Source organism: Dermochelys coriacea, chromosome 9 (assembly GCF_009764565.3).
Source record: "Dermochelys coriacea isolate rDerCor1 chromosome 9, rDerCor1.pri.v4, whole genome shotgun sequence".
Taxonomy (NCBI): Eukaryota; Metazoa; Chordata; order Testudines; family Dermochelyidae; genus Dermochelys; species Dermochelys coriacea.
Window position 1 is genome coordinate 29,780,975 of NC_050076.1, and position 72,089 is coordinate 29,853,063.

General features: G+C 37.7%; 1 long non-coding RNA gene across 1 annotated transcript; it reads right to left on the reverse strand.

Annotated features, from left to right (window-relative positions):
• Positions 1–1,476: 1,476 nt before the first annotated feature.
• On the reverse strand, positions 1,477–47,350 carry LOC122455883. The gene is made up of 4 exons (XR_006274388.1): positions 47,238–47,350; positions 18,781–18,874; positions 13,507–13,655; positions 1,477–1,565 (listed from the first exon to the last, which is right to left on the reverse strand). It is a non-coding gene; the product is annotated as an uncharacterized LOC122455883 (long non-coding RNA).
• Positions 47,351–72,089: the final 24,739 nt, after the last annotated feature.

A 72,089-nucleotide genomic window follows, 5' to 3' on the forward strand; every position in this document is an offset into this window, starting at 1 on the left:
GAGGAAGTAGAGTCAGATTGACACATGAGCCTGTTTAAGAGGGTGGAGTTTTTATTACTTGGGTTCTCTGTTTGTATCTACAACATCTATTCATAGAGTGGACTCATGAGTCATTGCTTGTGAGAAGTTCCTTGACTCAGTATCATACCAATATAGAGTGATTTCCCCAAAACATAGTTCTCTTGGCATACTGGTTACTCCCAATTGTCCAGACCAAGGTATGACCTTAGGTTCCCACCAGGGTTCACAAAGAGCCGTGTTTCTCTCAGTCACCCCAATCTGGCCCTACTTCTCCATTGTAGGGCTACCTGAACAGCATGTGAGCCTAAAACAAGCCAGCTCCTGTCCAGTTTATAGCAAAATAATAGGGGATTAATTTAGATAATGACAAACCCTCCCCAGACGCAAACTTCAGTGCAGACTAACCAAAAATCCACCTGTTTACAAACATTTTCATGAAAAATAAAAATGTTGCTCTTCAAAACAGCTGCCACTTCAGTGCAGATGCAAATTAGTGACTATTCTGTTCCATTCTCCCTTTCCCCCTATAGATGGCACCAAATATTTCTCACTGGCAGCCCTTCAGTAACAGGTTCTAAACACCTCACATAAAAGAGCTTTTAATGTCAGTTGAAACCATTGGCTGTCCTAATTTATCATTATAGAAACAGTTTTGATTTTATTGAGAGTGGAAGGGTACAGGAGGGGGAGTTGATGCTGCATAATGAATGGTGAAACAGCTTTCTGGTGTGATCACAGCCATGAAAATATCAGGATCTTTTGCTTATTTGTTTTTTGTTTGAAGTGTTATTTCTATTTGGTGCTCATAAAAGAGAAGGACTTATAGCAGTGGTGGGCAACCTGCGGCCCATCAGGGTAATCCGCTAGCGGGCCGTGCGACAGTGTGTACGTTGACCATCCGTCAGCACAGCCACCCACAGCTCCCAGTGGCTGGGAATGGTGAACTGTGGCCACTGGGAGCTGCGGGCGGCAGTGTCTGTGGAGGGTCAATGTAAACACTGTCTCATGGCCTGCTAGCAGATTACCCTGATGGGCTGCAGGTTGCCCACCACTGACTTATAGCAAGAATACTAGCTGAAGCCAAACATAGTGTGACAACTGGTGCTCTGCAAGATTTCCCACACTGCCCTGCCAACACTTTTCAGTAGTGATCTGAGTTACCTTGGTCCTTTCAGTCTTGGGCCTTTCTTCATCAGAGATAGCTAGTTAGGAGAAATTCCCTAGTGGCTTTGTGATTTGAAGAAACAGATACTATTCCCAGGTTTGCAATTTCAACCCAGCCGTATATAATGAGCTTTTTAAAATGTTCACCTGTCTTTTCATTCATTGGTTTAAGTCAGCCACAGATCCTTTTACAAAGAACCAAACTCAAGTTAAACAATATTACTGATGTTAAGAGTGGCACTTAAAACCTATAGACACTGTTTCCTTTCAGTAAATAACAAAAAATCCATGCCCAGATCCAGGAAGAACACTTGTTGAAACCTCAACTCAAGATGGAACTTTCAATTCACTGGAAGTCTGCATACCAGATACTCATTCTTCTGTAACAACAAATAGTCATATGTGATTGGAAAGGCAGGTATGATCCCTGCCATCACCCAGAGACATTTTTTGATATTCACTAGTTGATATTGTTAATGCATTTGAGCTGGGTCAATGGGAAAACTCATGAAGATACCTTTCTGGCATGAGTATTCAACTACCTTTTTTCTGTTATTTGAATGGGTGGGAAAAAGCCCACTAAAGCATCCTGCTAGTCATGTGATATCATAGGATGGCTGTATGCCCCAAACTGTATGGCCATTACAGGCCAGTTGAGGCTTCCTCGACTAGGCAAGTGAATGGTAAACAAATTGGCTACATTCTAAATTTCACAAGGCCATTGCTGTTGAAAGAAGACACTAGTATTCACACTTATCCTCTGCGGGTAGCAGCTGGGAAGTTAGAAATTTTACATGAAACCCACTCTTTGTATTTATTTTAGAAAATTGTTCATAATTGTATTTTAATAAAACTTGATTGTCTTATGAGCCTCTTTGATACATTTTATCTTGTAGGCTAGATCCTCAGTTGATATTAATCTCTTTAGTTACAATTCACACTCGCTAAGGTGCTGGCTGGCCCTGACATTTTAAATTTAAGTTATGAAAAAGAGTTAAAAAATGTAAATATGCTGTACAGTGTTGCTCATGAACTCTAATTTTACAAGCTCCAAAGCATCTAAGCTTTGGGAAGTGGGAATAAAACCTTGATATTAATTTAGTAAAACTAGAAGTCAAATTATATGAATATAAATATGCAGTGCATAGATTTTGTGAATGTTTTCATTCAATGAGATTTTTTCCATGTCAAGCAATCGCATCGAAAATTTGACTCAATCCTGATCCTCTAAAATTCCACCAGCTCTCAGATATTAGCATTTCTATACTTTCTATTTATCACTATACTTAGAATTGTTGCAGTGTGATAGCATTATTTCTAAAGACACAAGTAAGCCTGTTATCCACATGAATGAGGAAGCTAATACAGTGAATCTCTCTGAAATGCACAACCTTAGTATACAGTCAGTGTGTTTCTTTCATTGTGTTTATTCCTTTGAGAGGGTTCCACAACATGTGCAGTCTTGCCATCACTTGGTTCACTACCAGTTTATCCTTTTGACACAATTTTGTTTAACTGGTAAGGCAATCATTACATCCTGGCATTTGAGAAGTAGGACTTTATTCATTTAATGGCTTCATTCTCTCATCAGATATTCATTTAATTGGATTTCAGACTAGTTTTCATATAGGATTTGAATAAATGGGAGCATAGGTTTGAACATGTGTATACCTTTAGCATATATTTACTTAAGTTGCCCCGCCTCCATCTACTACAGTGTGTATTTTTTCTACTTATGCATAACAATAATGATTATCTTGCTCTGGGAAACCAGGTCCAGGCTACCAGGAAAGAATCCTAGTGCTGATGTTACTGAAATATGAAGTTATTGGAATATGAAGTTAGCATATTGTACAGGTTCCTGTCTGAGAGTCTATTAGACAGTTTCATTGTGAGACTTCTGTTTTCATAGATTCATAATTCTGGCAGAACAGTTAAATCTGGGATGACATACAATTTACATAGTAAATGTTTGGAAATAAAACAGTTTTCTTTATGAGTCAAAAACTTGTTTTTATTACCATGTTTGTGTGTGATATTTGTGGGTAGCTAGATGACTTGGGTATTGCAATCATGGATTGCCCTTTTTTTCTAATTTCAGTTTTTAACCTTTAAAATCTAAATTTAAGGTTATTATACATAGATGTGTGGCCAAAATCCACCTTTAGCTACATACGCACACCCCCACTGATTTTTGTGACTCTTTAGCATCTGGGATATCTTCCCATCTCTTTGCCCTTTGCATATACTCAGCTGTGTTGGGATTTAAGATGAACAGCAACTAGCATAATTTATTTCTCTTTTTGGTGTCTCTTTTAATCAAATCTTTCTCCTTTACATACAGTTTTCTGTGTGTAACACTTATGTATGCATTTATTGTTATGAAAACTGAATAACATTTTAATGAAAAAAGTAGAAAGGAATTCAATTGCCAAAAAGATTATGAGCCAGGACTGAAATATTCAGCTCAAATAGTTATCCTTAGGACTCACAGAAACACAGACATACACACACATTACATATTAATAAGTGACTAGATACATATTATTTTAAAATTTGTCAACTCATAAATAAATTATCTGGATGATTTTCAAAATATCAATTTCACCCAGGCTGATACTTTGTAAGTCAAATTTCAGCCAAGAGTAAAGTGTCTTGTCAAAATTTTAAACCTATAAAAATAGAGGGCTTTATTTTATTTCATTAATGTTGCATGATTGTCACTGAGGACAGAATTTGACCCTATATGTTGAGGAAGGATTAGGTCTTCCATGGTTCTGGCTTCAATTAAATCATCATTATTTAGCTGTACATTTTGTTATGAAGAAAAAACATGAAAGAAAGAGACTATGTTCTGAACATTAGGAAATAGAGGCAAATAGAAAGGTTAAAGAAATCTATTTCATAAAATGGCATATAAGCATGTGGAATATGTTACCAAAGACAAGAGAGGTAACTTAGAACATATGTTTATGAATCAGTATGTTCAAAAGAGAACAAGATGAGTTTCTAAACAAAGAGAGAATAGAGTGTGAGGAATGCAGGAAATTAGAGATGGAAAAAACCAGAAAGGTCAGTTTTATGAATTGATTAGTAGCTTTATAACAGAGCAGGGCTGTGAGCAGGTGGAGATCCCACCCTGCTCTGAACAGCATATACATCAGCCAGCATGTAGTCCAAACTTACCTTGTTCCTGAGGTTTTGCTTTATTGGTAGTTGAAACAACAATAGCACAATACAAAATTCCTTTACTGTTCCTAGTGTTTCCCTGTAGAGATATCTATCCCATGTCCTAGTTACCCCTGCCTAGAAGGATGCTCCCATCTCCTTTATATCTTGCAGGAATGGCCAACCAACCCAGTCAATAAGGAGATTTTACTCAACAAGCTTTATGGAGAGTCTAAGAGCTGCTAACAGGGTGGATCAATGGAAGAACCCTGACTTCCTGTTCCATTCCCCACCAAGCCAATACTAAGACATTCTTTTTTGTGTTTCCCTGTTCCTGTACAATCCATCCAGGACACCATTTCAAAGACTCTTATCATTGCCAGAGGCTTCACTTTCCTGCTGCCAAAGGCATTTCATTTCTGTGTCACAAGCAAGTCTCACGATCTTGAGCGTTCCTAGACTAGAAGAGATACTGAAAGTGTTCAGAGGCCACCCCCAAGACAATTGGCCAGGGTAAAGATCATAAACCCCCATGACAGGGGGATTACAGCCAAAGGATACGACTGGAAAACCTCTATCGACAATAATGACCTGAAAAAATGTTGCCACTCAAAGGAGATCACTTCTAACCAAACCCTCCACATTAATGTCAGGCTCCCAGCTTGCTGCCTGGGCTTAGTACACCTCTTCATGCCCCTGTTAATGGCAAGCAAAAACAGGTGCGGGGAGAGTCTGAGTGTTCCTCTATGTTCTGTGTCCTTTTAGCTCCTTCTTTGGAGTTTCTACGTCCTTTAATTTTTATCCACAATATTCCTTCTGACTCACTATCCATTGTAGAATACATATGTGGCTATTGTGGTGTTTCTGGCAATTCCAGTTACAGATACTACTCTGTTTGGTTTTCACCCTTGGTCACTTTGGCCTATTTAATACCCTATTATGTGAACTACATTTACTAAAAATTATCACATTTATATAAACCAGACTTCTTAAAGTGAAGTGAGTTGTAGCTCATGAAAGCTTATGCTCAAATAAATTTGTTAGTCTCTAAGGTGCCTCCTTTTCTTTTTGCGGATACAGACTAATATGGCTGCTACTCTGAGACTTTTCTTTGTCATTCCAAATGTTGTCCATAAATCAGAAACTGCCATTTTGCTTTATAAACATGGAAATCAGGTTAAAGCAAATTCATGAAAATTTAATGATTTTGCCTCATTCTGGAAATTTGATCATTTGCTTTGTAAAAGGAGTTTTATTCATCAGAGGCACAAATAGCAACACTTCATCCTGGATCAAAAATACTGAAGAAAATATCAGTTTTCACATATGAACACTCATAATTCATAGATGTATACTTACATACTTCAGCCAACTTCTGAGTAAGTGTGCACTGTCCTTTATTCAGCTGGTGATGCAACACTGCCTATTAATGTGTAACTCTGAAGTACTGCTCTCAGAGCATTACTGAGTACTGAGAATCCTGCAGGGTTGAGAAGGAATGACTGTTGTTCTGCCCACTCCCACCCCAGGCTTGGCCTCTCTCTTCACTCAGGCTAATCCCTGCAGAGGGGCTTCTACACAGATGGGTGAAAAGGAGCATGCCCTAAAGTCACACTCCCCATTCCATGATCCCTTTGCTAGCTCATTGCTTTTTGCTCTCCTGTATTTACCTGTTCAGAGGGAAGCCATAAACCCCAGAATTATGTCCCTGCTATTGCAGCTGTTTAACTGTTCACTAGTGTTGTTGTTCAGTGGGAAACATACTAGATACATTTACCTACAACATTTGCAGCATTCCTTTAATTGTGTATTGTACCCTATGTATTCACAATGCCTTTATACCTCTGTTTTGCTTTAGGAACTGTAAGATGGTATATGAGTGTGACTTTTCTTTCAGTGATATATCCTGTGTTGTTAAGTGACAGCAGATGGTATCCCTGAAGTGATATGAGACCTGGCCATGGTCTTACTTGCAGGGGTCAGAGCAGTCAGCTGTTCCCTGCATCAGAACTGTTTCTATCTGGGGAATTTACGGAAGATCAGGAATTAGATTTTCCAAAAGCAGTCATATCATCTTCCCATCCCAACCCCTGCCAGAATCCACTAGCTATACAGGACCACCAGCTATACAGTATCACTGGCTATGCAGAACCACTCTATCTGCTCCACACAACCATGATGTGGGGACTCAGGGCTACTTAATGCTTTCTCACACCCAGCACACTACTTTCATTACATTATGTTATTAAGAGTGTATGTTTCCATTTTGGGGAGTTATTTTACTTTGTGCACATGTCCATTGAGGGGTCACTTATGCACTAATTGCTCTCTATTTTCTGTGAGGTGTTACTGCAGAGGTATGAATATAAGGTTTTTATTTTATGTCTCTCTGCAATGCACTCTTTTTTCTCAAGTTTCTCATTAAATATTTTCTACATTACCAGTCCTTAGAAATCCTATGATTTTTAAGCCACTGCTTTTACATAGTATACACATTCATTCCCTGGATTGTGTCCATTCTTGTATAAAATACAGCACTAACCTTAGAAGTCCCTCGCTGTATTTAGTTTCTAGCATCCTCATCATAGGCACTGTGTTCACACAAGCTGCTTTCATCTACAATTGCCTTCCAGATAATCCTGGTTTTTACAGGTTCATCTCGGCTTCCTCAAGTTTATATATTCCAATTTGCATGGCACTGCTATACAATATTCACCACATAAGGAATATTTCATTGATTTTAATGAGATAATATAATAATGTAACACCTGATTTATCTAGGAACCTGAAATGCATTGTCAGGATGCTAAAGGTCCTCCCTTTAATTGATCAGATGAACTTGAGGATACTGTCATCAGGCCTTGTAAGAGTTTGGGTTCATGCTCCTGGAGTCACTATGCAGGGTCTCAAAGGAAAGCTGTTGTTCCATTGATTATGATAGGATTAACTACATATGTATGTGTTCCATTGTGTTAGTTCTAAGAAACATTTGGAACTGGTAATATACATCTGCAGACACTTACCCAGTAGCCAACCTTTCTAGATCTTCTCAGTTTCAAAGAGATTTTCCAAACCTGATTGTTTGAGTTACAGGGTCATGACAATACGCAGTGATGAGATACTACAGTGACAGGCACATGACAGAAGTAAATTAGAGAACTAGATTAGTCAGAAGGCCCTAAGTAGTGGGTGGCTGCATCTGTGATTGTGCATCCCATCAATGCTGCTATCATGTTCATGGAATAGGTAGATTTCTGGACTTGTAAATAGTCTGATTTTCTGGTTTTGTGCCTCAGGGTGTGTGTGTGTGTGCATATGAAAAAAAGAGAGTGAGTGAGTGAGTGATACAGAATGATAGGTGTCACAAAACTTTCCCATGATTTGTTGTTGGCGCTGGCATTTCCTTGTAAATGTAATATACTGACTAGCTCTCCAGAAAGAAGAATTAAGATAGTGATCAATACATATCAGTACTGCTGATCAGTTAGAGAGATAGCTTGCTAACTAGCTAATATCACTGATGTCTTCAACTGTTCTCTGGAAGGATCTTGTCACAACACTTGAGAGGCAGTAGTGATTTTGACTATGCTTCTCGATGGGGTAGAAAAAAAATTAACTCAATACCTTTTCAAATTTTTTCTTCTTTGTAGATTGATCATGAAATTTCAAATTAAAACTGTGTTGATTAGTGGTGATTGGTCAGATAAGTTGCCTAGTAATTGGCTCTGATCTCTGATTGAATTGAACCCACACACACATCTACCCCAATAACACTAAAATCCCTCATTATGTTCTGGCAGTCTTGAATTCCTGCGATCAGCTCAGCAGAGACTATAGGGACAGATGAAGCCTTTCTACCACTCTCTATCTTGTACCAGCTTCACAGCTTCATTCATATTTAAACTTTATTGTTCTATATCGTTCTTCACCAAGTCTATCCAAACAATCCTCAGTCTTCCTCTATTTCTACTTCATTGCAATCCAGTATGTATTGCTGTGAATGGTATCCTTGATGGCTCCATTCTTGACATGTATCCAAATCACCACAGTTGTCTTTCTTAAATCTTCTGTAACATCATTATTTCTTGTGCTTTTTTCTTATCACTTCATTTTTTTTATTTTCTGCATTCTTGAAACTCTTAGTATTCCCATCAGCCAGTTAATTTCTGCAGTCAATATCTTTCATTCACTGGCTTTTTCTCATATTCCAGTATTCTGACCCATACAGCAGTACTGGTCTGACAGTTGTCCCATATACATTGATTTTTGTTTTTATTGAAATATCTTTAGCATTTCAGATCTTGCAACATTTTCTATATGTAACAGTGGCTAGTCCAATTCTTCTTTTTTATTTATCTTCCCTATTCCCATTCTTTGATAGTAGTCCTCCAAGGGAAACACATTTTTCTGCTTGTTCTGGTTCTTTATATGCAACTTTGATCTTTATCTCTTCCTTTTCTCTTCAAATTGCCATATTTTTGTCTTCTCTGTGATAATCTTCAGTCTGAATTTTCTCCTTTCCCAGTCTACCTTGTCAGTTATTTTCTGCAAAACCTCCTTGGTCAATGCTATGAGGTCAATATTGTATGTAAATCTAATGTATTCACTGTCCTTGTCTAAGAGTTGAGTACAATAGGTTAATCAAAGAGATAAAACATAAAGAAAAGAGACAGAAACAACTGGATAAATGAAGAATGTAAAAAAGCTGAAGAATATGTGAAGAGTAATGTGACATGGGATTGTATTGCAAGATAAAAGAATGGAGTGTAAACAAGCAAAGAATAAGCATTGGGACGAATATTATGAAGAGCTGTACAATGTGCAGAACACAGGAGATGAAATGGTCCTGAAAAAGCTTCCGAGTACAAATCAAGGAGAGCAGATGCCAGAACTCTTGAAAGAAAAAATAAAGATCTCAATAGAAAGTTTGAAAAAGGGAAAGACACTGGGAAGAGACAACATAACTGCAGAGCTGCTGCATGCAGGCAAGGGACACTTGGTAAAGACGATGTACAAGCTATTCAATAAGATTTACAAACAAAAGCAAGTACTGAATAAAAAAAACAATCTATGAAAGAGGAGATGAGAGAGAGTGGAATCAGCTTATTGAGTATGTCAGGAAAAGCATTCATGAAGATGGAGGAGAATGAAGAGGTCTGTGGAAGTGGCACTTGCAGAGGAACAGGCTGGATTTAGACAGGACAAAGTACAATAAATCAGGTATTTGTGATAAGACAGATATCAGAGAAATATATTCAACACAACCAAACCTGCTACAATAACTTTATAGGCTTCAAGCAGGCTTTTGATAGCATCGGACAGAAAGAGTTACGGGAAATTTTGAGAATATGTGACATCCCCAATAAAGTGATCAAGCTGATACAAAACATCCATAGCAAGTCGGTGAATGTGGTGAGAGTAGACAAGAAGTTGATGGGGTGGTTCTGGATGCTCCCGGGATGAGACAAGGATACATGCTATTGCCAGATTTGTTCAACTTGGTACTGCAAGCAGTAATGGCTATACATGAAGAGGTGAAATGGAAGGGGTCATGTTATGTTCTGGCAATAATAATGCCAAAACAACTTGTGCTTGCAGATTAAAACCACATTTTTTTCATGAATACTTTTACACACCTCTTTGAAATTTGTTTTCTGAAAACATTTGTGCCAATAAAACTCAATAACTTGATTATTCACATAATGTAAATGCAGATGGGGAGTGAGCATTGTTGAAATAAATTCGTTTAAAAAATGTGATCACATACTTGTGAGAAATGTTGTTCAATATTCACATGATTCTTCCCCATCTGTTCCACAGTTCATGGAACACAATGTCTACTTCCAACTGTGAATGGACAAAAGTTCAGATAAAAAATGAAGAGAATGAACCTTTTCTGGTTCACAAAATATAGTGAATTTGTTTTAATGTTATATTTATTTTGGTTTGGGTTATTTTTGTGTATATGTTTAGTTTCAGTTGGGTCTGGAAGCAGACATACTCCATGAAATGCTGTTTTGTAATATTTCTGTCCAAGCCCAAGCCATGAGGTTGACTGAAACTTGAGAGAAAGTGTTTTCATGATACTTCAAGTAATATTTCCACCTGAGTTTACTCTGCAGCTCTTCATTTCTGGAAAGGCAGATCAGTGGTTGTTCTTGGAGATGGGTTGTTAAAAATTTCTTTCTAACTTGTGGCTTGACTAATTAATTAGTCTTCAAGACCAAACAAAGCAGTTATTTCTTCAATAACATACACAGGATTAAAAAAAAAAGAGAGACAGACAGAGAAATCACCGTTTGTCAACCCATTTGCTTAAGACTTCAGCAACAGATAGTGCAGTAAAAATCATAAAATTTCCCCAAAACACCATTGTTATTCTGTGTTTGTATGTTTTGGAGAGTACAGAGAAACTATCTATGTAAATCTTGTGTAGCTTGTTTGCAATTACTTGAGTGCAATTACTCTTGATTTACTTCAGTACTACTAAAACAACAAAGAGTCCGGTGGCACCTTAAAGACTAACAGATTTATTTGAGCATAAGCTTTCCGTACTTTCAGAGATCAAAATTTGGTCCACTGTCTCACTACATTATTTCTTTCCAACAATACCAATTAACAATATTGATATTTTATTGATTTCTCCATCAGATATATAGAGAAATACAACTGTAGCTTTTCTGAAAGGTTTCAGTTTGCAAACAAACACAATATTCATCATCTGACAGTGCATTTCTAACCACACGTGACAGATGTTTGTCACTTCTTTTAATACACCAATGGAAGCAGCTCAGATATTTCAGTGATGAGGGTGGTTTAAGAACTTATAAACAATAACATAAAATATATTTGTATCAGACATATTCATTAAATACCTACAGAACTTGTTTTGTACATATCTATAGCAAAGTTAATGCACCTTTTTTATATTAGCAACCAAAGCTAAGGACCAAACTTGCTGTCTGAAACTTGCAGCTGACCTCTCAAGGGCATATATTTGTAAATGTGTGTGTTTTAATAAATCATCAGTATCCGAGTCATCGGCATCCACAAAGTCTGATTTTTCTTACTCTAGGGGGAATAAAACACTGTAAATTTATTTTGTTCCATATTCTCAGAAGGACAAAAATTCCAATCTCTAGCCCCAGTCAGCTTCCACTTAACAAGAAGGAATAGAAAACACAGATATAAGGGAGGCAGAGGAAGAAGGGTGGGCTTGTTCTCTTGTAAAAATTTGTGACTGAAGGACTGATCCTAAATCACCAAGACATGAAACAAAGTCTGGGATGAAAGTATCAGTTAAGAAACGTACAAGGTTAATAGATAAATAAAGACACCATCCCAAATCTCTTCCTGACAACATCACAGAGGTGTATTTCATTTTCTGATGCATTCTATTCCAAGACATTTCTGTAGTTTCCCAGAAATTAGAGATAAGGCCAAGCTATACAGGTCAGATCTGAATGCAAACTTCTATGAAATTTGGGGATATTTGTAGTTCATTCAGCCCATCAGAGAGAGAGGACAGCTGCAAGTTTCAGATTCTGAACCAATTTCTAAACCAAAGTTTGAGGGTGCTTGAATCTGGAGTTTTAGTTCATGCTGATTTCTACTAGAAATCCAGCATCAGTATTGAAAATAAAACATGTGGCATTGACATACATGTAGTGACAGTGAAGTGAGATGGAGGTATGTAGTGCCACCATTATGCTGAGGCCTATAGGCAGAGCTGTACTAGAAGTAGGTGACCCCATACTGATAGTTCTGTAATACTCCACAATCCAGCAAAGCAAGAATTACACCCTACAGAAAAGGCTAGAAAATGGGTCAAAATCTCTGATATGAGGCCACAGCAGAAAAGTCACTCATCTTGATCAGTGCTAATGCCAAGGCTAATATTTCCTCATTGATATGAATAAAAACTTCTTATTTTGTACTCTCAGAATCAGTCAGCTCTCTCCAAAAGAGGCACCCATAAGTTGTTTAGGGCCATTTTACCCATCATGATGATTCTTGACACATAATTTGTGTTCCCCATACAGTGCACATAAGTTGAGTGGAAATGTGGGAACTCTGGACACTATGACTATGGAGCCTTACTTTCTTCAGAAAGGAGAGATAGATAGATAGATAGATAGATAGATAGATAGATAGATAGATAGATAGATAGTGATACACCTGCTGCTGAATGGCAGCATCGCTGCACTATTAGAGAAAAGGGTAGGAAGAGAAGAATTCCTCTGGATTTGCATCACTCATTATTTTACCACAGTTCCATGTTAGACGCACTGAGCATGAGCACTGTTACAAAAATGACTATTCCATCAACGTGTTACACATGATCATTCAAAAGCTTAACCAGGATAGGAAAACTCCAGTTTTCTTAGATGAGATTTTCCAGAAGAAGGCTATATATTCCAGAAATCACCCTAACACGTTGTCTATAAACCAAAGAATAGCAGAAATGGCTGACCTTTATTTACAGCCATACCCTAACATACAGTAAATTGGCTTCTAAAGGTTTTTTCAGCATACTGATCCCATGATGCTTCATTCCAAGCATCCTTTTCTAGCATTTGCTATGGTTTGATTACAAAGAAAGACCTGCTCTAAAAAAGACAAGAAGAGGGAAAGCATATATGTTACCACTGATATATAGATCAGATGACAAACAATTACATATCTTTCTCCTGTTGGGTTAATACTGAGCCTAAAAAAAAGGGGTTTCTTATTTCTTTCAGAGCTTATCAGTCTATCATTGCTACCCCACATTACAAAGCAGAAGCACTAGCATTTACATACACTTCAGATAATAGCTATGGTGCAAATGGTATACTTCCCCCTCATGCACGTACACTGAGAGTGTTTGAAATCATCTGCAATGTCTGGTTAGTGCTTGGATCACCTCAAAGCCTATTTCAGAGTCACCTTCTTTGTTGAAAACCATAATGGTCATATAACAAAAGAGATTCTGGGTTTATTCATTTGAACTTTGATTGTGACATTTCTTTGCACATGAAGGGCAGGTTATGATCATGTTAATGGTGATTTGTAAAGGCTGCACCTACTTCAACCACTTGACAAAGTCTTGTGACTCCTTCACCCAAGCTCATCACATGCTTAGAAAGTATTAAAAATTGAATATGTCATTACCTTGCAATTTCCTTGTTGCATCACTGGCTATTGTTCTCCATGTAACCTACCAGCCCATAAAAGAGCACCTCTGTCTGACTCTGATTTTCCTTCTGATTGCCACCAAGAAAGTCTGTGCTGTAAAAGCAGTGTCAGAACAACTCATCCAACTGAAAAATAAACCAGAGATAATGAGAGACAACTCATAATCCAGCCAGGATCAGTCTTATATCATATTATCTGCTTTCCTGATGGACAAATGGATGGTAGGAACAGATAAAAGTAATGGCTTTATGTTAGCTGTACTGTCAGATCCTTATTTAAGAGAGAGACATTTTCTCCTGACTTCCGCAAAATCAGAAAAGGAGGAGCATAGTCAATTTTTTATAGATGAAGTTGATGCACTGATACTTAGAACAGACTTCTGTTTCCCTCTCTAGTCATTCTCCCATAAAGACAGGAGCCCATGTATCAGTTTCATGATAGTTTATTTCTAAAGAAATGTAACTGAGTGTTAAAGGAGTTTTACTGAGTCTTAACTGAGTTGTTTGTAGTTGACTGGTCCCAGGATCTTAGAGGGACAAGGTAGGTGAAATAATATATTTTATTGCACCACCGTCTGTTTTTGAAAGAGACAAGCTCCATCTAAACTCAAAAGCTTGTCTCTTTCATCAACAGAAGTTGGTCCAATAAAAGATATTACCTCTCCTCATCTCTTAATGGAGTCACACTCTGGGCTTGATTCTCACTTAAAAATGGGTCACATCAGTGTAAGAGAGTGGAGAGTCAGGCCCTCTGGGTGAAATCCTGGCTCCATGAAGTCAATGAGAGTTTTGCTCCTGATTACAAAGGGGTCAGGATTTCACCCTCTGAATGTAAGATAACATAAGTGACATGTTGAGGGTGCTGGAAGAAAGTATAAGTTCCACCAGCTCCCTGCAATCACCTCTGCATTTAACTCCTAAAATCACTATTTCACCAACAGTGTGTGTCCCCATGCAATATTAGTTGGGAATCTGGTGCTTTCCAGTTGTATAGAGCTGTGGACTGTTTGGAAAAACTGATACCTCTCCCACCCATGATATACTACAGTAATTACAGCACTGATTTGGGGGCCATGGCCTTCTCTTAACTATAGGAGTCCCTAGATTAATTGGATCAAACAACGATGCCCACATAGTTTCTGCAGTAAACAGTGGCAACTATGATTGATCAAGGGTGTAGTGATACTTGAATGCTTTGAGCCGTGTGTAACTTACTCAGAATATTAAAACAGTGGGGAACATCCTACTTCCACTCCATGCAGATACATATAAATAGAAGAATGTTCTCATTAACAAAAGCAGATCAACTCAAAAACCTCATCCTTCTCCATTGCTCAGTCAGGAAACAACCAACTTTTATTTTCTTGTCACCACCCTCCATTTGTCTTCTTTTCCCATGTTTCTATGATGTACTTTGGGAGTTTATCTAAACTATATTGGCATAGACTGGAATAATACTAAGGATCAAAATTATTCACAATCAGGTGAATTTATCCTATTATAGTGTCAGCTTTTGGTGGTATCTCCAAACATGCATAAGTTCTGTTTTAGTACATCTGTACTTAAAAACCTGAAGTGGGTGCCTTCCAACCTGAGATCTTTCCTTTGGAGTTTTGCTGAATTAATTTCAAGTGCAGTCATTATAGTATAAAAGGAGAGCACATCTCTTAAATCAATATCAAGATTGAACTGTTTTACTCAGCAGTCTGTCTTTGCATTTGGGCAGAAAAATGTGGACATACTCCTCCTACACAATACCTACGCATGCCATGCTGGGGTGCTGACAGATGGACATTCTGTATTTACCAACTCCCCCCATGGTTTCTTTGCTATTGGATGTGACATTCTTCAGATGTCTGTTTTATGAATGTCAAAGACCACATGGCTATTATGCAACGAGTGAAATTGTTAAAACCAAGTCTTGGCCTCACTCCCTACTTTAGTCTTTTTTTCCCCAAGTCCTATCATCAAAACCAGAGTAGATCCTCCCAAAAATGAACATTCACTGACAAGGTGGCATCTTTTAATTTCAACAATACATAAGGCAATCAGTTTACTTTTTGCTCTGTTCCATATTTAATATAATCGCCTGATCTAGTTTCTAGCATTACTGCCACAAACATCTAACTGAACAGTATAGGGTTTTCCTTGTCAAAGTAATGAGTTAGTTTTATTGTAAGTGATTAAATGTGTTTTACTTTTTAAAGCACAAGAACTGAAAAGAAAAGCATTGTTACAATCTGAAAATAACTAGAAAGATAAGTTCATTAACTTCCCTACACTTGTGCATCATAAAAACCTTGTTAAAAATTACTCCCTAGCCTGTTGTATTAGCTTCTTTATGAGGTAATTTCTCCATACAGTAATAAGATTTTTCTTTTACTCTCCAGTGCATATTAAACCCACTAATCTTCTTTTATAAACTACAGTTTCAGCCACTTTCTCAATTTACTCACTTTAAAGATATCCTCCTATTAATATTAAAGGTAGCAAATGCAGATATGAACTTTGCAAAACATTCTTTCAGATTTATGGCACAATCTTTTAACAGTGTATTGCAATAGCACAAAGGGGACAAAGCAGTAAATGTCAAGTATGTCTCATGACAAACCAAACAATGTTAGTCCCCACAGAATTATTTTCCCATCCTGTTCATTATGCGAATGAACTGTGGGCATATTTTCTCCTCTTAGCACATAAATACAGATTCCAAACATTCAGTTCATTGAGAGAGATAAAATAAGATCTCCTACAGAATCTGCACAGATGTGAATAGGATACAGACTAAGGGTCTGTTTCATCACTGCTTCACTTCAATTTTACACCAGTGGAACTCCACTGCTCCCAGTAACATTGGAATAGTGCAGGGGTGAAAAAGGTCCTAAGGGCCTGATTCTATTTCCATTTAAGTCTATGACAAAACTTCCATCGACTTTAATTGGAGCAGAATCATCAAATATATGCTAGGGAGAAAAGTACCTGGCTGATGTCTGTACCTCCGTAGCTATAAATTACCCTTTGCTTTGTTTCAGTTGTAAAATAAGGCAGTCACAAAAATGCATGTAATAATAATAATAATAATGAATTAACATTATGAGGAGATTATTTATTATTATTATTTATACTGTGGTAGTACCTAAGGCCCCACCGTCATGGACCAGTATCCCATTGTGTTAGGTGCTATACAACACTGAACAAAAGCACAGTCCCTACTCTGAAAAGCTTAAGAATCAAAGATTAGGCCTTAAGAGAAGCCAGTTTACAAACGATGCCATTTTCAAAAAAATAGTAATTGAAACTATTATTTTCTGAAAAAGTCCCAAGTTCCAAAGATATCAGTATCATTTACATAAGATATCAGGCCTGGGTCACATTGGACATGCCAGAGAGTCTGTGATTTATCATAGGTATGACACATCAGCGCAGGCCTTCACAACATGTGAGGACAATCAACAATGCAACCTTGTGCAATTTAACTTAGTAAAATATTTGATTATGGGAAGAAGCTTTCAAACCAGGCAAGGAATGTATTCCTGTATAATCAAAGCTCATTACAATGCAGAGAAACATGGACAGTCTCTCCACTCTTAAAGGGCATGCAGAGTGCTCGCTCTGCAGCTAGGGCTTGTTCCTACAAGGTGCTGCTGAGCACATGGCACACACTGAAGTCAGCAGAAGTTGTGGGTGCTCAGCACCTTGCAGGGTTGAGGTCCTAGCCAGCTCTGCTGCTTGATATAAAGGAGGCAGAGCCATAACCCCATCTCTTCCCGTGTTCTCAGGGGTAGCACTGCTAGCCTGCACTATATTTTAACTCAGATAAGAGCAGGTACTACAGTTGTGACCAACCTTGGTGTGGGGAGCTCATAGTGGAGAAGGATGTCTGTGTCCTGCTCACTTCATGCACTTATATGCAATCTGTAGGAATTTAGAAACAGATTATATTTGGCCCTACCTGGGTATACAAGTGGAGGGAAGTGCAGAAGAAAGGTATTCATGGCAAGGGTGGTATTTTGTTACACGCACTTGTAAATATAAACATCACTATAATTTAATGCTGTTCCTACAAATTTGAGATCATAACACCATAGAGATGCAGGACTTTAATGCGTACAGAATAAATGCTTTTAATTTTTAGTCAGTAATCACACATAGCTAGAACCTCTGTGTTCACTGTTAAGTGTCAAAATGATAGAGACCACCAAAGCATTAGACTACAATAGAATGAGATTACAGTTAGACTATTTCTAGGTTAATAAACTGACTTCCAGAGGGTGAGTGTCTGTATACATAACATTTCTAGTACTTTCAGTAGAAAGACTAGATCTCTGAACCTTACAATCCCCAGAAGTTCTAGTGCTGCAAATGAATTCTTCCTAGAGTTACATTACATAAAGAAGAAAGTAAATGGATGACTCTGTAACATATGTCCTGGAAATTTTTCTAGGGCAGTACTCACATACATGGCATCATCACAACAAAGTTACTCAGAAAACAGAAGGGTATTTTGTATTTTGTAGACACAGTTTTGTGTACTTAGAGCTACTGGGGACATTTCTATATTATGCTTTATTTCTAACCCTTGGTTTTTATACATACCTCAGTTATTTGTTTGTGAAATCAGTGTTGAGTTGTTACATTGAAATATATGTAACAGACTACAAGAAGACTCTATCAATTTGATACCTTATGGCTGAAAAATTGGAAAAAAAAATGTGGCCTGTTGAAAAGCATTGCATAAGGGTATCCAAGAGGGCTGGAGGCAGCTAGCTTGTTATATGAACATGCAAGTGCTTGCAGAAAAATTCAATGGATATGTTTGCTGTTTGATATTTTGTGGGTAATTATTGCCTAGCTTTAATTGCAAATAGTGTGCAATTTCAGATACATACTGAGCACAACCAGATATTGGTAAAATAGAACCATAGAAATGCAGGGCTGGAAGAGACTTCAGGAAGTCATCAAGTCCAGCTCCCTGAGGGGGGACCAAGTAAATACAGACTATCCCTGACAAGTGGATGTCCAGCCTGTTCTTATAAACCTCTAATGATGGGGATTCCACAACCTCCTGTAGCTCACGCAAGCTTATGCTCAAATAAATTTGTTAGTCTCTAAGGTGCCACAAGTACTCCTTTTCTTTTTGCAAATACAGACTAACATGGCTGCTACTCTGTAACTATCCTTACAAAGTTTTTCCTAATATCTAGCCTAAATTGCCCTTGCTGCGGATTAATCCCATTACTTCTTGTCTTACTTTCAGTGGGCAGGGACAATTGATCACCATCCTCTCTATAACAGCTCTTAACATATCTGAAAACTGTTATGAGGTCCTCCCTCGGTCTTCTTTTCTCAAAACGAAACATGCTTATTTTTTTAACATTTCCTCTTAACATTTCTAAACCTTTTATCACATTTGTTGCTCTCCTCTGGACTCTCTCCTATTTGTCCATATCTTACCTAAAGCAGAGCACCCAGAATTGGACCCAGTACTCCAGCTGAGACCTCACCAGGGCTGAGTACAGTGGAACAATTACCTCCTTTGTCTTACTGGACTCAGGACTAGCCCCATGGAACCCCACTAGATATGCCCTCCCAGTTTCACTGCTAACCATTGATAACTACTCTTTGAATATGGTCATTTCCACCAGTTGTACACCCACTATAAAGTAATTTCATCTAGACCGCATTTCCCTACTTTGCTTATGAGAATGTCATGTGGGACTGTGTCAAAAGCCTTACTAAAATCAACATATATCACATCTACTCCTTCCTTCCATCCTCCAGGCCAATATCCCTGTCAAAAAAGGAAATTAGATTGGCTTGGCATGATTTGTTTTTGACAAATTCATGCTGATTATTCCTTATAACTCTATTTTCTTCCAAGTGCTTAAAAACTGAGTGTTTAATAATTTGTTCCAGTATTTTTTCAGGTATTGAAGTTAGGCTGACCGGTCTATAATTCCCCAGGTCCTTTTTGTTCCCCCTTTTAAAATAAATACTATATTTGCACTTCTGCAGTCCTCTGGGACCTCACCCTTCCTCTTTAGCACCTACAATTTCAGATCATCCATTGCACACAACCAGGTATGAGTTATATAGCATCTGACACATCTCTAATTTCCACTGGTTAGCATGTATGGAACTATACAGTAAACAGAAGTCTTGGGAGAACTTGGGAAAGATTTAAATTCCAGAAAATCTTAAGAACTTTGTTCGTATTAAATTATTTGTTACCTTCTCTGCTCCAGTAAAAATGCTTAGAATCCAATTCACCTTCAGTCTTATAAATAAATTTCTCTCTTATGGTATGAAAAAAAACCAAAATGATCTAGAACTGAAATCCCCTTGCTGCCAAAAGATATCCCCCAAATACCTTTGATTATGGTCAATATTGGGAGATAGAAAAGGGTTTTTGAGGGGTGGGGGAGGGGTTAGCACTCCTAAGAATACTGCCTTTCACTAGCAATACTTCTTAAGATAAGCCCTAGTAATGGTGTTATTGCCAGTAATACCACTGAGACTCAAATGTCTGGAAATGCAAATAGTCATGATTTAAATTTAGAGTTTCGGTAGCAAGCAATGTGCACAAACTACTCGCTTGTTTCGAATCTTTGAAGGTATTTTAAGACTGCCAAAGGATTTTGAGCCATCTAGCACACAGAAAATACTCAACTAAAAAGGACACAATTTATCTTCAAGTTGTGTGTAACTATCCACCCAAAATACATTACTTTATAATCCTGAAGGAACGTCAGTGAACATAATGTAGTGTACATGGTTTGCTCAATTTTTGAGCATGCTCAGGAAAATTTGGATCCAGCATTCCATAAAGGAGATTTGGGGTACATTTTTCAAAAGTAGCTAAGTCCCATTTTCAAAAGCATCTAAGTGGCTTAGGAGCCTAAGTGCCTACATCAACATTGGAAACTGGACTTAGGTGCTTTAGAAAAAATTACCATTGGTCTGGGCAAAGTCCTTTATTCAGTATGATCTCTCACAAGAGCAGAGTTAAAAAAAGAGAAAGAGAATAATGCTGCTTAATGTGCACCTTTTCAAGTCCACATATAGAGCTGAAGCAGATATTATTGTCAGCACAAAGTCCTTCAGGGGATTCTAGATACCTTCTGAATGTTCAGTTGATTAAAGTAATACAAGAAGTATGCTTGTTGATATTCAGACGTGAAACTTCAAGAAGAGGCACTGTATTGTTACAATAAGTCAAAGAAATTCAGCATCATAAAAAAATGAAGCCAGAACATATCCATAATATGCATCTGATCCATTCAGAGGTAGAGAGCCTACTCTCTGCTACCACAAGCCTTATGTGATCATTTATGCCTGTGCAAAATAACTAAATTAAATTTTCTGTTTTGGTGTCACATAGATAAATCTTCAAAATTTGCTGGTGCAATTAAGATGGAATTGAAAATTTGGACTTTTATTAAATGGGTTTAAATGTGGCCCTTTCTGTTCGAATAGATTTAAATTAAGTTAACTATGTCCTTCTACCATATACTACATAAGGAAAAGGCCAGAAACTGATTACAAAAGACCAGATGCAGATGTTATAAGAAGCACTATCTACTGTATATAATACATAGGAATGCTGCAACTAGGCAGTAGGCTCTAGGAAATGTAATAAATATAGAAGAATGAAGTTAAAATTACATTCTATCTCCATTAACATTTTGTTTCTTCAGGCTTTGTTGAGAATACAGAATTTTTACAAATTACTCTAACAGATCAACAATGTGTCTCTTTGACCTGTAAGAAGTTAGCTCAGTTACATTAATGTGTGATGATCCTTCTTGACCTAAAACACAGATGTTACTCTTTTTCATACATTTAATGTTCTATAGCAACCTTTTCTAAAGGACCAAACAATTCCAAACAGAATATTTGTACCAAACCTTTTAAGGTTCATCCACATCTATTTTCTTATATATTTTTTTCAACCTGAAAGGTCATTTCACAAAAGAGATCAAAAGACAACTCTTCCAGTCCTCCTCCACAGGTGGTCAGCAGCAGATTAACTACTAACAGAGCCCTCAAAGTATAAATCTGTATGACTTACTTGTTTTACACAGCACTATAAAACAATGTTATTATCCTGCACTGTGTTTACATAAATGAAACAACTTCCTTCTAAAGTCTGCAATGAAATATTAAAAGTGATCCCAAGACAAGCTTCCCAGATGAGTTCCCCCAAAGTCTTTGCAACAAATCATCTGTGGGAGAAATGCCTTCTTATTTCACTATTTACAATAAAATACTGAGCTACCCTGACACTGAGTGTCTAAACCTACCCAAGAAACAGGATTTGTGCTGATGAGCTCCAATGGGAGCAAAACACGTGTCTAGTGTTTGCGGCCATTTGTTCCAGGCAGATGTTTGTGCATTTAATTCCTTTACCACTTTGTCTAAATCAGAATGTGGTCAGCATTTGTAACAAAGTAGATACAAATGTGCTTTCCATGAATTCTTGAACCAAACTGTTGTTATAAATAAAGCCTTATTCAGCTGTCACAGGCTACATTCAAACTTAAAACAATGCAGCCACACGTGGAGGAAAAAGAACACAGAGGCTTTTTTCTAGTTAAAAATATGTTTATTTTTTTCAGTTATTCTGCAATTCACTGAATCATTTTCAAGGACCACTTTTCTCTAATTGGGCAAGAGTTTCAGTAATACCAGCCGTTACCACCAGGACTGAATAATGTTCACACTGCCCTTTAACAGGTGAAATTCAGAGTCTTCTGAGTTGTGTTGTCCCTTTCTTTTAAGGTAGATGTTAGGGGAAATAGATGGGACTCCCTTTGGGGAAAAAATTCTGAGAATGATTTGGGAAGAAATCAGCTTCTGCACAACCATTTGGCTTCAAAGCTATAAAAATAGAATGTTCTCTCTCAGACCCGAGTATGTAGGGCAGAGAATGAAAATCTGAATCTTTTTCACATTAAAGAGAATGCATAAGAAACCGATCTGCTGTCCTAAAAGGCAGAGACTGATTATCAAAATGCAGAGATAACTTTCCCATTTCTTAGCCACCTAAAATGCATCTATCAAATGAAAGTTCTGGTCTCTTCCTGCCCTAAACATTTTAAATCTGATCTTCCCTTCACACTGGCCCAGTACTGGAAATGCATCTGTAATACATTAGTCAGAATATATATTATCTCAGGACCTCTGGATATTTAGATAGTCCCATCCATATCTAGAGACTTTTCTAACTTTACAACACTGCCATTTCCATTAAGAGTGACCCACAATTGTAGGGTGTACCTGCCTTGCCAGATTTTAAAAGCTTTGATTTTTTTAAGGAAGTCTTTTAACCAGGTAATAAATGTTTCTGAGCCATATAAGCAGTATAAGACCTCTCATTTCAGAGTGTTAACATAAAATACTCCAAGGCAAGTTGGGTAAACTTCTCAGGAGAGACAATGTTTCCAGAAGATATTCTGATAGGATTGCAGAAATTATTACATGCACATAGTTAGCCATTACAGCTAGATTTTGGTGCTCACAGGTCAGAGAGAATAAGGAGTGCACCTCCATCTCCCCCCACTTTAAACTGTTTGTGTAAGTTCAACCAGACATGCAGCCCCTGCAGTTGAGGGACTGCAGGGTTGCTTCCAAGGTGCTACCCACAGGGAACATGTTGCCCAAAAGGCTGTGTGTGTGTGGGGACAGGGTTCAGGCAAGTAGTCCCACCTAGTGAGGTACTACTCAGCTTGAGAAAGGCTGCCAGAATTGAGCTCTGTGGCTGATGCTTCATGCTCTGGCTTGTCACATAAGGTATGCTATGAACTAAACTGCTTACCCTTTAGGATCAGATTGTGCCTGTCCCTTACAGCCAGGAGGACAGAGCAAGGAGACTTCTTCCACATTGTGACCCCCCTACAATTGCAGTCCCTGGGACCCTTGCTCCTCCCATGGTAGTATATGGCATTCCAATTAGTATGATTTAAAGTGCCAAGTCTTTCTTTTAATCATGAACAGGCCACCACCCTGATTCTATTTATTCTGTGTCTCTTACTTCTAATCATCAGTAATGATCATCGGTTTGGCCCAAAACTCAGTGGTTAGTGAAAAGACACTTTGAAAAGGCTTTGATATGCTTTGGATCAGGCCCTATCTTCCTTTTCATTTCTTCAATGTGGGGTTGTCTCACAAACATTTGGGAACTTCCAAACATGCTATGGATAAGGGATAAAATCGTCAAACTCACCTATTCAGAGTCACAATCATAACTATCCCCATTGAAAGGGACATGAATTTGGACAGAAAATATTCAGCCCTATCAAAGAGTTTATAGGTCTGGTTTTACAGCATTCCCCAGATCTCTATGTATTAAATTACTAAAGAATACCTGCATGCTTCCTCCGCAAATAGCATTTGGATTAAAGTAGCATTAATAACAGCTAAAAATAGCACTTTAAGACAAAAAAATGGGACAAATCCTTCTATTGCAGAATGCACAATATTCTTATCCATTTCAGCAGCATCGGAGGAGGTATTGTATCTTACAAGGGATAGATTATTTTTAGAAAATATGGGCTCAGTCAGGGAGAGAAAAAGTACAAGTATACCTGGAAAAGGCTTAGATTTATTAAGGAAAATGTTTAAGATGACAAACATGAAATTCATGTCTTGTATTTTAATATTTGGAGGTTTATATATATGCACACATATACTGTATCTCCTTATGTATATGTTACCACATGACTACTTCCATATAAGGAATTAGACATGTGACATTCTGATGGCCCTGTAAACAATATATGAGTTACTGTAACACAGAAGGTGCAATTCTGCTTGGCCCTTATGTTGAAAGCACTGGAAGTTAAAGTTCCATTTGTGCCCACGTTCTACAATGAACTACACATAAAGGCCAAGCAGAATTTGGTCCTATATGAAATTCAAGCCAATTATCACACTTATTCTCAGTTCTATATGTTAGAGATGTCTTCAGATATGATGTCTGATCGCTAGATAGCAAATTGGGCATAACCAGTTAAATAGATCCCCATTTGGGGCCTAATCTGAAAAAGTGCTTAGTGCCCCTAACAAATGGTAACATACAAAATGGTAACATACAAAAGGCAGTAGGAGAACACTTCAATCTTCCTGGACATTCTATAACGGTACTTATACTATATACATAACGGTACTCTAATAGCTATACTTGAACAAAAAAAACTTCAGAAACAGACTTCAAAGAGAAACAGCAGAACTAAAATTCATTTGCAAATTTAACACCATTAATTTGGGCTTGAATAGGGACTGGGAGTGGCTGGCCCATTACAAAAACTGCCTTGCCTCTCCTGGAATTGACACCTCCTCATCTATTATTGGGAGTGGACTACATCCACCCTGATCGAATTGGCCCTATCAACACTGGTTCTCCACTTATGAGGTAACTCCCTTCTCTTCATGTGTCAGTATATAATGCCTGCATCTGTAATTTTCACTCCATGCATCTGAAGAAGTGGTTTTTTAACCATGAAAGCTTATGCCCAAATAAATCTGTTAGTCTTTAAGGTGGCACTGGACTCTTTGTTGTTTTTATGGATACAGACTAACATGGCTATCCCCTGATACTTGCCCCTAACAAAGCATTTTTCAGTAGGTACTTGGTATCTTGCAAGATTGGTCCCTTGGGGACTAAATTGTCAGTCCTACGCATTACCACAGCAAAGTACTGAACTAGTCCAGCAGCACAACTCAACCAGATGAGCTAAATAAGAGCTCTCTGAATGCCAGATTCTGAAGTTCTTATATTAAGTAGCACTTACATGAGTAGTCTAATCAACATTAATGGGACTACTCATGTAAATGCCACTGTATTGCAACCCCAAACTGAAAAATCAGGAATCAGACTTCATCAGATTTTTTAAAAACATACATTTTGGGTTCTTTTTATGTTGAGGCTTTATGAGTCACATTTCCAAGCTTTTTCTTAAAACCATGAGAGGTAGAAATTTACTTTTTATTTTTCTTAAAGAAAGCTGTGACTCTCACATAATCACACAATTCCAGGAGCTGGGGATTTAAGAATACACCAAATACCATGACATTTACAATAAAATCACAAATGCAGGCAATAATAATAATAATAATAATTTGCAGAATCTGGTCCTAATCCAATAAGAGCTCTGTGAAGTTTGTCCAAATTACAAGTCACTCTGACTATGTAGGGGGTTAAATTCAGAAGATGATCCTATACTTGACAGTAAACTGGCCTATACTAATTAGTAGAGTTCCCCAATTTAGTAGCTGGAATAAATGTGCATACTTCCTTGAACTGCTATAATCAAGCCTCAGACTAGAAGCTAAGTGATCTGAGAAATGGTATTTATCATAATAACAGTACATCCACTGGCAATGGTAGGCAGAAATGCACCTAGGTGAGTCAAAATACACTCCTCAGTTTGGCCAGACCAGTCCATATGCTACATTGGAGTAGATCCTGTCACATGTTGCATTAGAGGAATATTGAACTGATAAGTCATGTGGACTGAATGATCCTTTTTGTTCAGGAATTCACTCACAAAACAGTGACTTGAATCTTTCCATGACTACTAGTAGATATTAGTATTACTGTTGGACCAAATCCTATACTCCTTATCCTGGTCCTGTTGAAGTTAATGTTAAAATGTGCATTGACTTCAGTGGGAGTCAGGCTGGGAACTCTCCTTATTCATTCAAAAATTCCATTGATATTAATTGAAATTTTGACTAATGATTACAAATTTTAGCCCAGAATTAAGAAACAGAACATATTTTTCCAAATTCACAGGCAAGTGAAGGCAGATTTTTTTCTAAGAAATGTCTTTTTTCATCTGTAGTTATTGACTAACTAATTTTATCTAATCTCCTGGCAATGGAGCATATAATTTGGTTTGGCATGTACACTGTTCTGATGTGTCATACAGTATGTCAACCAAAACCAGGTGTGCTACAGCCTATCAACAATATATTCTGATCAGACAACACAACAAGTTGCAGTTGGCTGACAACCATATTAAAAATTAACACAGCTATTGTTTTAAAAATTTAATTGTTTACAAATACGTTTTGAAATTAATATCCTTGTAATTTTTGATGGTGTACTGTGTAAACTGTACAACTAATAGAACTGATCAAAAAGCACTCACAAATAGTCTGATTATTTTTACATCAATTGTTGAATAATTTATCCATATATACCTGTTTCCACTATTCAACAAACTCTGTAGATAGTTGAATAATATCCAAATAAACTATTTTGTTTGCTTCCAACAATTCAGAATAATTTATTCAGAAAACTTTTCCCACTATTTGACCACATTTACCTTTAAATTTAGGATCTAACACCCACAACAGAGGCCAGATTATTGAGAGAGCTCAGCTCCCATTTTGGCACTTAAATGAAGTTGTGAGGTTTTCAAAAATGCTCAGCAGCCATCAATTCCTATTAATAACAATAGCATTTGCTGAGTCCTGGGACCTCAATGGACTGGTCAAAGTACGTAAGAATAAACCATTGCAGAACTTGCCATTTTTGGATGATTGAAACTTTGTAAACTTTGTAAATAGGGAAATATCAAAAGGAGAATAAGGAAGAATTAACTTCTGGTACAAATTTTCAGATGACTTATCAATTATTCCTACTAGAATTTTCAAACATTTCTGTATTTATGATATTGTCATAATACACTGCACACATTGGAATAGTCATGAATGACATATAATAGGCTTCCATGAACCATAGCAGACCAAACTCAGCATGCAAATATTCACAAATTTGTACTATTTGATCAGCTCCATTTTTTGTAGGTCCTAGAAATAAACAAGGGAGAGGAAACTTTAAATATTGAAACAAAAAAGAAGTCCAAGATATTACTATAAATACTGGGTCAGATCCTCAGTTGGTGTAGATTGATTAGCTTAATTGATTACAATTGTTTGCTGTGAAACATGACACCGTTTCCATTGACTTCAGTGGAGCTATGCCGGTTTATTCCAGCTGAGAATCTGGCTCTATTTTTCAAAAGAACTCCTTCCTAAATTTTAAGTTTTGATTTAGAAGTTTCAGACAGTTCATTTCTGTTTTTGCTCCAGCTCAAAATGGCATTCCAGGGCCAAGGAAAAAATTGCATTCATGAACGTGTTTACTGAGATCACACAAGTCAATATCCTCAGCTGATATGACACAGCATAGCTCAACTTAAACTGATAGAGCTACATTGATTTACTCCAGGCAAGAATCTGGCCCACAAGAATCTGGCTTATACTGTATTTCTATTAATAAACTGTGGGCTGTTTGACAACATTTGAAGGCTTGGAAACAATAGCCACTCAGTCACAAAAAGGAAGTTCCTCCTTAGAGACTTGCAACACATTTTGTTCTTCTATGTCAAAATGCCATGAGCCGAAAAGGAAAAAAAGAACAGTGGGAGTAAAGTATGTTGGACATGCCAATAAATTAATGATAAATTATTAAAGCGTGATTGGAAATATTGCCATTTTTCACAGCTGTCAGTTTAAGTATAAAAGCATCAGCACATTAAACTAGTTACTGCTTTTTCATAATTGAGACTTTAGCTTCTAGCTGTGCCCTGAAGCTTTTCATTAATCACTAGAACTGAAGTTCAAGCACAATGACAGCTTAGAAGGCATTAAATGGGCAAAGTATTTTCCAGGTACAGCTAATAAAGGCCTTTTAGTCCTATAATCCTTAGCTAATTGTTTTTCAAAGTCTCTAAACAAAATCTGCTCATGGCGTCTCCTAGTGACAGAATAAGCAGCACACTGGTTTTCTTTTTATTGTCACATGCTTTCTCTCACTGAAATCTATTGAGTGCCTATTTGTTAGCTGCATATAACAGGTGCTAAAGGACTGAGATATGTAAAACTGTAACTGATACTTAACCAAGGAAACATTGATTAGATTGCCTGGGAAACAATACTTCCTGAATACTTACTCTAATCATACCATTTAATTTTTCATAAAAGGAACAAGATGTCATGGAAGTTTTTAAATGCGGTTAGTTTCTCTTTATCTAGAAAAGAAGGAAATGGGTGTACTTTTGTTTTAAGTTAAATTAAATTTGCATACTCACTTCTATGTACTAAACAGGGCTTTCCACATTCCTACTTGAACTTTAAGACTTCCATCCTAAGCGTCTATTCTTCCTTGTTCACCTTCTCTCCTTGCAAAGTGTTGTACATCAGGATTTAATGGATATGCCAAAACATTCTTTCTTTTGTATAACAAATTATCAAGTGCATTGAGATTCATTAATTATGTCATCTAATTGGATTGAGGCAGGTGCAAAATACCTCAGATGAAGTGGTCACTGGCAGAAAGGCCTAAGCGCAAGTTTTTCTATTAGAAACCAGCATGTCTCCAGACTCCTGGAATTACTTTGTACTTATTGATTAATGGCCATAATTTATTACAGTGCAGAAGATCTTGCATTGAGTTAAATGTGTGATTAATCAATTTTCCATCAAATTATGAACAGCAGAACAGTTGCCAGAAAGAAAATACCAAGTGAATTTTTCCCATGGCGTAGGAGTATAAGGTATGAGGACTTCTGTTTTAGGAGAACTAATAACTGTCTATCACTTGTTTAATATTTCCTGCCACTCTGATAAATGCCATCCCCACAAATAGACCACAGGTAGCAATGATTGAAAGACCACCAAATATGTTTTATAGCTGCCTCTCTTATGTAATGAAATATTCCTTAAATCCATCTCAAAACAATTTATTAATGCAAAATGCATTTCTGCCTTCAGCCTGAAATACATCATTGTTAAGTCAACAATATTATATTAGACTGATAACTGATATTGCAGAGAAAAAGTTCCCTAGGCAACACAGAGATGAATTTGAGATTTTTGTGTATAGGAGCTCATTTTTATTTTCCATCAAAACCACAGAAAAGTGACTAATTGATGTCACTTCTAATCGGCTAGTAATGCACATCACATGTATAGCATGGGAACTCTTGGGGCCCAACTGAAAAAAGAAAAAAAAAGATCCCATAGCACTTTCACATCTTTTATGCCAAAGAACTGACACACTTGCTTTCTCTAGTTAAGCAGTGAGTGCAGCAATGTTTCATATAGCCTCTTGACTCCTCAAGGCCATTCTGCACCATTGTACAGTTGAGGGTTGCACTCCCTCAAACATGGGATGGTGACAGACAAGAAGGGGCAATAGAACTTATTAGAACAGTATAAAAACAGCAGAAAAAAAATGAAAAGTTTAAAAAAATGTAAAAAGAGAGGAAACAATGAAGACTAGAAGAAGAAAGTACACAGGATGTAGTTTCAGAGTAGCAGCCGTGTTAGTCTGTATTCGCAAAAAGAAAAGGAGTACTTGTGGCACCTTAGAGACTAACAAATTTATTTGAACCTAAGCTTTCGTGAGCTACAGCTCACAGTGAGCTGTGAGCTCAAATTCATTCAGGGTGTAACTGCTGCAGAATGACTTGTAGGGCACAGATTTTCTCCCTTTCCCTTTACAGTCATGGAATACAAAATGCTCCACCAACTCATGAAGATGTTACAGTGAGGCCAAGATTTTCAAAAGTGACTGGTGATTTTGACTACTTTAATTTGCGAGTGCCCAACCTAAGACACTTTCAATTAGCCTGATTTTCAGAGCATGGGTGCTGAGCACTTTCTGAAAATTAGGCCATTTTAAAATGATCCAGCTCACTCACTACCATCTGATGGCTGTTCCCTGACCTATTTTAAATGAGCTGAGGGTCTTAACTTTTAGTGGACAGGTGTTTACATCACAAAAACCCAATACATTTGACATGGGCATCAGTCAATAGGAAGACCAATGACCGTATGTTGTTTCAATGCAAAGGAGAGTGAAATTTGAATCTGAGAATAGATATTATAGAATGAAGTAAAAAAATAAAAGCCAACAACTTTGGCTGTGTTTAGTCAATATGTCATTAACTGCTCCACTGAGAATGTGGTTTATATGTTGGGATTAGGATTAAAGACATGGGAAACCTTGTTTACTAAGCCTGAATCCTATTTCTAAAGATTTAGAGCCCTAGTCATGAAAAAGCTTTGACTTCTTTCCATACAATTCGTGTCATCTTTACTCAAGGGAAATGTGGAACACTTTTTCCTATATACCTGTTTTTGTGTGACATCCATTAAAATTGTGTTTCCACTCCTAAATGTGGCTAATATAGTGAACTCTTCTTCACTTTTAAACTCCTAAGAGATGTACAACTCCAAAAGGGGAAGAAAGTTAGGATCCAAAATGGTCCTATCTAGCTCTAAGATGAATAATGGCCATATTCATCAAAAAGGCTTTGAACAAATCATAAAAAGGGGAGAGTACAAATTACTGCTGCCCTGCGAAAGTTGAAAATTGCATGCTGTCCACTTGAGTGAAAAATTGCTGAAACATACAGTAGGGCAGTATAAGCAGTACAGCAACTTAGCTGTGAAATGAAATATTTATACACACAGAAGTTTCTGTCCCAGAGTGAGTGTTTGTGTGTATATAACCACACATAATTCAAGAAGTGAAAAGAGGATCGCAATAACTGAACATGTTTTAAAAATGTTTAATACTTATTTTGTTTAAAATAGGGTTCGGTAGTGGTGGCTTTGGTTAGGGTACAGTTCTTTCTTCTTTCCTAGCATCTTAAAATGTCCCAAACAAATCCAATCATATCCTATTTTGCAGACCCGCATAATAATCTCCTTCACTGCACCGAGCTGACATTAACAATTAACACTTTAGTCCAGCAGGGACCTAATAAAGCTAAGTGAATGGGTAGCATAATGGCAGAAAATGCAAAATTTTTATAAGGACTTGGATTTTGAATCACATCCAGCTGCCCACAAAATATGACATTAATTCAGATCTGGGTCTTTGACTTGACCATTATAAAGACAGGGTCCCCATTCAAAAATTCAAACCTGGATCCAGGGTTCAGATTCTGGACTCCCTCAGAGTTTGAGGTTATTTGGATGCAGGATTTCAGTTCAGGACAATCTCAAAAGATGTGAACAGGTGGGAAGGTAGGAGGAACTGTTCTTATGTCCCATGGCCTACAACTATACTCCTAATGTATATGACCCAACTTTGTCTTCTACTGTATACATTAGCCTATTTCTGGATTCAAATATTTATTTCTTTAATATTGAAATACTAATTTGGGCCCAATCTGCACCTTTACTCACCATGAGTCACACAAATGAACTCACTGTGAAGTACTTGAATAAGGAAGTCCTGGTCGAGGTAAGACTCAGAGACTTCAAGGTCAGAAGGGACCATCATGATAAACTAGTCTGACCTCCTGCACATTGCAGGCCACAGAATCTCACACACCCACTCCTGAAATTGACCCACAATCTCTGGATGAGTTACTGAAATCCTCAAATCATGGTTTAAAGACTTCAAGTTACAGAAAATTCACCATTTACACTAGTTTAAATCTGCAAATGACCAATGCCCCATTTTGAAGAGGAAGGTGAAAAACCCTCAGGGCCTCTGCTAATCTAACCCAGGGAAAATTCCTTCCTGACTCCAAATATGGTGATCAGCTAGACCTTGAGCATGCGGAAAAGACCCACCAGCCACCTGGGAAAGAATTCTCTGTAGTAACTCAGAGCCCTCCCCATCTACTGTCCCATCTCCACCTGTCGGGGATTTTTGCTACTGGCAGTTGCTGATGGGCCACATGCCATCATAGGCAGTCCCATCATATCATCCCTGCCATAAACTTATCAAGCTTAGTCTTGAGACCAGGTAGTTTTTTTGCTCCTCTTGGAAGGCTATTCCAGAACTTCACTACTTTGATGTTTAGAAACCTTTGGCTAATTTCGAGCGTAAACTGGTTGATGCCTAGTTTATATCCATTTGTTCTTGTGTCCACACTGGCACTTAAGTTAAATCTCTCTTCTTCCTCCTTGGTGTTTATTCCTCTGATATATTTTAGTAAATCTGTCAAGCAATTAAAAATATTAATTGAGATTAATTGCACTGTTAAACTATAATATTATTTACATATTTTTGGATGTTTTCTACTTTTTCAAATATATTATTTCAATTACAACACAAAATACAAAGTGTACAGTGCTCACTTTATGTTTTTATTTATTTATTACAAATATTTGCACTGTAAAAAAAAAAAAGAAATAGTATTTCAATTCACTTAATACAATTACTATAGTGCAATCTCTTTATCATGAAAGTTGAACTTACAAACGTAGAATTATCTACAAAAAACCTGCATTCAAAAACAAAACAATATAAAACCTTACAGCCTACAAGTCCACTCAGTCCCACCTCTTGTTCAGCCAATTGCTCAGACAAACAAGTGTGTTTACATTCGGAGGAGATAATGCTGCCCTCTTGCTTACAATGTCACCTGAAAGTGAAAACAGGCATTATCATGGCACTGTTGTAGCTGGCATTGCAAGGTATTTACATGCCATATGTCCTTTCAGGCTTCAACCACCATTCTAGAGGACATGCTCCCATGCTGATGATGGATTCTGCTTGATAACAATCCAATGCAGTGCAGACTGACGCATGTTCATTTTCATCATCTGAGTCAGATGCCACTGCAGAAGGTTGATTTTCTTTTTTTGGTGGTTTGGGTTCTGTAGTTTCCGCATCGGAGTGTTGCTCTTTTAAAACTTCTGAAAGCATGCTCCACACTTCATCCCTCTCAGATTTTGGAAGGCACTTCAGATTTTTAAACCTTGGGTTTAGTGCTGTAGCTATGTTTAGAAATCTCACATTGGTACCTTCTTTGTGTTTTGTCAAATCTGCAGTGAAAGTGTTCTTAAAAGGAACATGTGCTGGGTCATCATTCGAGACTGCTATAACATGAAATATATGGCAGAAGGCAGGTAAAACAGAACAGGAGATATACAATTCTTCCCCAAGGAGTTCAGTCACAAGTAATTAATGTATTATTTTTTTAACAAGCATCATCAACATGGAAGCATGTCCTCTGGAGTGGTGGTCGAAGCATGAAGGAGCATATGAACATTTAGCATATCTACATGTAAATACCTTGCAGTGCTACAAAAGTGCCATGCAAATGCCTGTTCTCACTTTCTGGTGACATTGTAAATAAGAAGCAGGAGCGTTATCTCTTGTAAATTTAAACAAACTTGTTTCTCTTAGCGATAAGCTGAACAAGAAGTAGGACTGAGTTGACTTGTAGGCTTCAAAGTTTACGTTGTTTTGTTTTTGAGTTCAGTTATGTAACAAAAAAAATCTACGTTTGTAAGTTGCACTTTCACAATAAAGAGATTGCACTACAGTACTTGTAGAAGGTGAATTGAAAAATGCTATTTCTTTTGTTATTTTTACAGTGCAAATATTTGTAATAAAATATAATAATATAAAGTGAGCACTTCGTATTCTGTATTTTAATTGAAATCAATATATTTAAAAATGTAGAAAAACATCCAACATATTTAATACATTTCAATTGGTATTTTACTATTTAACAGTATGATTAAAACTGTGATTATTCGCGATTAATTTTTTAAAATTAATTGCATGAGTTAACTGCAATTAATCAACAGACCTAATTTATAGAGAGCAATCAAATCACCTCTGAGCTTTCCTTTCGTTAGACTAAACATGCCAAGCTCTTTGAGTCTCCTCTCATAAAGTAGGTTTTCCATTCTTCAGATAATCCTAGTAGCCCCTCTCCGCAGCAATTCCAGTTTGAATTCATTTTTCTTAAGCATGGGAGACCATAATTGCATACAGTATTCCAGATGAGGTCTCACCAGTGCCTTGTATAATGGTACTAACACTTCCCTATGCCTACTGGAAATACCACACCTGATGCATCCTAGGACTGCATTAGCATTTTTCACAGCTATATCACATTGGCGGCTCATAGTCATCCTGTGATCAACCAATACCCCCAGGTCTTTCTCATCCTCTGTTGCTTCTAAGTGAAAAGATCACATCTTATAGCAAAAATTCCTGTCGTTAGTGCCTACCTGCATGACCTTGCCCTAAGCACTATTACATTTCATTCCAATTCTATTACTTCAGTTTCAATGTCATCCAGATCTTCCTGTGTGATATTCCAGACCTCCGCCATATTGGCTATCCCTCCCAACTTAGAGTCATCTGCAAATTTTATTAGCACACTCCCACTTTTTGTGTCAAGATCAGTAATAAAACTGTTAAATAAGATTGGTCCCACACCGATCCTTGAGGATCTCCATTAGTAACCTCCCTCCAGCCTGACAGTTCACCTTTCAGTATGAACCATTGCAGTTTCCCCTTTAACTAGTTCCTTATTCACCTTGCAATTCTCATATTAATCCCCATTTTGTCCAATTTAACTAATAATTTACCATGTAGAACAATATCATATGCCTTACTGAAATCCAGTAGGTATCTACTGTATTTCCTTTGTCTAAAAATCAGTTATCTTCTCAAAGATGGAGATCAGGTTGTTCTGGCATGATCTGCCTTTTGTAAAACCATGTTGTGTTTTATCCCGATTACCGTTCATCCCAAAGAGTTGCATAATTTGACCCTTTAATTATGAAAATATGTGCATTCTTTTACACATTACCAGTATAGACCTTATTCACTCAGAAAGATATGGACAGGAGAGCCAAAAATTTCAAAATGTCTTATATGAATGCTCCTCCTTTTTGCAATGTTATGTCCTCTAATAAAGACAAGAGTCAGACATTGGTGCTACCAATTATTAATTTGGTGTCCAATCACAAATACTTTGAATTCCAATTTCATTGGTAGCTTTGGGCACTCAACAAATCTCAGGAGGACCTGAGTATCTTTCAGAATTGGCCTTAAGTCACTATAATGAATAGATATATACCTTACTTTTGAAGATTATAATTTATAGATGTATTCATTTATTTTTCTATTATTTAAGTTCTATAAGAATATGTGGGGGGGTAATAGGATGCTGATGTTCCTTGAATGCATGCATGTGTCCAAGCACACTGTTTCATGGCTGTGGCTGGCAATTGGTCAAGTGACCAAATATCACATGACAACAATCTAAAGGTAGTGTTTCCTTTAAGAGGGAGCCAGCCTAGATAAGTGTGTGAGACACAAGGAAAGGGAAAGGGGCTTTCTGCACCAGAAGGCATGGCAGGAGATAAAGACAGGGAGTGGGAATAGAAGCCTCAGCTGGAAGAAGAAACTTTAGGAAAGGCCAAGCAGCAGTACCTGGGGATGGGAAGGAACAAGAAAGTCTATTGGGAAGATTTATGTTCTGTTGAGTCAAACTATTTTGTTAAAAAGTCAGACCCCAAGAATGGAATGTATTTGAACCACAAGCATTCTATGGGAACAGAGTTGGGGAAACTGAAGTAGCAGACCCATAACCAAATGGGGGAAGTGGACCCCGTTACATCAGGAAAAAACCCTTCCCTAGAAATATAAAAAAATTACAATAATCGGGCAAAATTACTTCACCAAAGTCTTTTGAAATAAAACCTTTAAATAAATGATAAAATTCATAATAAATGCAAAGTTTCTGCTCAAAACCATAGAAAAGATTAATCAAATAAGTCTTGTCTGTAATTATATGTGTTGTCTCATAAATGCCCAAAGCTGGTACTTTTATACCAAAGAAAGTTGGAAAAAGTCGGCCACATCTCAGTTGGTGCAAATCAGCATAGTTTCAATTTCTTCTATTGAACTATCTTGATTTACCCAAGTTAAGGATCAGTCTCAAGAAAAAAAACTAGTATTCCACTTGGTAAGTGTAAATTATTGTCCATGTTAATAACAGTGAGAACCCTCTAAATCCTTTAAAAGAAGAAAGATGTACATCACCATATACACAGAAATTGCTCCAGTTCTTAATTTAAAGTACACAATTCCTTAAAGAGACTTTATTGAAAGAATCCTTCAGTAATTTTGGATGGAAATTTTAGAATTTATCCTGAATTTCAGAATCATAAATACTACATTAATGAAATAGTTCCTTCTGGCAATTACCTTTCCATATTATTTATAAAACTATGTTATTTTGACTCTTTTGTTATTGTTTGAGAGTAAATAACTTCAGATTTTTTAAAAAAAATTACAAGAATTAAAACAAGAAGCAAGAACAAATGACCTGTTGACATTTCTGAGTTAACATATTTATGCTGATATGTTTATGTTATATTTGTGTTAATATACTTTCCTCTGCTCAGGGCAAGATTGCGTGTAAGAGTGCAGGAAAGGTACAAAGCACCTTCCCAACCTTGTATTTATGTACAGTTGGCAGACACAATCTGAGTTCTTGTGTTCAGAGACAGCAAAGATAGCTAGCTGAAGGCTAGCAACAACAGTGACACTAGAACCTTGTCTGCACCAGAGTCAGTCCTGTAGATTCCTGTAACTCCTACTAGGTGTAAGTAGAACTTCAGGTGCTCAGTACTTCTCAGGATTTGACCCTAAATATTCACACATGTCTGTGATGTACATCTACACCACTGGTTTCCCTTGTTGTTTACCAGTTGAATCAAAGTTGCTGCAAATTGGTTAAACCTCAAATTTGTCTAAACTGCGGGACAAGTTCTCTTCAAAGCGAGAGCCAGGCAAAAGGGTCAGTTGGAATTGTGGACTGTTGGCCCCAGAAACATCATCACCTCTCAGAATCTTCCTTTACACCTTAACATAAAATACTTGAATTGGAAAGGCTTTCATTTCATGAGAAATAACAGAAGATAATTGCTGAGTACCGCTGGTTGGAACATGGTTTTTACACACTCCCACAATGGAAAATTTCAACTTTTTGTTGAAAAACTGAAAAGTTTTTGTGTTTTCAGGTTTGTTTGGTTTTTACAAAAAGTTGGAATTTTCAACAGAATATTTCATGTACTTGAAAACCCAACTTTCTGCTCAAATTGAAAAAAATTAGACCAGCCCTATTGCTGAACTATGCAGGTTGAACAGGAGGTGTAACAAGACTGTGGTCATGGATGCCTTCTTTCAATATGCGTGATGGGGGATTTTAATGACCTGGACAATAGAAGGTACTCCCGTGTAGTATCTTTTAGTTGGTACTGTGATATCTTCCAGCTTTGGTGTTGCTTCTGTTGAATTCATCCTCCAACTGGTACTTCTGCTTGATGATATATAAACTACACAACAAAAAGAAGGTTCCTGCTGCAAAGAGCTTACCGTCAAAGTATAAGACAAGAGACAACAGTTGGATGCAGACAGACCAATGGAGCAGTAAAAGGAAACAATGAGATAATTTTGGTCAGTATGATAGGCTATGGACTCAGCAGACTAGCAGCCATTGTTGAGGGTTTTGTATCACAGCATCTGTCCTGCCCTCTCCCTGCTCCCACTTCCAGTCCTGCCTCATTTAATTTTGGGAATTCGTTATGTGGCTCAGATTCCTGGCAGAATGTGGCATGCAGGTGGATTGCGCCTCTATGACCTTGCTCCAAGCAGACTTACAGTTATCAGGGGCTTGCAACACAAAGCATGATTTTGGCCTTTCAAACATAACCCCCTCTTCTAACAATCAGTGTCGTATCATGCATGTTTCAGATTTTAAAAACCTAGATTAGTCAGGTATTTATCTTTTTGTGCATCACATTCATTCTCAAACACAGATGCATACAAGCATACACTCGAAACTCTGTCCACAGCTCTGAAAATTGATCTAATAACTCAGCCAATTAAACTAAAACCTACTGCTATTTCTTAGTTAACCAATGCATAGCCATCCAAACAGACTGCAGAAGTAGAGGGAACAAAAATAAATAGCATTTCCACTTCTTTTCAGTGCTTTGGAGTTGCTACAAATGCTAAAAGAAAAGGAGGACTTGTGGCACCATAGAGACTAACAAATTTATTTGAGCATAAGCTTTCGTGAGCTACAGCTCACTTCATTGGATGCATGCAGTGGGAGAGTTACTAATAATGAAGAATAGTGTTGGGAAAAAATGAGACACACAATGAGAGACTACAGTAAACCACAGAAATGAGAATTAAAACACAAATGTTTTTAAAACAAAAATGTAAGTGTGAGAAAGGATAATCTGTAAGGAAATTAATAAATAAGTAAATGTTTTTCTATTTGAATTTTGTATGACTGACACACACAAAACACAGCACAGGATACTATTAATGAGGCTGTGTATGTCCTGGAGTCACAACAACAGCAGAAAATATTTTACTTACTATAAACCCCACTGCATAGAATTAGCTCATTTATTTGTATGATCCTTAACTCAATGGGGCCTAACATCCAGAGATGTTCCCTACATATCCCATGGAACAAATTGGTTGAGCACCAGTTTTGGAGACTGATCCAAAACCCATTGAAGTCAACAGGAGTCTTTCTACTGAATTTGGTGGACTTTGGACCAGGCCATTGGTGAGAAAGCATTCTACCCAGTGAAGGACTGCCTGCTCCATAAACTACACTGGATTGCATAGGGCTTGTTCATTATTTACTCTTCCCCTGTGTGCATTGCCTTCTGCTACAGGTGCAATGGAAAAGGGGGACATGTTGGAGATAGAGATGAAGCATGGCATGAACTGAGGCCACTTCCTTCCTCTTCTGGACAGGAATAGCTGCTTGGCAGCCATTTTGTGTATGTAGAGTTTCTTCGTCCCCTCACCAAGGATAATTCTCCTTATGCATATACTCTTAATGGTTAGATGATGTAATATAACTGTAGATGTATAAACATAGATACAGGTAAACCAACTCTCCAATATATAACAACTGGTCCTGAAGCACTGTTTTTTTGTCTAAAATACTATTCATTTGTTTTAGTGTTTACATTTGATAGGTTACTCTGCTGCATTTAGCACACATTCTTCACGAAATGCTAGAAAATAATCCCAGATTTCAGGCCATCTTGGTTTTGGCCCCACCTAGGTATTCAGTGAGAAGGCACAGGGAAACATATAGAGGCTTCCCTGAAAACTTCACCCTTTACTCAGTCAAGAGTACCCTATTGTGCCTAATAGGGTACAAAATGTGAGCGAGGCCAAACAGCAAAAATTAAGATGTTTGTACACCAATGCGAGGAGCCTAGGTAACAAAATGGAGGAACTAGAGCTACTGGTGCAGGAAGGGAAACCAGATATTATAGGGATAACAGAAACATGGTGGAATAGTAGTCATGACTGGACTACAGGTATTGAAGGGTATGTGCTGTTTAGGAAAGACAGAAACAAAGGTAAAGGTGGTGGAGTAGCATTGTATATCAATGATGAGGTAGAATGTAAAGAAATAAGAAGCGATGCAATGGATAAGACAGAGTCCGTGTGGGCAAAAATTACATTGGGGAAGAAAACTAGTAGAGCCTCTCCTACGATAGTGCTTGGGGTGTGCTATAGACCTCCGGGATTTAATTTGGATATGGATAGAGCCCTTTTTAATGTCTTTAACAAAGTAAATACTATTGGAAACTGCGTGATCATGGGAGACTTTAACTTCCCAGATATAGACTGGAGGACCAGTGCTAGTAATAATAATAGGGCTCAGATTTTCCTAGATGCGATAGCTGATGGATTCCTTCATCAAGTAGTTGCTGAACCGACTAGAGGGGATGCCATTTTAGATTTAATTTTGGTGAGTAGCGAGGACCTCATAGAAGAAATGGTTGTAGGGGACAATCTTGGCTCAAGTGATCATGAGCTAATTCAGTTCAAACTAAATGGAAGGATTAACAAAAATAAATCTGCAGCTAAGGTTTTTGATTTCAAAAGGGCTAACTTTCAAAAATGAAGGAAATTAGTTAGGGAAGTGGATTGGACTGAAGAATTTATGGATCTAAAGGTAGAGGAGGCCTGGGATTACTTTAAATCAAAGCTGCACAAGCTATCGGAAGCCTGTATCCCAAGAAAGGGGAAAAAATTCATAGGAAGGAGTTGTAGACCAAGCTGGATGAGCAAGCATCTTAGAGAGGTGATTAAGAAGAAGCAGAAAGCATACAGGGAGTGGAAGATGGGAGGGATCAGCAAGGAAAGCTACCTAATTGAGGTCAGAACATGTAGGGATAAGTGAGACGGGCTAAAAGTCGAGTAGAGTTGGATCTTGCAAAGGGAATTAAAACCAACAGTAAAAGGTTCTATAGCCATATATAAGAAGAAAACTAAGAAAGAAGAAGTGGGGCCGCTTAACACTGAGGATGGAGTGGAGGTTAAAGATAATCTAGGCATGGCCCAATATCTAAACAAATACTTTGCCTCAGTCTTTAATAAGGCTAAAGAGGATCTTGGGGATAATGGTAGCATGACAAATGGGAATGAAGATATAGAGGTAGATATTACCATATATGAGGTAGAAGCGAAACTGAAACAGCTTAATGGGACTAAATCGGGGGGCCCAGATAATCTTCATCCAAGAATATTAAAGGAATTGGCACCTGAAATTGCAAGCCCATTAGCAAGAATTTTTAATAAATCTGTAAACTCAGGAGTAGTACCGAATGATTGGAGAATTGATAATATAGTTCCTATTTTTAAGAAAGGAAAAAAAAGTGATTCGGGTAACTACAGGCCAGTTAGTTTGACATCTGTAGTATGCAAGGTCCTGGAAAAAATTTTGAAGGAGAAATTAGTTAAGGACATTGAAGTCAATGGTAAATGGGACAAAATACAACATGGTTTTACAAAAGGTAGATCGTGCCAAACCAACCTAATCTCCTTTTTTGAAAAGGTAATAGATTTTTTAGATAAAGGAAATGCAGTGGATCTAATTTACCTAGATTTCAGTAAGGCATTTGATACCGTGCCACATGGGGAATTATTAGTTAAATTGGAGAAGATGGGGATCAATATGAACATCAAAAGGTGGATAAGGAATTGGTTAAAGGGGAGACTGCAACGGGTCCTACTGAAAGGCGAACTGTCAGGTTGGAGGGAGGTTACCAGTGGAGTTCCTCAGGGATCGGTTTTGGGACCAATCTTATTAATCTTTTTATTACTGATCTTAGCACAAAAAGTGGGAGTGTGCTAATAAAGTTTGCAGATGATACAAAGCTGGGAAGTATTGCCAATTCGGAGAAGGATCGGGATATTATACAGGAGGATCTCGATGACCTTGTAAACTGGAGTAATAGTAATAGGATGAAATTTAATAGTGAGAAGTGTAAGATTATGCATTTAGGGATTAATAACAAGAATTTTAGTTATAAATTGGGGACGCCTCAATTAGAAGTAACGGAAGAGGAGAAGGACCTTGGAATATTGGTTGATCATAGGATGACTATGAGCTGCCAATGTGATATGGCTGTGAAAAAGGCTAATGCGGTTTTGGGATGCATCAGGAGAGGCATTTCCAGTAGGGATAAGGAGGTTTTAGTACCGTTATACAAGGCACTGGTGAGACCTCACCTAGAATACTGTGTGCAGTTCTGGTCTCCCATGTTTAAAAAGGATGAATTCAAGCTGGAGCAGGTACAGAGAAGGGCTACTAGGATGATCCGAGGAATGGAAAACTTGTCTTATGAAAGGAGACTTAAGGAGCTTGGCTTGTTTAGCCTAACTAAAAGAAGTTTGAGGGGAGATATGATTGCTCTCTATAAATATATCGAGGGATAAATACAGGAGAGGGAGAGGAATTATTTCAGCTCAGCACCAATGTGGACACAAGAACAAATGGGTATAAACTGGCCACCAGGAAGTTTAGACTTGAAATCAGACAAAGGTTTTTAACCATCAGAGGAGTGAAGTTTTGGAATAGCCTTCCAAGGGAAGCAGTGGGGGCAAAAGATCTATCTGGTTTTAAGATTCTACTTGATAAGTTTATGGAGGAGATGGTATGATGGGATAATGGGATTTTGGTAAGTAATTGATCTTTAAATATTCAGGGTAAATAGGCCAAATCCCCTGAGATGGGATATTAGATGGATGGGATCTGAGTTACCCAGGAAAGAACTTTCTGTAGTATGTGGCTGGTGAATCTTGCCCATATGCTCAGGGTTTAGCTGATTGCCATATTTGGGGTCGGGAAGGAATTTTCCTCCAGGGCAGATTGGAGAGGCCCTGGAGGTTTTTCGCCTTCCTCTGTAGCATGGGGCATGGTTGACTTGAGGGAGGCTTCTCTGCTCCTTGAAGTCTTTAAACCATGATTTAAGGACTTCAATAGCTCAGACATGGGTGAGGTTTTTCATAGGAGTGGGTGGGTGAGATTCTGTGGCCTGCACTGTGCAGGAGGTCAGACTAGATGATCAGAATGGTCCCTTCTGACCTTAATATCTATGTATCTAAGATCCCAGGCATCTTGATTTTAAATTATTTTTCAAATTTTCCTCTAACCTACAGTAGCATTTAGGAAAAGTTATTTTTCCCCCTGCCTTCCCTGAGGTGTTCATTAATGCAAATCAGACGTCAAGAATTATAACATTCAAAAACCAGTTGGAGAACACTTCAATCTCTCTGGTCACTCGATCACAGACCTAAGAGTGGCTATACTTCAACAAAAAAGCTTCAAAAACAGACTCCAACGAGAGACTGCTGAATTGGAATTAATTTGCAAACTGGATACAATTAACTTAGGCTTGAATAGAGACTGGGAATGGATGAGTCATTACACAAAGTAAAACTATTTCCCCATGGTATTTCTCCCTCCCACCCACCCCCCCACTGTCCTCTGATATTCTTGTTAACTGCTGGAATTAGCCTACCTGCTTGTCACCATGAAAGGTTTTCTTCCTTCCCCCCCCTGCTGTTGGTGATGGCTTATCTTAAGTGATCACTCTCCTTACAGTGTGTATGATAAACCCATTGTTTCATGTTCTGTGTGTGTGTATATAAATCTCTCCTCTGTTTTTTCCACCAAATGCATCCGATGAAGTGAGCTGTAGCTCACGAAAGCTTATGCTCTAATAAATTTGTTAGTCTCTAAGGTGCCACAAGTACTCCTTTTCTAGTAGGAACCCAGTCTCCAAAAATATATTTGGATCTTAAGAAGAATAACATCAGCCCCTTTAAAGTTTGGACATCCATTTTAGAAGAAAAATGTGTGGATTTAACTGTAGTTCTCATATTAAGTTTAGATGTCTTATACATTTTTTCATATGGTTAGTATCAGTCAAGCATGGCTGATATTCTAGTAGCCCAGTTTCATTATATTTTTATACAAAATATCCTCCTGAAGGTAAGTTAAATACTCCATAGTGCCCAAACTAAAACTAAACTTTAGAAAAAGATTTTTTTAAATGGTCTACTGAGTTAAACTATATACGCTAGATGTTATTCCTGGCATGATGTGTGACCACATGCAACATAATTAATTTTCCCTCTACAGAGATTAGTAATTAAAAAAATAAAATATAAATCCTTAATAGTGCTTCTTGCTGAAATAGCAAAAAGTTGGACTAGGCAAAAAAATCTGTGAAATATAGCTATTATAAAAGAGCTTGTAAATATAGTGGAACTTAAATTGGCCCAGACCATCCCCTATAATGGAAAAATCTGTGAAATGGGACTATGGGGTTTTTTCCTCTGCAAGCATTCACTCACAACACCATCACAGCACAGGGGGGTAGCTTGCTTCCTTGTGGAAAAGGCAGTCGGAGCTGGCTTCAACCCTAGAAGATGCTGGGGGAGCCACTAGAGGCCAGAACCATCTGAATGGAGGCACTGTGCTTCTGCACCAGCCGTAAGGGATCCAGGAGGCAGCCTCTCCCCCAGGGCTCCTGGCAGCACTGATCCATTGGAAATTTTCCTCAGGGACTCTCTAGCTGCAGCTGCCTCTGGCTCACTGAAGTTGGCTATACAGGAAAGATAAAGGAGTACCAGATTGCATTATCTTCTCTAATTTCCAAGTAGCCGGAGGTACCCTTTCACACATACACCCTGTCCTCCCATTACCTGCCCAGTGTCCACCTCTTCTCCAGCACACTTCTCAGTCCACAGGTTCTGGGGAGAGAGAGTGCCCCAGTAGAGGCAGAGCCACTGTTCCGTTCACAATGGGTGATATCTGTGCACATGGGGGTTCATCGATACATATAGCTAGGGGGCACCGTCCATTGTGTGTTATATATTCTCAAGCAAAATTAGCTAAATTTTAGCTAGAATTGCAACATAATGATCTGGTTTTGACATAACCTCATGGATTTAGTATCTTGCATTTTTAAGACTGACTTAAAACTGCCTGCAAACCATATTTCATCACACCCTCGTCTAATACTTTGTGGTTATTCTCCAGGCCAGAACAAAGCAAAGATATTAATCATTAGCCAAATAAAGTTGTCAGCCTGCTCCACCATTTATTCTTTCTGAATAAAGATCAATTGGAATAGATTGAAATCTTCACCCTTTTAGGGAAAAAAGTAAAATGAAAGAACTGTAAATTATGGGCCAGAAAAATAACTTTTTTCAATGGATGTGGATATGGACTCATCTAAGTCAGTAGGTTGTTGTTGTCATTGTTTATTGATAAAATAGGATGCTTTGTTTTCTTTCTATTATGCCTTATGGGAGGGGGAAAGAAAGCATCTGTGCTAAAGCAACCAATCTGTATTTCACTAATTCTGAGTGCAATAGTACTACCAAGTAAAATGATAATTGAACAAAAAAAGGGAGTCTCCTTTAAATCATGTATTGTAATTGAAGCTGAATATCCTTACTTTTTGGTATTTCATCTACCTTTATTCATTAATGAATTTCTTCATTAAAATTATGTAGTTGAGTAAAGTTGAGATCTGCACAATTTGTATTTTCCTGCAAGGTAAATTAAGTATAAACCTGTTTCATATTTTTACTGTTTGTTGCACAGAATTTTGGCAAGGTCTAGACATTTGAAAGGCTGGAGTGGAAATACCACTATTAGATTTTTATGAGAAGATTTGCAAAAGTACTCTGATAGATTTAGCAGTAAAAGGCCCATTAGCTTTCAGTGGGACTTGTGCAATTAAATCCCTTAGGTATTTTTTAAAAAGCTTCCACTTAAGTGTTTGCTTCTTAGCTCTCAATGCACAGAGGGTAAGATGGAACATTTTAATTCTAATTTAATTTTAATTTAATTTAGTTCTTAATTTCTAGAATTTTGTCCCTAAATTCAAGGTCCTGCATAACTCTGTCCCTCCCTGCTTGCCCTTGTCTCTTACTATGTTACCTATTTCTCCTCAACTCAGCCAGTAATTGCATTCTCAGTGCCCCATTTGCTTCTCCCTCAAACACCTCTGCATTTTCTTCCACATGCCCCTCTGTTCACAGAAAACCCTTCCTGAACTGGTCCACAACACCACTATCCTCTCTGTAATCAAATCCCATCTTAAGGCCCCTTTCTACTGTGATGCCTACAAGAAACTAACCATATGATTGCAGGTTTCAGAGTAGCAGCTGTGTTAGTCTGTATTCGCAAAAAGAAAAGGAGTACTTGTGGCACCTTAGAGATTAACAAATTTATTTGAGCATAAGCTTTCATGAGCTACAGCTCACTTCATCGGATGCCCCAGCAGCACAAATGAGACTTAAAACTGTCCTAAAGGGAAATCCCCTGGAGCCTTAAGGAGTCTTAAAGCTGCATGTCAAATATGGGAACTCCTTGGTGGTATCAGCGAGCATAGTCAGCTCTGTGCCATCTATTTCCCCACTTCATGTTGGATTTTTGTGGAGTGGCCTGGAGCTTGCTGGTGACCCTGTGCTGGCAGAACAGAACCTAGACTAGAGGACTGTTCCAGCTGTTGTCAGAGCAGCCCTGTAACTAATTTGTGTTGGGGACTGAAATGGCCACCTGACAGCCCCAGGAAAAGGAGCAGGGGGAACATGGTATAATGTCTCCTCTGCTCTTCTTTCAGGGGAGCTGACCATCTAGCCCATTATGTTCTTAAAACGTTGTATTATCAAAAAAAAAAGGCCAGTTACCACCTGGACACTTTACATTATTGTACCTCTTTTCCCTAATCTCTGTCTTTCTGTTTTGTCCTTTTACAGTGCAGATGGTGCCATGGTAGAGACTGAGCCACTATTCCGCCTGAGAGGGGCAGGGACCATACCTCCTTTTGTATTTGTCCAGGGCTTCCACGTTGTGAGCAAATAAGTAATAAAGGAATAATAATTAAGAAATAAATTTAGGTCTTCTCAGAAAGGGTTAAATTCTCAGGTCTTGGATGGATGTTCTAAAGGAAAGGATGGGGGGACTTGTAGAGTTTTTGCCCACTCTGCCTGAGCCATGCAGGATCCAAAGAAGAAGGGTGACCTGGTACTCCACTGAGAACTAAGTGGAAGGGCCTGGCTAATGTGCCTGATGACACACCTTGGTTCCAAAGTGGTTTGTTGACATGGCCAAGGCCCCCAACAAACCCTGGCTACCTGCAGACACTCAGAGGCAGGCATTCAGGAGGTAACGTACGCTTTTTCTGCTTTGGACCTGTCATAATGTGTCCTACTGAGGGAGATGAAACCAGATCCTGTCCCCCCAAACCTTACCTATTAGGTCTACATCTTCCTGGACAAGCAGAATGGATCAGGGAAACAACACCTGACTGCAAAAATTCCACTCCCTCCTCAGAGTAACACTGGCACCCAAAAGCCAGAATTTAACCCTAATATTTAACTCCACAAAGTTCTAAAAGTAAATATATTTTCCATCCCATTTCTTTAGGCACAAAAGCACCAAGGAAAATTATTTATCAAAGTGACTTACATCCAAAATTAGGCACAAAATAAATATTCATATCATCATTATTAGTTGGTTGTGACTGGTGTTCTCATGATGCCACAACCACCTAACTATGAATTACCTGGCCTGGGCTTTTCATGGAAGGAACTGTCTGTTTGTTCTGTTTTATGCTGTCAGTGATGTATAATCAGTTGCTACTGCTTCATTTGTACTGCCTATGACACTAGGGAAAATTAAAATTAGCATAAATAATTATAGCATTTAACCTTTCAGTAGAATAATATATAGGTGATAAAAAGGCAAAACTGCAGGGTAAAGGGATAATTTTCACAACACACCATTTGATAAACAAAAAAGCCAATGCAAATAAAATGAAAGAAGAAGAGTGTATGACATTAATTAATGTTACAGCATCTTAATGGAATCTTTACACTGTAATGTTTTTAAAATGAACTGAAAAACAAGATTATTAATCATGAAAAACGTAAAGTGGGAAAATATTACACAGCTTCTTCTGCTACATGAAGAATTTACCAGGAACCCACCATACATGTGGTATTTCTCTCCCTTGAGCTACATGTCAAGAGGCAGCTTCAAAGGAGTTAAGGAATAATGTCGTTTTCTGTTGCTCTTTCGTCCTCATATTTAAAGCAAATGTTGGGACGGTGTTGGCCTTAATTAAAAATGTGTTTTGATGTTGCTTCTTAAGGCATGATGGGAAAGTTTGGATGAAGTAGTTATGATTTACTACCTGTAACACACCTAGCTTTCTGATGAGAGCAATGCATCATTTTTTCTTTGCAAGAGGTTTTACCATTTAAATAATATTTTTTGCTAAACTAATTCTTATTTCCACATATAAAATGAGGGAAACAATGCAGTTACATTTCCATAATTTTCCACAAGTAAAAAAAGTAATGGAAAACCAGTATGAGTAATAAATACAAAATATCCTCAGATTCTCAAGTTGTTTCATTCCTTTTTGTCAACATTTAAAGCAGATAAGATCTACAGCAAGAGATCTAATACCTATTTAACTCTGGAACATATAAAGGATGGCAATAAACCTAGAGAGAGATAGTAGATATATGGATATACAGACAGGATAACATTTTCAAGGTTTCTGATGGAAGAGTCCTTACAACAGATGTATTTTTTAATTTAGGTTTTTTACTACAAGCTTAGATCATTCATAATTATATCTTTAGACAAGAAGGGGGGTATAAATAATTTGAATGGGAAGGAAACAGTCTGTACAATAAGCATTTTCTTTGGATCACAACAAGTTTGAATTTTTAAAAAAAGAGGCTTTCCTTGAAGGATAGGGTAAAAAGCATTTAAAATATGGCAATCTTCCCCACTTTCTTCTTTGTTTGAGCAGATGGCTGGTGGCCAGCAAAGACTGAATTTGAAAAATACTGATTTGTCAGGCAGATTCTAGCCCTCCTACATAAAATTAATGACCAGAGCAGGAATAATCACAGCAGAGGGAGGGAGAAAGAAGGACTGAGATGATCGTGTCTCAGAGTTGTGATGGTCCTACAGAAGAACTGAAAGAAACAAACCACTGAAGAATAGAAGATAGATTAGAAAATAGCTCAGAAAAAGCAATCATATGATCTGCTACTCCTGATCCTTGTAAGATACAGGTTCCAGAACTTCCTTTGAGTTGCTAGAATAACAAGTTTAACACATAATAGAAGGAAAAGGGAGAGCCTGGATTCAGACCTCCTTGCTTGGGGCCCTGATAATCCAGAGACAAAAGTCAATAGTGAATTCCAGTACAGCAGCTTTGGTGTTTCCATCTGGGTACCAGAAAACATCTGAATGAATGAGAAGAATGATCTAACAATCAATAACTTTTTTCAAGCCATCACAAGAAGCCTTTGAACAATATCACAAGAAGGAATAAAGGAAAAAAAACTGTTCTAATGGCGGGGGAAATGGACCCAGAAACAAGACCAAATCCACATACAGTACAGTTCTGAAATAAGAAAGGTAAAAAGCAAATTAGTCTGGAAACAATAGCTTCAGCCCATAAGAAATATAGTTGAATCTGCTTGTAGCAAACTTGGTAGTAGTAAAATGTGACATGGCAAAAAGGAAAGAACAGATTAAATTGCTTCTGTTCATTCTAAGTGACTTCCATTCCTCTGATAGGGATGTTTCACTGCTTATCATGAAGTTTCACCAGACTAAACTAAATGCTGCAGACATGTGCTGGAGTTCAGTGCTACATTCCCAGGGGGCACATTTTGATCAGAGGAGGGAGATAAAATGAGAAGTTGCCTGTATCCTTTTTAAATTATTTATTATTAATTATTATTATTATTGTGATTGCCTTTAAATAGACATTCAAGTCAAACCTATTAGTCTAAATGTCTTAACCATTCAATAGCTGAGGGAAGGGCATTTTGCAAGTCAATGAGGGAATCAGGCAGCCCTTGCCAATGGATACAGCTTGCAAGTTATGATCTACATCTTCTAACTGGCCACAGCGACAAAGAGAAGAGTCACAGAGGCCTCAGTATAATCATTTGCAGTACTTCTAATTACTCTATGTCTGACGCGATTGAGCTTTAGCCACACATAGCATGGAAGATCAAAACAAGGGGGCTGGACTGTTGGATTGTCATGAGATAGTCCGTGCCTATGACTGAAGCTTATTCTTGCCATCTAGTATGCCATCTGGAGGTGATATGGAGGTTCTTTAACAAAATTGTCTAAATGGGGTGCTTTGAGCTAAGATAGAGGATCAGAAGATTACACACATGTTTAAACAAGGGTAGATGTAGGATGCATCCTTTAGGGGAAGGGGTAAGGAATAATCAGAGTCTTCTGAGTTTGATGCAGCCACTCCCAGTAGGGATTAAAGAAAACCCCATATAATCTTGCTATAGTTGCTGCTGACAAGGAGCAAAGTTATATTATGGCCTTCCAGAGCCTCCAAATGCAAAAGGTGAAGAAAAAGGAATCTTGAGCCCACTAAACCCTTTCCTTTATTATATGAAAACTGCTTATAGAGAAAAGAAAAGGAGTACTTGTGGCACCTTAGTCTCTAAGGTGTCACAAGTACTCCTTTTCTTTTTGCGAATACAGACTAACACGGCTGCTACTCTGAAACCTGCTTATAGAGAAGTTGTTGTAAAGAAACAAAACCTTTTTCCTTCTAACAGGGCTCCACAGTGCACCTACTAGGATCTGGAAATAAGAGTTGAGATCAGTTTGGATGTTACAGGTTGAGCATAGTTCCTTTATAATTTTCAAACAGCCAAAGTACGATTAAAGAATTTGCCTGTTTTGGTCTGTGGGCAACCAGAAAAGCAGGAAACAAGTTCGTAAGCAAGAAAAGCATTTAGGGTCCGATTTTAACATCAAGTCTGCACTTAGCTGTTATGGAAAGAGCCTGTAGAATTTACTAGGGACAAATGGCAGCTGCTGGGGGATCCTGCAGGTTGCAACAACTGCTCTCTTCCTCCTCCCTCTTCCTCTCCCCTTCCCTTTCCCTTTCCCTTTCCCTTTCCCCTCAGTTTACAGCTGGGCTTTTAAATCCAGCTGTGTGATTGTATTCAGAGTCACCAGCCCTCTGACTGGCCAGTAGTACTGATGACCCTAGAACTAGCAGCCAAGGTCTCTTCTGTCAAACTCCTTGCTGCTGCCTCTCTCGACTTCTTCCTACTTCTCCTTTTCAGCATTTCTTCCCTGTAATTTCCTTGGGTTGACCCTTCTTTCAAGGCTAGGATCCCAGGGCTTATTCTACCCCTTGGGTATCATCTACCTCCCCCCGAGTGTGACTTAAAACTCCCTACAGACCTCCTTGCTCTCACTTCCTGTTTTATAATCCTGTTTTAGTTCCTCCCCCAGCTAGGTTTCATTTGCCATTAGGATTTATCAATCTCTGGTTCCCCTCTAGGTGCAGCATATAAGGTTAACCTGTTCTCAGGGCTTGTGTGGGGTGGGCACCCCCATTGCACTAGCCCTAAAGATTAAAGACAAAATCTCAAAAATATGAACCAGCCAAAGCAGTGTCTTCTGCCTGAGCCTTGGAGAGCCTGAAATACTAGCTCTAAGAGTGCCTGTGGACTCTGCAGTTCTAGACTGTAATTTCCATTTTTCCAAGGTGCCATGGAATTCACCATTTTGCAGCAGGTAGGCACCAGCCATTCTCCTTTCTCTCTCCCTGCTATGCCAGGACCTACCCGTAGCAGCCTCTGGTTCCACAAGTCTCCACACAAGGAGGCATTAATTGGATTACCGTGCACCCCAAGCCTGCACTATTTTAGGCAGCAGAATATTGTGGAACAAGAAATAGAGTCCAGCTTCCAGCAAATGGAGCTGCAGCCAGGGTGTAGGGGAGAAGTGTAGGCTGCTGAGCAAGGCCCACTGGAAATCAGTGGAGCAACTGAGGCCTGGGTAAGCTGAGGAAGGTAAGCTACTGAAGCCAGCTGGGTCACCTGGACAACATCATGAAAGCTAAACCCTGAGGAGTGGAGCTGGGCTGCCTGGAGAGCATAATCTAAAACACGTTTGCAAATAATCCCAGTTAAAATAATCATCCAAATAAGTTATGTCAAAGGGTATTTTCAACTAATAGCCACAGTTATGTACATTTTCATGGGGACAGGGGTAAGGGAATGAAAGATGTTTCATAGCACTAGAATAAATTAATATTGCCATGGAACATGGGGGGGGGCTGCTGCAGAATTTAGAAACTGCTGCTGCAGAATTTTGTCCCTTTATACTGTGGAGTACCCAAGCCCTTGTTATTGCATACAAGCTTTCATACAAGTTCTATCCCAAATAATTATATAGGGCTAAATTGGTAGCAGGGTTGGGTGAAACTAACTGCATTAAGCAAGTGAGATTTGATATGATTCATCTGAATTCTGACACCTTGGAACATACAAATAATTCCTTCCTTGCAAATAACAGAACTGAATAAAGGGGCTAATATTATTTGAAACTGGATGTCATTAGGTAATTCTGAAGTTCATCATGTGGGATGCTTCAATCTTTCCAAAACAGATCCAATTTTGGATGTGTAAATTATATGTTACTACTGAAGTATAATTCACACATTTAAGCCTCCATAGATGTTTAATCAATAATGCTCTGAATAAAAGTGTTTTTAGAGTCTATGAGCCATTATCCCTCAAAAGCTGTATGGTGGTGGCAGGAATTTTGTCATTTTCATGTGGAAACTCATCAGTGTCTATTGACATCTCTCTGTTTAATTTCTATTTAAATCAGGGTGTAGTTCATTAGATCTTGAAATGGATTACAACGCTCCATTAATTTTGTCGTTATATATGTGAAAAATCTCGTCTTATTCTATGGGCCATATATGGGCTTCAGTCTGTGAAGGGAGCGCCTATTGACATCAGTGTGAGTTCTGCACATGGACTGAAGGCATGATACGGCCCATTATTCTCAATTTTCCATAATCCAATCTGTGAGACAACACATCAAATGGAAATTGCTTATCTAGAAAACACAAATAAATATAGTCTGGGTTTATTGTATGGCCCACATTTTTCTTCTAAGGATTCAAGGAATTCCAACATGTGTTCTATATCCACATTTCCATGCTTGTTGCTGAAAGGTATTCCCTTCTTTAAATTTTTCTTTTAGTTCACCAAATATAAAATGTATCTTTTAAAGATTAGATAGATAGATAGATAGATAGATAGATAGATAGATAGATAGATAGATAGATAGCCACTGAATATGCCAGAAAGGGAATCAGCAAAGGATCTGAGTCTGCTCCAACTGGATGTTGTGTTACTGATTTCAGTCAGAGCAGGATCAAACCCTAAATTATTACACTGATCCATTTTCTTGTTCTGTTTCACAGTAGCAAGATTTAAAAATCTGAATATGTCTGGCTTGGCCAAATGGAGACTACAGGACATGTAGTCTGGGGGCTATGTACATTAATGGAGGAGAGTATCTGGGTGTTGTAAAAGTGAGGTATAATTAGGAATAATAGGATAAAAATAAGTAAAGGACAATTTAGACTGAATAGCAAGGAAAAAATCCTACTAGTGAGGCCTATTAAATTATGGATTAGATTCCTAAAGAAGTAACATTACCACAAATGTGTTATGTAATGTTGGCTTGTGTGTTATACATGCTGGGGCACTAAATGTAGCATTATATAAACAGATGATATTTAGCTAATGATCTCTGACCCTGGGGCTTCCATGCCACATGTCATGAATGAAATCAAAGTATTTAGAGCTCAGTTATGCCTTTAAGGCACAGCTGGCACTGCGGGTCTTGCAATATTCCATCCCCAAACTCCCCAATATGCAAGAAGTGAAGAGAAAATAGTTTTGCCCTGCTGCTGTACCCTGTCCTACTCCACTGCACACTAGTGGGGTAGAAAGGCAAATTTCATTCAAAGCCAATTACACAAAATCTAAGCAGTAAGCTTGAAGGCAGAATGTAGCTTTAAACCACAGTGAGGAAAGACACCCTGCCCCAGAGGAAGCTGCAGAAGCCTTGTGCATGAGGCTCTGGGAGCTCATACAGCAGCAGATATTGCTATAGTCTTTTACCGGGGACAACGTTTGCCCCTCCATACTGCACATTAAGCAAAAGCAAAAGGGAAGAAGGAATTCCAGTGCCCTCCTCTCACTATCACATCTATGCAACTCAAGTAACCATTCAAACCAACAGTAACTTTTGATTAAAATCAGGAAAGTACAGTATCAAATACATAGGAGAAAACTAAAGAGTCTTAAAAAATACTAGAAAAAATCTGGCAAACTGGCAAAAACTCTTTGGCTCTTCAGTTGATAGATTCACCAGTATTATACCAATATTACAATGATTCTTGACCAAAAATACTTCTAAAATGTTTCCTATAAAGGTACCAGAGTGTCTCTAATCTAGCACAGAGCAGTTTATCTGAGGACACGAATGGCTCATGCTGTACTTGTTGTTGTCGATATGAAATGAGACTTTTGCCCATACTGCTTTGCATTCCATAGTTCATATCCGAAAAGCAAAGGCTACTGCAAATGGGCACACACTGGACATTACACTGCCACTCAAAGTAAGGAACAAGCTGAACGCAAAAGTGACAGTAGCTCTGACTCCTCCCCCTTAAAACCTCTCCGAAAAACATGGATTTATCCTTTAGGAAATTAGATGGTCTCATCAAGGATTGCAAAAGCATGTAAAATGAGCAATTATTTTAAGAAATAACAAAGAAAAATGTGGACATCAACGTTGTGACGAGTTATAGCCCTTCTGTTCAGTAGGTTATACATTCAGTACTGGTGACTGTAACTATGTTTATATTTAAAGTTGGAATTGTTAATAAGTCTGGTATAAAATAGTTACTTGTGCATGGAGTGCGAGAGTTCTCTGAGTTATTGTAAAAGGTTTAAGTGAACATCCCTGATTGGCCAGTCACCAATCCCCCTTAAGGAAACACACAGGCCATCCTAATTGCTCAGACATTAAAGTATACAACATAATTGAAAATAATTTCCAAGATGGAGTATTTCCAAGATGGAGGAGGTAGCCCAAAATAGTTGAAATTAGTCATGCAGTAATTTCCTTCAACTTCATGGAACTTCTCCCACTACTACCGTTAAATTCACTTGAAAAGTGGAGTTCTTGAATATAGCCAGTGTGTAAACCATCCAGGGATTTAAAAATCAACAGTGCCAATTTAAAAACAATTTAATACTATGGGCTCCATCTTTTGCAGAGCGTGTGTGGACGGTTGCACACATAAGCACAAAGTATAAAGTGATAAGCAGGATTGGAAATGCCAGGACACCTGATCATGTAATAGAGAATTTCTGCGTAACTTCTGAGTTACTCCTGCCTTGTAGGAGAGTTAGGCCAAACAAGGGAGTGCAAATCTCTGTGACTCATTTGCAAGCACAGGATCAGATTTAAGCCTATCTTTCCTCAGACCTATACACACTCTATCCAAAATCCAGTCCTTTTTTATCCTGCATTCTTGCGTTAAGGAAGTGGCCTTGAAGGTTAATTCCTCTCAGCACCGAGGACATCACCTACTGCTTAACTTGACTACTTGAGCCCACAAAGTCCCTAGTCATTCTTTTCTCAAGGAGAAAAAAGCGGGGTGGAGTGAGAAAAGGGAGGGCCCGGTTCTGCTTTTGCTTAGGTCAATGGCAAATTCCCATTGACTTATATGACAGCAGGAAGAATGTCATATATTCTGTCACAACTAGTCTGGTATGTCAGGTACCTTTCAATTGCAGTAGCAATCGCTGCAATATAAGGATAGATCTGCAGCCTTTTCTGTTCCAGTGTGTCTGTGATTAATGTGCACATACTGCCCCTAATCCAGGGCCATGAAGTTTCCTTTGACAATGGACACTGAACAGGATGGATTTGGTGTGCAAACCATCTGAACGGAGCAGAGAGCATCCCTATTGGGACTCCTTGTCCACTACCATATAGGGAGGACATGGAAATGGAGTACAGCTAGGGGCTGGGATGGAGGATCTGTTATGCACACCGTCCCATTCTCCCCCTGAAAAAGGGACCACATTAGGGTTACACCAGTTGTTGCAGCCTTTATAGGCTCTCTGTCCTGGCAAGAAAATAACTTCTCCCTCCCCATTCCACACATCACCCCATGGTTACATACTCAGACAAGGCCCTGGGGAGCAAATTTAGATCTGGATGAAGCAAAGGAAAGAAGAGGGGAAATACAGTTATGGAAATACTGGCAAAATAAAATTTTTAGACCATAGCTATTGCACAGTACCTTGTACTCATTCTGTTAGCTGGAGTATGGTTGGGGAAGTATTTCAGCATTGATTTTGCATTAACTTTTAGTGGAAGTTTTGTGTTGGCACTGTTACGACAGACCTCAAATGCAGAGTCCTTTATGGGTAACATATAGACTAAGTTCAATCAGATAATACTTAGATGTATGATGGACTATAATTAGATGAGAATTCTGAATTTTTTCATAACGATTTCTGAATGATAGAATTGTTCATTGATTGCTTCCACAGTCACTGAGTTTTCAAGGTAAAAAAATAAACTAACTCTTGTGATCCATGAAACAATAGGATGGTTAGATTTGTACACTTTACACACTATCTTTTTATACTGATTGAATAAATCTAATTATCAGTGAACAGGAACCATTGCAATTCTTGCTCTTTGATAAAGACAAAAAAAAATTGGGGAAAGTAGGTCAAACAGGTATTGCTATTCTGTCCATGAAGTGTGGGGGTTTTGTTTTATGTTTATTGGTTTGTTTTTTTGTAAAGAACAATAATGATATTGTATTAAAGTGATGAGACCAGAATTAATTTAAATAATGTTGGGCTTGATTCATGAAACAAAAAATCTGTACATAGTAGGATGCCATTATTTCTATAATTTTTCTATGCACAGGTCATGGCCGGCATTCAACAGCTCAGAAAGAGAAGTTTCAGATTTATATAGGTGGAGTTTTATCTAAACACTCAGTTCCATGGGAACAACAGAACAAGTATGTGGAAAAAACTACCCTTTCTAGTTCAGAACTAAACTGATCAGAAACTGAAATTCAGATAGACTCTGATGCCAGGAAATTATTACTACAATTTTAGCAACCACCATATTGTTACAGTCAGATAAGAAGAACAAAACGGTCACATAGAAGAATACTACTACATAAATCATATTAAAATAGCCCTTTGCCTTTTGCACATTAGCACAACTTCCATCCTCAGTCAAATATAAATTCATATTCTTTAAAAAAATATGGAATCTAAACAAAACCAGAAATTACTATAAAATACTTCTGTTGCTTTTAAAAGTAACAGATTCCTTCATTTGAATGCAATTAATAGATTGTGCTATACTTTTACAGTATGTATAAAAATGTTTTGTTCAATACACAATGTGGACATATTTATGCACACAATATTTCTAAGCAAAATATATCAGCACTGTAAATAAAATGATGCTTTCATTTTGTCCTTTTAATTCAGCTGCCCCTCCCTCTATTCCCCCCTCCCGGCCCCCCACCTCCCTACACACATACATCTTTAAAGAATAAAATGTGTACCTTGGAGAAATATGCCAGCAAGTGGAGAGAGTGATTTTTTAAACACTGATTTTGTAGCTGGCATATGTTTCTGAAAAAAGCGTTGGTTAAAGAAAAAATGACTGGGATTGTCCTATTGCTAAATTAGATTAGCATTGCCTGCTGTTTGGAACATTTTTGCAAAGGCCAAATAGTATTAATATGTCTATCATTGCAAAAAAAATGTTGTTGTTTTTTGTTTTTGGTTTTGGTTTTTTTTTTACATTTTTCCTATTTCAATTTAAATTGGTGCTTGTTCCGTAAACAACTTTGACCCATAACCTAAAAGGACATTGTCAACTTAAAAAGCCCACTTTTGTCTGAAAATGCTTTGCCTAGTGTTGTTACAAAGAACATTTAAGACTACTGTAATGGAGAGAAATTGGAAAAAAATTCTCTTTTCAGTTTGTTTTTACTGTGTGCATTTGACAATATTTTTGCATGAGCAATGTTAGTGTTTCCTTCTTATAGTCAGTCACTTTCCTCTGGTGTTTGTGTGTGTCTTTTAGGCAGCAGCAGAGGAGAGAAAAACATTTTTAAAATTAGGTATATGTGATTGTAAAATCGCAAAAATTGTCAGGAGGATTCAGGGCAGGGGAAATACTTGAAACTACTTTTAATTCAGAGAGAGAGAGAGAGAGAGAGAGAGAGAGAGACTAGATCTCACGTTCTTGGTGATAACTTTAAACTTTAGTGGGGAAATAAAATCTACATAACACATTTTTTTTATTTCCTTCTTAAAGTAACTTTCCAACCTCTACCCCCATTTTTAAATTATTTTCCACAGGGTAAATTCTACTCTTAGAGTAATCAGTGGAATTACTTTGAATATAAGCTATGTATCTGAGAACAGAATCTGACCCGATGATGTTATCATTTTAAACAGCCCATGGGAGTAAATCAATAAGCTCAAGTGAGACAAATCTATAAGTAGATAAATTCCTTAGATGTATTTTGTAAAATGTACCTTAATTAGTCTATATTCCTGTGTTGTGGCACAACTCCTGCACTCCTTACTTGAGTCAAATTCCTCTCAAAGTCAATGAGACTTTTGTTTGATTAAGGTTCGCAGGATCAGGCCCTTTGTGAACATAAGATATTTTCTTCTTAATTTACACTGTTTCAGGAGGATTATTTAAGACTCTTAAAGCCTCATTGCAGTCTCGCTTAGACAAGTTTTATACTGATGTAACTTCTTTGACTTCAACAAACTTACTCTTGATTTACACCCTTGTCTTTGCAAGGTCCCAGTAAAACACAATAGGAATTCTTGGTGACTTTTTGTTACTATCTAATGAAATAGGTTTGTTTTTTTAAACAATTTCTGTGAGAGCTTCAGGCTGTTTCACAGAGATGTGACTCTCTTTTTGTATATCTTTCTTCATTATGTTTTCTTTTTATACTTGTTTTATTTTTGTCAATAACTTTAAAATATAATCTCAGAAATAAAATAATACCATTTACCCTGTGAAAAAATCTTTGCATTAATACAAATGCAGCCATTTAACCACTCATCTGGGGGTTTGTAGCTGTTTATGTCACTCGTCTCCCATTTTAGCATCATTCTTTAAAATGAAGAGAGAAAAAATCAACTTGCAATTTAGACAGTTACCAAATTACCAAAACTAGTGCTCCAACTCTTAATAAGCAAAACCATTAACAATTTTCCTACTGCAGCCCCTGTTCAAATACCTTGGACACCTTGTTAGCACAGAATGAGGTGTTCAATCAAGAGACTGGGAATTGGAAGTACTAGGGCACAGTTTTGATGGTGATTACAAGGGCATGAGTGTGAGTGCCAAAGTAACAGTCTTCTACACTGCAGGAAGCTGAGAAACCTACATGTCTACATTTGTAAATCAGCCTGGATGATTACAGCAGTCACAAGCAAAGAACATATGAAACAATTATTTGTACCATTCTTCCACTTTTTTAATTTGCTCTTAAACTGAACACAGTGATACATAGAGCCATTGGAGCTTTCTCTTTGTAAATTTAGTACATGACTTCATATTTTTCAAAGTGGCAACCTAAATGGCATAAAGTAGAACTATAACAAAGAACTATTGTTGCTTGATTTTAAAATCACTTTAACTGCAATAATCAAAGCTTATATTAACATCAGACATATCTTTACATTCCTCTTATGTTTCTATGGCAGATCTGCAGAAATGTAATGATTTTAGACATTTCTAGCTGTCCTAAATTGTTTAGTCAAAGAGACAGTTTTTCTTTTTTAAATTAGTAAATTTAAAATGTAAGTTTTGTCTGTGTTAATATAACACCCTAAGCACTGATATTCTTACATTCCATTTAGACACAAAAACCACACAACTTCAATTTTGTAAAGCTACTCCTTTGAAATATATTTTTTCCAAGTAGTGCAATGTAAAAAGAATCCTGAACATATTTAAATCTTGCTTTCTATGTGAAAGAGCTATTAGATGCTAATTGCATATTTAAAATGAAGAATTATTTAGTTAAGCAAGACATAATATAATGATAAAGAATTAAAGTATATTGGACTTTGAAAGGCTAAAAATATTATTGTTTTTAAATTAACTATTTCAACATGTTTTGCATTTATTTTTCTATATTTATGTATTACACTGTTAATAAAATGCACACTGCCATTAGCTTAAAGAAAATATTTTTTCAGTTTGAAAATAACTAAAATAGCTACTTTAAAATTACAGAACATCCCATACTTTTTACATTTATATACTCAGAAGAGTACTAAGTTAATTAGCATCTCAATTATGCTAAATGACTATATAGATAGTAGGAAAATTTTTTTTTATTTTTTTGTTGATTAAGAAATACCATATAAAAACTTCTCACACAGGAAGAATGAGTGTATTTCTTTGTGTAGTGTTTATAACATGAAAATGCGTTGTTCAAATGATGAAATTATCAATAGCATATACTTCCCAGGCTAATTGCACTTTGAGATCTGCAAAAATATTACAATTAGCTCCAAATTTAATTTCAGTCATTATGTGTAAAGATTCACATAGGCATTATTTTAGATCAGTCCCTGACTTTACTGCATATTCTGAGAATATCATAACTATATATCTAATCAACAAAGGAAATTAATACTTATGCTTCTAAATAAAAATTATCTTAATAGTAAAAATAACATTAAAAGAATAGAGTGCAAATATTTAAAAGCCAAACAATGCTGTGCAAATATTCCCTTTCAAGAAAGTTATACTGTGTATCTAAACCATGTTTTAGGGAATTGAAAAGTGTAACGTAACATCTATTGTACACTTTATTATTTTTATTACTATACTAAGGGAACTCTTGTAACTCTAATTAAAGCATGGTATTGTGTAATTTTATAATACTACATACCTCTTAGAAACACATCATAACACCCCTCGGCCCCCCAAAACAGCTGCTGCAACTGCCTACTATTGAATTAAAAAGGCTCCCTTTTGCAAGTAGTAAAGTCTGTTTTTAATCATCGTTGGGTTTCCAAATGTAGAGGGCGCTGTTGTTCATGTATTTTGCAAGCATTAACTGATGAGGGAAAAAATATTTGTTTAAAAGCTTGATGCTTTATTTTTAGTTTCCCTTAAATATCAGTGGAATTGTTGACACAATTCTACATTCCATTTTATGTGATGGAGTTTACTAAAGAAAACCCTTATGCAACAAATTAATATGGGGTGCCACCTAATATAACCAAAGTTAAACGTTTTTCAGGGTTTTCATTATAACCGCCATTTGGGAAAGCTCTGTAATTTGGCTATAATGTTTCTTCCATCCTAAAACTTACATATCATTTTTAAAAAAATAGATATAAGTATTGTAGGAACAATTTTTAATTGCAAGGATCAGAAGAAATTCAAAATACTATTTGGGGCTCTTCTTCTGCATTTCCTTATCTCCAAAGTACTTGGACGTTCACAGTGAAATATTACAGGTGTTTGTCCACAATGTTGACTAGACATACACACAAACATACAGAACAAGAAAGATGCCTGGCATTTACATTTTACAGCCAGCTAATGTGCAATAACTTTTCTTCAGAACTTTATATATGCATATCGTAGCATTGTATCTTCACACTGAGTCACAGGAAAATGTAACTGCTGAAAAGGAGCCACTACTTCTTCCAAGTAAATAATGTTTCAAATGTCCATCATGTCCATCATAATGTGCTACATGTTATATATTTCCATTAAAAATTGTTCTTGGGGGTTTTTTCCACAGTAGAAAGAACAAATTACAAATCCTCAAAGGGGTAAAAAAAAGTTGATAAAATCATCTTAATGTTGATTTAAATCAACAAAAATCAAGGAAACTTACAGTTAAGGCTGACACACTATATTTAATTCACACAATTGCACCTATGTACTTTAGCTGGGAGGGAAGAGTGGGCATCCCACAATCCATGTCTGAAGTCAATGGAAGTTTTGCCTGAGTAAGAATTAGAGGATCAGGCCTGGGATATCTCACATCTGTTAGTACCTTGAGTTCCCTGCACCACCTAAGCACTGCAGGGTGTGTTAAAGCCAAAGTAACAGGCTTAGTTCTGAATGTATTTGTGGATATAAATCAGACTCTAAATATTGCTTTAATGTGTTTTTTTTGTGCATGTGTGTGATTTAATTCTTATTTGCCAATGTAATCTGACCTTCCCCAACAATTATTAGCTGAAAGACAGGATTTGAAGAAAAGTATTCTAGAAGTACTTTTTTGTGTGTGCAATTCACTAACAACTCAGTTGATCCTAAAACATTCTGCAATACAACATATATACCACATCTGAGGCTTAAAACTAGGTTCCGAAATGTAAATATTAAGAAAAATAAATTTTCAAGTGTCACTACAAGACGAGGCTTTCCCACTTTGTGAAATACTTTAAAATAAACTGACTACTTCAAAGTAACAATCAAGCCCTAGGAATACACCGCTCACCAAAACTACTCATAGTTTGCTGTGTGCATTTCATACTAATCAAAACTTTGCCTTATTAAAACTACATCTAAGTGCTAATAAAAATGACCATGGTTAGCTCTTTTCTGGAATCAAGGCTCATGCAAACGTTTTCCACCTGATAAAGGCTTAAACATAACTGAAATAAGAGTTGCATTTTATGATTGGCAAGTTCTTTGGGACCAAGATACCCCCCAGCCTGAATGACTAGGACCCAGAAATGCATTTTGGCCCTGTCTCTATGTCAAGTCACTGCCATCAAAACAATGGCTCATATTACATGAAAATCTTGTGCAAATGAGCCATAATGGGAAAGAATGACAATCTCCTAAGACCATGCAGCAGGATTCTCCTTTGATCTGAAATACTGTTAATCTTTCTCAAACATAACACTAAGTATACTTGGCAAATCCTGTATGAGAAAGTCCCTATAGTGCAGGTCTGCCGATAGAGAGCCATAAGTGAAATACACACCAATAAAACGTTCTATATTGGCTGGAAATTTCTTTGCACTTATGGGCATTTTTGCAAACAAGTTAAACAATATGTTTAATTAATAAAGGACATTTCCTGCTGGATATGAAGTTCTTGTTCACAGTCTTATTGAATTAAGAAGCTGCAGTGTTTAAAATATTAAAACAGTGTTTTGAGAAGTGTTTTGATTTTTAAAAACACAGCCTTTATTTAGATAGGCTTTAGGACTCAGACTGACTCTAAATTATAGTTTTAATATGATGTTTCAGGGGAAGAAAAAAAATCAAATCACATAAGGCAAGATTTTTCATTGGTAACAAAAGTATGATATAAGAGTTTATACTTTATTAATGATGCTTAAATCAAAGATCTGGAATGGTATGTCTCAAATGAGGTCATTTATCAACTTCAGGATAGTAAAAACTTCTCCTTAGTCTGTATTATAGCCAGATCACACCTTTTTGTTGTGCAGCCAAATATGCAAGGCCTATGTAGACGAATGCAAACAGAGTAAATCATGTTGATTCAGTGCTAGTAGGAAATATGCCTCTTCAGTTGTGTGCTGCTTTTGAAGTACTGCCTAAAAATCAGCCTTCGGCTTCAAAGCAAGGGGATTATAGCCTTTATCCAGCAATTAATATGGCTGAAACTCAGAATGTCAGCACCTGAAGACTGTGCAGGCTGGACAGTAGCCTGGTGGGGGTCCAGTCCCCTGAAGAACTGGAATTCGCTATAAAAATTAGCGAATAAATAGACTGAAATATTTGGGGAAAGGACATAAAATTTTAACTTCTAACGACCTTTCTATATTTTGACATGCAAGGGGGAAGATTGTGGTGTCCCTTGACCTTTAACCTGCCTTATCCACCTAGATCATTTTAATCTCCCACCAACTGTTAAGCAGAAAGGAGTGCTATTAAAGGGAAAGCTATTCCTTTTGCCTTCATACATAGATCAGATGACAACCTCTCCAAGTCCCTCCTCTCTGTCAGAGTTCAAGGGTTCAAAGATGGTCAGAATATCAAGCAACAGAAAGCCAGCAGGACTGCTGCAAAAAGAGTTTAAACACTTTATATTATGCAGAGTGGTCTAAAAAAAGGGGAGGAGGGGTTTTTTGAAGTTTTACTTCTCGATTGACTATTTTCTTAAGTGGTCTTTTGATAACAAGCACTCATAATCTTCTAATTTTAGGGAAAAAAACACTTGTTAGATGCAAAAATCCGAAATTATTCTAATTTGTACCCAAATTCAGTTACCTAATAGCCTTTTCAGTGCAAACACTAAATATAGAGTTATAAAAGAAACTTTGTGGAGATTGTCACAGAGGCATTTATTTACCTAAACACTTATATAGCATGAATACTTCATGATCTAGCTCTGACACTTCTAATCTATGTTGGAAGAAAAATATATAATAATAGGGATATGCAGCTAATTACTAGATAAAACATGAGATAGCATTTTAAACAGTGCAATATACATAGTATGTTGTAACCAGCTTTTTCTATTTCTAATTTTTAACCATGCACAGTGGAAACTTGTTTCTTCCCAGATTTTCCATTTGCTTTGAAGAAAACACCCACAGAGTATCCATGCTTAAAGTACTTACAGAACAGTATCACTACAACATGACAAGCTAAACAATGTGTTTCATTAATAAAGAATGTTTGATATTAAATGCAGAGTTCTTATTTCAAAATGGCAAAAAAACTGTATAAATGAGGCATGGAGGATAATAATTGCACAACATAGTATTAATAAAATTGTGAGTACGCTGAATGTAATTCATGTGCCAATTTCTAAATATATCTACATACACATATATACAGAGACATTAGAAATAATAGAAATTAGAAGACTACATTAGATTTTGGAAGAAGAATGAGGAGTACTTGTGGCACCTTAGAGACAAATTTATTTGAGCATAAGCTTTCGTGGGCTAAAACCCATGCATCTGATGCATCCGATGAAGTGGGTTTTAGCCCATGAAAGCTTATACTCAAATAAATTTGTTTGTCTCTAAGGTGCCACAAGTACTCCTCGTTCTTTTTGCTGATATGGACTAACATGGCTACAACTCTGAAACCTGTCATTAGATTTTGGGTTTTCGATTTGGCCTTTCATACTCTGGGTACCCTAAAATGCTTGACAGTGTTTCCACTGGATTTAGCTAAATACAGTAGTAGTAGTGCAATAACAGCCATTAAGTGTAACACAATAGCTCCTACTCTGACTTGGAGATTAGAATCTGTCTTATTGAGACAGAGAATTTTGGCTGGGAAGTAGGCTTATCCTTACTCTTTTCACAAACTGTCATGGAGATATTGCCTAGACAGGCAGCAGGGACAGGCAAAAGGAATTTTGGATTAACATCTCATCTGCAGGACGATATCTCAAACAGTTCAACACCTCTGTGGTGTTGCACTGCCATGTCAGAATTAAGAATCAACCCAAGTCCTGGTGTGAGACTTGAACCCATGACCTTGTAGCCAAGAGGTTAAAAAAAAGGGACTAGTAACTGAGCCACAGTCATTATTGATATGTGCTCACATCTATTGACATCAGTGTTGATTACAGTTTGACCTTGGAGCAGAAAACTGTTGCCCACAGATTTTAAAAGTAGCCAATATCTTTCAGCAAGCTTTGACATTTTTTCCCTATTGGAAGCCATTTTTCCTACCAGACAGCAGCAGTTTACATCATAAACCTAATCTTTAAATATTAGTATCGTAAATACCTTAAAAGAATTTGGATACCTTTCAAATCTGTCACGGTTCACATTATTTAATTAGGTAGTTTTAAATTAGATTAGAACATACCAATTAGCCCAGATTTTGATAACAAGATACTTTTTTGTATGAATAGTAGCATACTGACAATAGTTTTCATTATAAATTTATTTATATTTTGTATAGTACTCAAAAGCCTTCTGGGCACTTCACAGACATGGAAGTCAACAGATTCTTGCTCCGAAGAATTTATCATCTCTGAACACAGAAAAAGATAAGGAGAGGAAGCGGTGTATTGAACTGCTACTGTGTCTGTGATGCAAAGCAAAGGAAAACTGGTTGGGGGTATATTTTGTTGAGAGGAAATGTACGTACATTTAGTTCTGATTTGATATGGGAGATATTCTCATGGCCTTGATCCCCCTCCTATTGAAGTTAGTGTTGCTGAATTAGACATTTAATCAGTGCAGGATTGGACCTATTGACTTTGAAAACTCATTCAAATTTGACAATAAAGCTAACTACATTTAGCCAAGTATTAAAATCTCAGCATCTGAGGACCACCCAGATTTGCATAAATATGTCCTGAAAAAGCGATGTTCTGGATTCAGATTCAGTTTAAGTTGCAGTTTGATTCCCAAACCAATTCTTGTTTAGGATTCAGGTCCGGTTATTTATTTATTTTGTATTTCTTTGCACTCAAGAATTTACAAAGGTGCCTGTATCCCAAGTTCTAGCCACCTGAGACATTAATTTCAAAACACAAATCATAGCAGACAGACCAATCCAGCAGCAAACTCTGCCACACACCAGCAATCACCAGACCAGCTAATCATTACAGCAAAACAGATAAAAGACTGTTTCTGTCTCCTCTGATATCTCAAGGGATTCCCTACTCCCCAAAAGCCAGAGTGAAAAGATAAGATGATCTGATGGCGATGAAATTCTGCAACTTCTTTTAATCAGGTTTTGGCCCCAAATACGGGAACCCTTTCTAGAGCAGCAAGATTTAGGAGATTTTGGTTGCATCTCAATCAGAACAGGAAAATAGGCCTCATCTGCTACTAAATCCAAACTCTGAACCAAATCATCTGGCCTTGGAATCTATTAATCTCGTTTTTCCATTGGAACTATTTGGACAGAGAACCTCAGAGCTCTTCATTTGGTGAGGGTTCATAGAATTATTTATGAAGTTGTGGTCAAAGCATATCACTGAATACAACCCTTCTGGAACCACAGCATTTCCTGACTTGTAACTTCTAATGTATCGATTTGGTTTGCTCCTGTAAAGGGATTATCTAGCTATTCTTTCTGTCTGGGCGTAAATGAACAATTTAGATTATTAATAAAGATCTCTAATACAGATACATAATTAAGTTCAAGATTTGATGAGTTACTTCATAAATGCCTCACAAATGCCTTTTTTCTTGGTGACTGTTACAGGTCTTTCTTTGACTGAGGTATGCATACATCTGGAACTAGTTGTTTTAAGATCTAAAGTGAATAGCAAGTAGATGGCCAGTTGCTGAATATTATTTCGCTCTGCTTAGGAAGACCACTCACCCCAACCTTTACATTAATATTGTACTATATTTATACCAGTGATGGTGACCAAACAGCATCCCACACAACTTCATGGCATTTGGTAGTTTTAGGGGCTGCAGCCTAATGCAATCTCCCTCCTTCAACCCTTTTCCCTGTAGACGATACCACTCTCTCTCCCTACCTCTCTTTTGATTGGTTGTGTGCTCTGGCACAAGAATCGTGGAGGGTATGAGTCTTGATTTGGAGTATACCACATTCTATGATCACCAGAGTGGAGTTATTAAATCAGCAGTTGATACACTAAGACCCTTCATAGAGATAACTATATGTTGTAGGGAAGATGCCTAGGCCCCAGAAGCTAAGGAAAGCACCTCAAAGTAATAAGAGCCCCCACCTCAACTTTTCTGTACTTCCAGGAAACACTAAATGACAAGCCAACATCCTCCCAAGGGGGAAGAAATAGCCCCTAGAGCAGTAGAATCCTAGAATCTAGAATATCAGGGTTGGAAGAGACCTCAGGAGGTCATCTAGTTCAACCCCCTGCTCAAAGCAGGACCAACCCCAGCTAAATCATCCCAGCCAGGGCTTTGTCAAGCCAGGTCTTAAAAACCTCTAAGGATGGAGATTCCACCACCTCCCTAGGTAACCCTTCCAGTGCTTCACCACCCTTCTAGTGAAACAGTGTTTCCTAATATCTAACCTAGTCTTTCCCCACTGCAACTTGAGAACATTGCTCCTTGTTCTGTCATCCGCCACCACTGAGAACAGCCTACCTCCATCATGGTTCAGTAACCATGAACATGCAATATGCATGCCAGGCTTCATTGTAAAAGGCTCTGCTGACCACTGCCAGAGTGGGTACTGCAACAATGAAGGTTCCTGAAACCTCCTGGCCTGAATATCTAGAGCTGTTGCCAGGAAAGCACAACTCCCAAAAAGTGAGTGGTGCTGGCAAGAGAGAAGGGGTGGCCAGCACGTTCGAGAAAGGGCTAGAATCAAAACCAGCCATTCCCCACCTCATGCAGAAGGTGAAGTAGCAAAGACTGAAGACTATGCGTTTTACAAACATTACATTTTACAAACTGAAAGCCCACATTGGGCTAGATTCCACTGCTGCACAGTGACACAAACTGTAGTTCCCTGAAACCAATGACTTAAAGACAGAGGTGATGATTGTGATCATCTAGTCCAGGGATCGCAACCTTTGGCACGGTGGCCCATCAGGGAAATCCATTGGCAGGGCCAGGAGAGTTTGTTTACTGCAGCGTCCCCAGGTTCGTCGATCACAACTCCTGCTGGCTGCAGTTCACTGTTCCAGGCCAATGGGGGCTACGGGAAACGGCGTGGGCCGAGGGATGTGCTGGCCGCCCCTTCCAGCAGCCCGCATTGGCCTGGAATGGCTAATAGCCATTGATGAATCTATCCTCCATGAATTTATCTAGTTCTTTTTGAATCCTGTTATAGTCTTGGCCTTCACAACATCCTCTGGCAAGGCAGTTCACAGGTTGACTGTGCGTTCTGTGAAAAAATATTTCCTTTTATTTGTTTTAAACCTGCTGCCTATTCATTTAATTTGGTGACCCCTAGTTCTTGTGTTATGAGAAGGAATAAAATAACACTTCCTTATTTATTTTCTCCACACCGATCATGATTTTATTGTATTTTATTGTATTGTATTGTATTGTATCCCACTTAATCATCTCTTTTCCAAACTGAAAAGTCCCAGTCTTATTAATTGCTCCTCATCGGTAAGCCGTTACATGTCCCAATCATTTTGTTGCCCTTTTCTGAACCTTTTCAACTCTGATATATCTTTTTTGAGATGGGGCACCCACATCTGCATGCAGTATTTAGGGAGTGGACATACCATGGATTTATATAGAGGCAATATGATATTTTCTGTCTTATCATCTATCCTTTTCTTAATGATTCCCAACACTCTGTACGCTTTTTTGACTGCCCCAAAACCCCTCGCAGGAGCCATTCCCAGGTTTCACCAAAAGTCATTGTCCCTGTCGTTCACCCCTTCTCATGAGGAAGGGAAGAAAACTGGTGCAAAGACTTTAAACTGTAGTATTCTTGGTTGTGAACAGTTACTTTGATAAAATATATTTGTGTTCTGATTTCAAAATCTTTCTATTAAAACCTTCTACCTCAGTTTTAAACAAAATATTTGCTTTGTTAGCTGTGTGTTGGTACTACTCCTTCCTAATGATAACTGAAGGGGCTTCTTTGTTCTTGATTGGGCCACAAGCTTCCTACCTCGTGTAATGGAATGGTGTATAAAAATCTGTTATCATCATAGTGCAAATATTTTAAGGCCCTCCCCCTCTAAAAGAATCAGAAATATTTTACATCCCAGAGATACACTGAAGAGATTGGGGGTGGGGGGAAATGCAGCAGATATGTTATGTGTTTAGAAAGCATTACTATTTTTCAGTGTAGCAGATCTCTGAAACACAGAAAAAGGATCAATTGATGTCTTAATGCCTATATTAAATAAAAAACCAAGGAATAATAAGAAAGAGGGATTCACTGGCAATAATAGTCCTCCGCCAATACCTGTTCAAAAATAGCCCCTTTCTCCACCCTGAAAACTTTAAGCAGTTGCAGCCATGCCCAGGGATTAGTGCTGTACACTAAACAGCCATTCATCGCACTTGGCATTGCTGACAATAAAAAGTAAAAACTAAAATTGTTGCGATACTCTCCCACCCCTAAAGCAAACAGTCATAAGCTTGTTAAAAAAGTTTACATTCTCCTGATAAGAGAGGCTTCTATAGAAGTGTAAATACTACAGACAAATACATTGGGCAACTTGGACAACCCCTCCACAACACAAATCTAACCCCAAGTTGATAAAGACAATTAGAACAGAGCACCTCCATTGTGTTAATATATGCAATGTCACATGAACAAGTCGCTAATGACCTTCATAACAGGGGAATAAAACCCTACCAACGCTATATAGCCCCATATGTATGTACCAGTGTTTCCTTATGGCAGCTTTATAGGATGTGAAGGTGTCTCTCAGCACACACAGATGTCATCATCTGCCTCCCTGCTATTCCAAGATGTGTGCTCATATGATATCCCTGTTTTCCCCTGCCTGCTGGGAACTAGGACCAGTGTACAGTGTGCACGTGGGTGGGATCAGGCTGCCTGTACAGAGTTTGAAAAATAGACTTGTCGTCAGCCCACAAGGGATGGAAGCACTCCCCAGTACACTCATAAATGTTACGTAGTGCTCAGCGGGTGATGATTATATGCATGGCGTTTGTCACACTGGCATCCAGATGGGTGTGTAGGCAGCACCAACAAGCTTTCACCCTATCAAACATGCTTTCTATGACCATTCTACAATGAGCTTGTATGTGGATTCCCTTTTTCCAGGGTAACTTATGTTGGTGTATGGTTTCATGAGCCAAGGCAGGAGTAGGTATATGGGGTCGCCCAAAATGACAGTTGACCCAGAACCATATCAGAACACTGTACAGAACCATATCATTTATGGTGAATACAGTCCCTTCTCCCACCTTCAAGTATAATTCTGATCACCTCAACACCCTGGCATCATAAACCTTTCCAGTATACATGAGTCTGCCTCTATGTTCCACTAAGCCTTGCAGAACAATTTAATAGTAACCTTTTCTGTTCACATACTCAGTTGCCCCTCATGGTGGGCAAAGTATTGAGATATGAGTGCTACCAATGGCCCCAGCACAGTTTTGAAACCCCTATTATTTCTGGAACTTTTCTTATGGCAACTGCCTAGGGGTAAATGACAGTGTTAACTGCCTCACAAACTTGCACAACCTTGACCCTGGCAGTAAACTTTCCAACCCCAAAGTGCTTTGCAAAAGACCTATAGCTGTCTGCTGTAGTCAGTTTCCATAGGACAGTGGCTTACCTGAATTGACAGTTGTGGCTCTTGCCACATAGATCCTTGAAGTTAGGGTGACTATATGTCCTGTTTTGGCTGGGACAGTCTCTTAGCCCTGTCCCGGCCATCCCAACTTTTTGGCAAAAGTAGGCATTTGTCCCTTTTGCTCTTGTCAACTGATCAAGCAAGACAAGAGGAATGACTTTTTAAAATACTTTTCAGAATACACCCCTTCTTCTTTTGGGTAACCTTTACTGGTTTAACAGCATCATCACTCATACGAATAAGAATTATTTAGAAGAGCAAGGGTTGCAGGATCAGGCCTAGAAACTAGAATGAAGGCCTTCTCATTGACATCAGAGCAACCCAGTGAAAACAATAAGTTAGTGATGGTGTAACTGAGGGCAGAGTTTGCATAACAATTATACTAAAAATTATCCTTTGACAAGATACAAGTCAATATTTTTAAACTTACTGAACAAATTTCACTGATCAAATCTGAGTCTTGATTTTGTTTCTCGGAGCATAAATATTAGAAAAGATTTTAACCATATATTTGCACAGGTGATTTTGAAATGCTCAGCAAGATCTTGTGCCTAGATTTTTAGTATCTATTGAGTCCTGCATTTAAATGTATGGTGCATTTCACACTGTTCCCTGCTGTGGTCATCTTAAGATCTTGGCTGCCAGGTCACTAGGAAATAAGCAATGAATGGCAGAAAACCCCTGTGCCTGTTCTTATCTATAGAATGGCAAACATGAGCAGAGTTCTGTGCAAAGTCTGCTATGCTGTCAAAAGTAAAATTACAAAGGGCTACACACATATATATTTATTTATATATTTCAATATATTTCTAACTTTGCAAAAGTCTTTTACTTCGCCACAATCGCATCATTTCTGAAATTATTTTATGGCTAGGAGCAAGAGTTGGGAGGCCATCTGTTCTTTCATATTGACTGTCAGATGAGTATAACCATATCACTCAGGGTTTTGAAAGTGCCAAAAATGAAACAAGTTCCATACATGTTAATGAGATTTTCCAAAAAAACAAAACAAAAAGCAACTCTATTTAACCATTCCAAACAAAAAGTTTCCACTTTTCAAATATATTCAAGATGTATTTATTACTACTGTCATTAGAAAAAAACAATTGGATTCCAACTAGCAATAACAGGAAAAGTGGATGAAGGTCAAGACATATTCGGTAAACTACATCTAGCTTTTATACTTGCTATTTTTAAAAACAACCCTTTAATTTTGAAATTCACAGCCTATCCACCATTACAAGCCCCTTCAGGGCAATGATCTATCAAGTT